Here is a 72,089-nt window from a genome sequence, read left to right as displayed (position 1 = left end):
CTACGAAATCAATGTGCGCTCAGCCCTCCGCTACTACACATTTCAAATCGAATTCCCTAAAGGATTTGTAATTCTATCGCAATTCTTTGTTTGAACATTAATATGGTTTTATATCTAGTTCAAAATTTGAGCATAATATTTCAAGAATTATCTTTGCAATAAATAAAAAAATGAAGATTACGAAATAGGGCTTGAGCTTTCTCGGAATAAAGACGGAATTTTCGGTGAGAGAAAAATGTTACAAGCTATGCTAAGTAGGTTAGCTACGCTAGCACGCACGTTGTTCAAAAGCTATGCTAATGTGTTCAACATTTTTGAGTATTTAGAGAAGATATTTGCGAGTTACTTAGTGAAATTGAAGATTAGGAAGCTTAAAATTACTGCTACCGCCAATTCCAACTCAACGATGCGTTTTGTGAGTATTTAAAATTGAAATCGATGTACGAAACTTATGACATGTACTAAAGGAAAAGAGCACCTTCAGAAGCGCAGTATATTTTTCGTCTCATTTCCGCTTTATTCAAAGATTACCATAAGATACACCGCATTTAAGCTGAGAAACGAAACAAGTGGAAAACACGTAGAATACATAAATAGGGAATTAGGTGAAGAGCTGTATTGTATAATATATGATTATCTTTGAATATGGACAAAAGTTTAGAAATTACCGAGAAATACTGTGTTGAAACTTCATCTCGCAGAGGCCCCCACTAGAATTATCTGAAGGATTTTCGTCCGGAGTGAAATCTGTGACCGCCATAAATATATAGGTACCTACTTTAATTTTATTCGCGCCACGATATTATTGTTTTCAAACACAATTTTCAGTCAAGGGTGCGGGCAAAGAAGAAAATGTATCAATGCAATTGTCTAGGAACTAAAGCAATTTTTTCCCAGGTTGCCGTTGATTGCGATAGTGAGTATTTCATGTAGTTTGAAAAAAATAATGATCATGAATAGAAACAAGATTTGTTACAAATCTTGATTTGTACAATCTTAAAAAAAATTAAAAATCCCTTTTCATATTCAAAATCTTATAAAAGAAAAAAGCTGGATTGTGAGATTCGAACTGATGCTGAAGCTCCGTACGAGTTTCCATTATCGTTTGTATTGTATGCAATAAAATATATACGGATGTATTCCGGTGAGAAGAACGGTGACGCTACTAGACGAGTTAGCTGGCTTTAAATGTGAATGATTGACATTTTAAATATGAAATTTCGCAGAAATTTATAAATTTTTAAGCCTAACTGATCAATGAATCCTTCCCAAAATTCTTATTTAGCTATGATCTTATATTAGTAAGTTGAATTCCGTACAATATTTTATAAATTGAGATCGTGCACTTACTCAGTAACAAACTACACATTCCTTAGGTTAATCAATACTCTAGAGGCAGATTATGCATGACTCCAAATAAATAAGGCTACCGTGTAGAGGAAGAGTAAAGGTAGAGGAAGCTTGAAATTAGAGATATGAGGGGCTCCCTTATCAAGCATGCATTTGATTGGGGTATGGATTTTTCGACGTTTTTTTTTGTAGTGCATATTCTGGTTAATACACGCTGCAAGCTAATGAAAAATACCCTCTGCTTATCCGCAAAATTCCTACACTCACCTCAAGGAGATTTATGAACGTGAATTTGGCTCTCTTCGAGTTGTCATAACTCCATTGAACCTCGAACGACGAGGTGCTGCTCCGTTTGCAAGTATGCCACTTGGACATTATATAAGGGAAGGAACTCCGCCCCCAGAAGGACTTGAGACGTATTTTCTCCAGCGCTTTTTAGGGGCTTTATCTTTTTTTAATAATATGAGAAATTGTTAAGAATTTAAATTGGTTTATGAGCACTGATCATAAATCTTATCGGTGTTATTGAAGCGATAGTTGATGTATTAAGACGTGCTGTGCAAAGATAATTCTTCAGGATTAAGATGTCCCGTCGCGTCGTCGAGGTCATTTCATTACATGACAAAGCTGATTTTGTATTTTATTTTGGATCTTAGTAGTATTATGCAACTTTGGCAATTGAAAAAATTCAATAGTTTTATTTGAAGAAGATTTTCTCAGGTAATCTATATTGTTACCAATTTGCTTAATATATGGAGTGAATTTTGATTTTTGGGAGGATTGACTTATATGTGGATTGAAATAAATAGCTCGTAAGCGCTAGGACTATAAAACTACCTCAAATATCGATATAGGAATTGATTTATCTTAGCGTAATAATAATCTACGTGACTGTGTCTCACTTCGAGTTGTCATAACTCCATTGAACCTTAACCGAGGAAGTGCTGTCCCCTTGGCAAAATATTCCTCTCGGACAATATAGAAGGGAAGGAACTCCACGTTCGCCCTCGGAAGGACTTGAAAGGTATTTTCTCCTGCACTTTTTAGGGGCTTCCTCAAGTTCGTTCGTTCGTCCACTGCAATTTCTCACGCTAAACTTGTTTTCGCACCCTTAATAGAATAACAGGCGCGTCTCCATAATGGAAGCGTTCAATTTGTACGTCTTCCCCCCACAGCGTTGAGTGTCGGGGAATTCCTTTTCTTTCCGCGAAGTGCTCCATGGCGTTCAAAGGCATGTGCCTTGAATACAAGCTACGCACTCCAGAGTCTTAATTGAGTTATGTCCCGTAATGAAATACACCTGCGGATAGTGATGAAAAGATACAATTCAAAACAGCAAGTCTCGTAGCGTTGTGAAAAGGGAGGAAAACACAAAGACGAATCCATTCATTGAAATGTGTAAAAACGTTATGCATTACTTACTAACTCTGGACATAGAGTTTGCGTTAAAATAATTAGGATAGAATAAAATTACTCCATGCGTATTATAATTTCATGTAAACAATGGACTCGAAAACATTTAATCATGAAAGCTACGATGAGTTCAGGAGGTATAAATTGATATAATGGAAAATTATGTTATTGGGATAAAATATGTATCACTAATAAGAGAAAAATTAACGTAATTATAATAGTTTTTCGAAATCAAATTCCATCATTATTGATTATTCACGATGAATTAATCGATTGATATTTCTAAATGAAATACGAATAAATATGAGAATATATAAGATCTGAAATCGGTTAACGAACACTGGCCATAAATACATATTTCTTATTATTAAAGTGATATTTGGCTTATTAAGAAGTGCTGCAAAACGATGATTCTACAGGATTGAGTTATCCCGTCATCCGGGTCAATTCTTCAGCTGGAAAAGATAGTCATTTCCAGATTTATTATCATAATAGTATTTTGGATCTTTAGAGTGTGGGGCAACGTTTGAACCACAATTGAAAAAAAATACAACGGTTTTATTTGAAGAAGATGATTTTCCCTGCTAAACTACGAATATATTGCCAACAATATGCTCAGTTTATGAAATGAATTTAGATTTCTTGGAGATTTGATGAAGTCATTCATGTTAACAGGCATAAATACCTTGTGAGCGCTAGGACTATAAAACTACTTCATTTATTGAACTATGCAATGATTGATCTGATTGGAAAACTAGTGGAGGGATAGATATATCTATGCTCGGAAAACTTCGAAAAAGCAATTCTTTGGCACCAAATTTCAGTCGAACTACAAATAATGAGGAGCGTGATAGGCTAATGGGTACTATTTTTTTCTTATGATAGACACAATTGGGAAAGTTGGCACATTAAAAGAAGGCTCTATCAAATAGTTTCGTCGCCTCTGTAGTACAAGACTTTAGTAAGTCATCCTATGTTTTCTGAAATACCGTTTTACTCTAAAGAATTTAATTTTCCATATTGTTTTCATCATGTAGCTTGAGATGAGTTGAAGTACTCTGGTTTACGTAATTACTAAAATAGACGCTTTTTTCCAAAACGGCACATGCCTCAACAGAAACTTCAGTGTTATCTTCTTACGCGAAAATATGGTCAAAATAGTCGGCGATGGCATAAAAGAGCATAAATTAATCCTAATGACTACCGTTGACAACTTCAGGCATGGTTTACACGCTTTTGACTGAAAAACATCTCTATTTCGTGTCATTTATCGCATGCATAGCGTAAAAATGAGACAGTGTGTTGCGCGTTGCCTACCCACAAAACTGCTTTCGGGGACACGATAAAAGGTCATTTTCTCGATAATTAGAAGGAATAGAGCTGTCGCGTTTGGTCTAAAACATCAAGGAAAGACGAATGTTATACACCATTGGAAAAAATGAGTGCTCGATAAAGCCAAATTAAAATTATTTACATTTTTAACGTTTTAGGTTAAAAATTTCGAAATTTCTAGACAAAATGGCGAACAGAAGATATTAACCGATTTTGAAAAAAAATCATATTTGTAATACCCACCCGGGTAAGGAACTTTTGCCGGGTATTACGATTCGCTCCTTAAAAAAGTGGATAAACGAGGCACCCTAGTGGGTAGTGTGCTTGTCTGATGATCGAGGGGTTCGAATTTTTAAATCCCAGGTTAAGCCTTCGGATACCCCCAAACAAAACTCTCGAGGAGCAAGGTGGGCTAGGGAAAAGAATTAGCCCCCTATCCTAAATCTATGATCTTCACAAGCCTGTGGCCCAGCCTTTGGTGAGCTCTATCCTTACCTAACCAACCAAAATGTATTTGGAGGACGCGACCGACAGCTGAGGTAATTTACGCCATAACCGAATGGTATGGAAGGAAAGGGTGGTGAGAAATCTGGCGTCGGCATTAGCCTGCTTTTAATGGAGGGCGCCAAAGAGGCCACGGCTTAACGTCCCATCCGACGGACGGAGTGTTGCGCTTGTCCTCCACACAAAATTTGAGCAGAGATTGGGAAGTCTTTGAAAATTCTCTGCCAACGCCGCGAATTGAACCCGAGCCCACGGGGTGGGAAGCCAACCTTCTAGCCACCACACCAACCTTTGGGTTGATATAATAAATGAGTGAGTGAGATCTAAGAGCCAGTAAGATGAAAAAATTGTAATATACTCTGATCAACAAGGGGACATTTTTTTCATAAATCAGGTCAATAATAGGAAACAATGTATATGGAGATATTTTGTATGATTTGCTTAGTATGGACCAGGCATTTCGAGATATGACATAAAGAATTACATACAGGGAAAACAATCTTATGCATTTCCATTTCTCCATTTCATCGAGTCGAAAAAAAAACAAAAAAGTAATTCCAGAAACTTGAGGCTAAATATTTTAGACGTTCAGGCCTTGAGTGGAATTTCCCATTTTTCGCAGATTGGGCTCAGAATACTCCTGCGTGTCTCTCTTCAGAGTAAGCCATGCAAAATGAATTCGACCTAGATTTTTCTGTATCGGTACCCCTCGTCGAAAAACCTCTCAAGCTGTAAGTGCGATGAGTCAATTTGGAAAGAATAATCTTGGGAAAACATTTTATTCCGTAAACTATCACTCCACACAAAAGTACCGCAACTAATGGTACCATAGCTTTTAAAATTCCCTTAATATACGAGCAAATATATATCCCTCGTACATAACAATGCCAGAGCAACTGATCGGTTGGTCTGAGCTATTCTATCATAAAAAAGTCAAGAATTTTCCTGTTCGTTGCATAAATAATTTCATGCATCCAATATTTAACCACTGACTATTATTGGTTCCAACTTATAAAGTTAAATTGAAAACTGATGATATAATCGGAATTACTAACTGCTTCATATAAAAAAAACCTTAAGTAAAGATGTCAAACTGACCAATACAAAAATAAGAAAGAAACGAAACTAACCCATTCCAATTTATGAGTGAATTTTCCACTCATTTAAAATATTTATTATAAAAGGGAAATTGGTTAAGATGAAAGAAGCGTTATTTCTCGGAACTTAATATTACTGAAAATTTAAAAAGTGACAGCTAAAAGCTCAAAATTGTATTCAAAGCTATTAGTATTGTTCCTATAATCTTCTCACAGCTTTCTTTCAGTGGACATGAGAGAGCTATGTTCAACTTCGTTCGGCACCGATGATTTCATAGTTAAAATTGTCTTACAACGTTGATGCATGGCAAACACAGCAAGTGTGATGGGTGATATACTTGATGTGAGTTTGCAAGAATTACCTTTCGTCATCATTAGGAAAAGTTGAATTGCATTGTACTTTAGCTAAAGATGCATTTAAAGAAAACATGTACCCGATCATACAACTCTCAAGGATAGTGGCTTCTCATAACTATAATAACCGAATTTTGAAAACCCATATCTTTCGTCTCCATTGCGGAATCTCTCTTCCCAACCGCCCGTGACATGCAATGGAAACATGAACCACTGCCATCTGTTGATTCCTTCAATCAAATTAAAGGCGTCAATATGGATAACAATTCGTCACATGCATCGTACGAACTATACGATTTCCGAGATCAGAATCAATTATTCACCAAAATCCTCTACGGTCTGTTTACACCAGTTTCATGCACGCTAATGACTAGCCCTTATTAGAGCCCAACTGTGGCTATTAGCTTGGATTACGGTTTGCTTTCTGAGAAATGTGTACCCGACCATGAAGCCGCCTTCAAGCATTCGTTTGCATGCTTGGGAACATCACTTATTGATAAAAATCTCCATCATACAACTACTCAGAGTGGTTAGCTTACAATGGTAGTCTTTTTATTGGGAGTTAATTTTTTTTTTAAATAGGAAACCTTGGCTTAAGTGAATATGTTAGTATTCGACGAATGTAGCTGAAAGTTAAACACATAACTCGACGTTTCACACCACTGCTAATAATGTCAGGATATGCTTTATCTCTTAAAATTCTTTTCATGGTAAAATTTCAATTAAATTTAAAACAATCACTTTTCATTTATTGTCTGAATATTAATAAGACAAAATGGTGATTTTTTTAATTTGAATTTTCATGAGATTCTGTATTTCTCCTTAAAATTGCTTTTCTTATATCTTGCGTTAAATTTGTGTTATTGAGGTTAAATTAATCAGAGAAAACGCCAATACTCAACTTGAAAAGGTAAATTACGATAAAATAAATCAATTTGACTGAAATATTGAAGAACAAAGAATATATTTCTAGGAATCATAGTCTCAAGGAAAAGTAATAGTGGGGGGTTGCATTTATTAAGAAAATATCCTAACATTAAATAATAAAATAGTCTAAAGTAGTTCAACTCTTACAATACGTATAAGCGAAGCTTATACTGGAACCAATTATCAGTCTGCTTCCAAAAATTTGAAAAAAATTCTGTTCGAGTATTTAAATTCGTAGATTTTCTAATAGAAAATAGAGTAATTCATTAAGAAAAGTGCTAGAATCAATGAATACTTATTTCCCTCCACGTTTCTTTTATAATAAGGAAACTTTTGGCTATGTCTTGGGAATAATGCCTCGAATTTCTTAAACGACTCTTTTAATTGATGAAAAATAATCGATTACGGCTAACCTCAAGTACCATTCATACGGTAACCAGTTACTTGTGGAGAAAAAAGTCGTAAACTGACGTTCAGAGTGCAGTATTTGCATACGTATCATTGACCGATCACTGAAAATAAAATTCAGGGGGAAGAAAGAGAGTCCATATCATTTTCCGCATTCGAAAACAATTGAGGGAACTATACGCGGCTATTCTTTCAGCGAGACTGTCACCGTATCCATTATGCATTAGGCATAATCAAAAGTGGATTCCCTGCCCCAATATTTACTCGCAAAATGCCGGCGTGTGATTTGACGGTCCGGTGTTCAGAATTGCAAATTGACGATAGGTTGTCCAGGGGGCTGATGAGCATTCTGTGGAATCGAAAGCAAAAAAATCGATGAAGGGAGAGAACATGATTTTTCAGGAAACAATTTGTCCCTTTGAGGCTCAAAACTTTTTCCATATTACGCTCAGTAGTAATTATTGAGCTTAAATATAGAAAATTATTTTTTTTTTTTAACTTCTCTTGGCCATACCTTTTTGCGTTGATTATTGCCATGGAATTTAGGTCATTTTAGGATTAGAAGGAAAATATTTTTGTCAACGTTACCGCATATTTTTATACCTTTTTCAGGGGCATTTATGTAATGAATACGATTTGTTTATTGATTTTAATGAAATCATATTCATTGCAACAAAGCCCTGAAGAAATATAGCGAAACGTTGGCCAAAAAAATTCCATTTAATTCCTAATATCTCCCACACTAATTCATGACTTTTAACATGACGCTAATCAACAGTAGAAATTATCATATACAGAAAAATCGATGTTTTTCTTGGTGATTTAGCAGGATTATACGTTTTCGGGAAGGACACCACGCGCTACAGTGCGGGAATATAAAGCCAACGCAATCACAGTGGCGCCGCTACATTGGAAACTACAAAACAAACACGGCGAATTTCGAAAATGGCAGCTACCCGACGCGAGTGGTACAAGGAGAGAGAATCTGCGTATTTTGTCCACGACGAATTACCCCGGCTAATTTGAATGCCGGGCTGGAAGAGACTGACTGCTAACGCGTGAGTGGTGCCTTTGAGTTGTTTCATTGCTCTTTATTACGTGGAAATCTCAGTCAAGAGATGGCTGTTCACTGCTCGTAATCAAAATTTTCATTTACCAGCCATTGGTTGACATTAAGAATTAACTGTGGTGGCCAACGGTGGATGATGATGTTGTCAATTAATCTACTAGTTAGCCTATTATAATGGCTAATTTCTCGTCATCGTCCACCAAGTATTACCGATCCCATCGTTATTAGTCATCAATACTGATATTGGTTTGATACTGCTTTCCATTTATTTCTCCAATCAGCTTATCTCTTAACACTCAAATACTTCTTGTTTTACTTCCTTCATTACCAGCTCTACGTATTTCACCCGGTGCCTTCTCCTGCGGTTTTCAAATTTCGAAACAAAAAATTTGATGAGATTCATCATATTTCTTTATAACATATATTTTATTTTTTCTTCCCTTGAAGTTGATGCGTAGTTTTCCGCGGCGTTGTCTAGATGATGTCTCCATGTTCCTGGGCTTCACCGCGTGGATTTTTCTTTATGACGACAGTTTTTCCGGTATTCCAACCGGCGTCTTCAGGTCGAAGACGCCGGTTGGAATACCGGAGAAACTGTCGTCATAAAGAAAAATCCACGCGGTGAAGCCCAGGAACATGGAGACATCATTTTTCTTCCCTTGTTGGTTAGCTTTCCTCACCATTTTTATACCGTGTTTAGGATCGCGCTTTCCTCATAAATATCCGTGGTGGTGGTTCGCTCTCTCATTTTCACCCATGGCAACGTAACGAAAACCTACGGAAATCAACAGCTATAGCAAATCGACTACCTTCAAAGGCTATCGATTTAGTTTTGGAAGTCGATTGAGGCAATCGACTTTCAAAAAATCTTTGCCAAATATCACACAGTCCCTTATCCATCCAGCAAACATGAAGGAATGAGGAAAGAAAGGTGGAGGAATCGCGTCAATAAACGGCTATTTGGTAATCGAAATCTCGTAAATGGACAATTCGTAATCACGAAATTTCGTAACCGCGACTATATTGGTCACCAGACAATTCGCAACTGATAATTTCGTAAACGCAACTGTTCGTGTTAAGACGCTCCGTAACCAAAAGTGATGTCCCCAACTCCAGGAAAATGTGATAAATATTTATACTTTAGCTACGAAGTGTGCTACAGTACCTTGAACTTGCGGATTTAAAAATGTTTTCCATTCTCTGAATTTGTCTGAAACGTTTGTTTATGAAGTTTTCAATCCGCTATTCCAGACCAAATTTAAAGTTATACTTGCTTAATTTTGGCATTTACCATTATTCTATCAAATCATGAAGCGATCAAATGCTTAAAATTTTGAAAAATATTTATAAAGCATGAATGACTTCGAGCCGCTAAAGCCATATTTGATATGGTTTTTACTATACTTTTCACTGCCGCTGTATATAGTGACGTGGAACCAAGGTGAAGAGGGAACTTCCAAGAACTTCTAAGGCTAAGCTACTCATTTGATAGGAAGAAAAAAAGAGCATAATGTAGAAAATAAATAACAAGAAAAACCCATTCACTTATGAAGCCATTATAGGCGAAGTTGCTCATGTGGTATAAAGAAAAATAGAGAATAACGAAGGGAATAGATAACAATAAAAACCCAGCCACTCATCAGGCGGGTGAAATGGCTTTTCTTTCCACTTCACTCCATGGACACAGCGCTGAGGATATGCGAACCGCCAGCTCGTCGGGAAAAGAGAAAATTGCGTTATATATTCTTCGGGCTGGGACAATCGCTTTTTTCGACCAAACACTGGACTGTGGGGGTTGGAATACAAAAAAAAGAAGAAAGAAAACAAAATCACCGGCTCCGTAAACTGTTAGTTTATTCCGCCGCGGCTGTCGAGATGAAAAGAACAGGAGGAGGCGATGGCAGGGGGTGGAAGTGAGGAGGAAAACTGACGGAAGGCCATTCCCTCTTTTATATTCGCCAGGGCGACAGCGAGGAGTGGAAAACCCGCGTGGGGGCTTGTGTAGTATATGGACGGCTCTGCCAACGATGGGAGAGGGAGGAGGAGAAAAAAAATAAATGAGGTCGTGGTAGGGGTGTTTGGACGGAGGAAAGGGTATGAGGGTATGGGGAAGGAGAAAGGGTTTGGCGTGAAAGGGCATCCCCCCCAATTAGCTCGATCGCTTCCAATGCGGGCCTTGCTTTTTCCTCTCTCACCCTGTTCCCTCTTCCTTTAGGGTCCCTCGCATAGAGAGGGAGGAAGGAAAGAAGGATGGATGAGGAGGTTAGGACTGCGCGGAGAGGAAGATACAACCCCGAAAAGCCGACGCTGAAGCGACAAGGAAAATAGAGAGTGGGAGATAAATAATTACGGGAATAAAATAATTAATCAACGGTTTCATTCCTCTATTTTTGTTTTGCAAACAAGAATAGGAAAGGAGAAGTGGGTGCTTCATTTTTTTTAGACAGAGACCGTGGATGAAAGGGTGAGAACGAACCACCAACGATATAAATAACGCTAGAAGAAAAGGCAAAAGGTTAGCAATCATAAAAAAAACAAAACAACATAACTTATCTTTTTTATACTTGTTTCAGCGTCACAAAAAATAATGAGCACGTCTTTTTATGAGGAAAGCGAGATCCTAAACAAGGTACGAAAATGATGAGCAGAGTTAATCAAAAAGGGAAGAACAAAGAAAATATATGATGTAAGCATATGAGATCAATTTCAATAATTTCCTGGTTTAGAATTTTTTAACTTTCACACAATCTTATAGTATTGAAGATAATTATAGTAATGTAATTAGGGGGTACGAAAGTAGAACGAAAGGAGAGGAAAGGGTTTGCGAGAAAAATCATAATTGACGCACGAATACAAGATCAAAACAAATGTCTCAGCATGGAATTGTGAACATCTATGTCATCATGGACAGCTATGAAATTATTTCGATATTAATATGTTGGATATAGTTTAACGATCAGTGTAAGAAATTTTTTGATTTAGATTTTGCTCTAAAGGCAATCATCGCGAGCAAGGAACGTGAGACTTAAGATAAAGGTGGGTGGTGAAAAACTTGAGCAGGTTGAGCAGTTCAACTATTTAGGCAGTACGTTAGAGGAAAACAGATACAGTAGCAAGGACATTAGGAAGAGAATTGCATTAACAATGGAGGCGTTCATGAACAGGAAAGAGCTTCTGATAGGATCGCTATGTAAGAGTTTAAAGAAAAGGTTAGTGAAGAGTTTGATCTGGAGTGTAGCTCTCTACGGTGCGGAAACGTGGACACTGAGGAAAGAAGACGGGAGAAGATAGGAGGCATTCGAGATGTGGGTGGTGTGGGTATGGAGAAGAATAGAGAAGGTGAAACGGACAGAGAGGAGGAGGGACGACGAAGTACTGGACATGGTGGGTGAGGAGAGGCAACTTTTAGATGAGATACGGAAGAGACAAAAGGTATGGATGGTGCGAGTACTTAGCGGGGAGGGGATGTTGAAAACGGTGTTAGAGGGTAGAATGTTAGTAAACGAGGGAGGGGAAGGAAGAGAATAGGATTTTTAGATAGTTTGAAAGGGAGTAGACTTACAGTGAATTGAAGAAGGCAGTGCTGGAAGGAAAGAATGACTCCCAGACTACTTCCTTAGTACTCTATGGAAACCTACGTCAATCGGTAGAATAATATGATAATAATACTATGGTTCAGAACCGTTTTCCAACATTTTTTTATTTACACCTTTCATTCAGCCTCCGATTCCTCAACAGCCTTCATCGACTAGTGATTCTATCGATTTATTTTATTTGAGCCCTCCCATCTTGCAACCCTAGAGGCAGATTCCCCTTCGTCCCAGTTATCCTCACCGCACAGTTCGAGATGTGGGTATGGAGAAGAATGGAGAAGGTGAAATAGACGTAGAGGAAAAAGAACGACGAAGTGCTGGATATGGTTGGCGAGGAGAGGCAGCTTTTCGATGAGGTACGGAGGAGACAGAATGTATGGATGGAGCGAATACTTAGGGGGAGGGGATGTTGAAAATGGTGTTAGATGGTAGAATGTTAGGGAAACGAGGGAGGGGAAGGAAAAGAATAGGATTTTTAGATAGATTGAAAGAGAGTAGGCCTTACAGTGAATTGAAGATGGCTGCGCAGGAAGGAAAGGGAGGCTCCCAAGTCACTTCTTTAGTACTCCATGGAAACCTACCTTAATCGGTAGAATAATATAATAAAAATACAGGCAATCGTTCATTAGAATCTGAAAAAAATTATAATATGAAAGGTACTATAATAATGTCATGTCTTCGTTGTATTGAATGCGTGCAATAAAATATATGCGTGTAAAAATACGCTCGTATGTTCAAATACCTTACAATATGTCATTTGTCGTCGTTGCTAAAAGCCTACAAAGGTTTGCATACAAGCTATTGCTTAAGACTGAAGAGGACATTCAATTGTAAATAAATCATAAGTCTAAGCAAAAATAACATTGTACAATCAACCTCTTAACGATTGAAATGTTAATTTTTTGACATATTTTAAATAGCGATAAACATTTTCGGAGCGAATAAACATTTTTTCGCCAGATAAATTAACTATAAAGTCTGTTATTCATCATTGTTGCTAAAAGCCTACAAAGGAATGAATAGGCAAAAATTAGCATTGAATTCATTCTTTCAATTGGAGAGCGAGGCAGGCAGCGAGATAAAGTCCTCGCCTGCCACACTAGAGGTCGCGGGTTCGAGTACCGTTGCGTACTTGCTAGTACCGAGTTCCGATAGCTTAGCGGTTTACGCTTTCCAGGATATGGATATTCGTGTGCATGAAATTGTTAATTTGTCGAAAAACCCCCTATTTAAAAGGCCAATATAGTGCTGTTTTCAATGGTATCAGAAAAAAAAGAAAATTAAGCAATCGAATGAATAAAATTTAGTGGAAATAATTACGCAAGGCATAAAAAAAGTAAAATGTAATGACAGTGGAAGCATGAGTGAGGCAAGTATTTACCACGAAGGTCAAACTTGAGACGCAAGAGGATTCGCGGTGAGAATTAAAGCAGGGGGTAAAAGCTATAAATAAGACGAGAGGAGCATTTGAAGGAGGAATGGAGGAATATGAAAAATCATAACTTTAAGCGAGGTCTCCCTCCACTCCCTGCTCGGCTGTCACGGGAGTCCTCGCTTACAGGGTGAAATAGGGGATGAAAGAGGAGAGAAGAATAAAAAAAAGAAAGGAGTGAATAAATAGGATGGGTGGTATGGACAGTCGGAAAGGGGGAATGGGGACGGGGATAGGTCGCTAAGAATGGTGGGGCAAGCGTTTGCCAGGGATTTTTTTCGGAAGGGAATTTCACATCGCCCCAACCGAGAGATATTTTGAAGGGGAAAGGGATGATAGGGGGGACAATGAAGGGACGAGGTATGCTTAGGATAGGTTGGAGGGTTTAGGGTGAGGAAAATACGAGAGTGGTATTAGGGGATAGAGGCGGGTGGTGGCGACAGGCTGAAGTGAAGATTTTTTGGCGTGAAGTACGTGTGAGGGAGGAGATGATATTCTGGAAGAATTCTGAGTAGCTGCCTGAGATAGACACTTTAGTCTTCCCACCGAGTATTTACTTGTGGTCAGATGCACACAGTACACTAACGAAAGCTTAATTAATGAGTCATCTAAAATTCACCCATTTATCGTGCAAGCTCCGTCTTCAAAGTGAAAGGAACACTCATGTTTTTGATCAATAGTATGTCTAATCAAAACTGAACTTTCTTAGATCAAACATCAAAACTTGACTAGTTATAAGCGCATAATCGTATCAATTTTGAACATATCTATCATTAAGTAGTGACAGGCTACAATGAACATAGTACCTACATACATTGGTGCATATCCATCGTTGAAACTTTTCTGTTCATTCGGAAAATTGCTGCCAAGGGGCGTTTGTCATTGCTGAATCTGTAAAGATTAATTTTGTAGCAACTGATATAAAGATAAAATGACTCACAGGACATAGACAGTATTATGTCCTCTTTATACATATTCTTACCACAAGTCAAACCAACTTTAATAAATTTTCTCTGTTGAAGACTTGTGGGTAAACTAGTCAGTAGTCTAAAAGCAATGAATATAATAATGAAAATTTCACATAATGAAACTACTTGTATCGTATGTTAATCTTGAAAAGGCTAGTTTATCAATGTATAGTATATTTAGCTTGGAAATGGCATTAGGTGCCAAATCGTGGGTCGTTTGAAATAGATAAGGTCTTTCATTGCGTTAAATATCAAAGATTTCCTCCGAATTACGCCGGAAACTGCTTCTTTTGTTATTTAGATTCACTTTTAATTCAATCGCAGTATACGGACAAGTCCCTTTTTCACTCTCCACGCTCCCCTTCAAACACTCGGACCGATTTGTTGCCTAGACTCACTAAATGTATTCCATCTCTCCCCTACACCGTGACCTCTTTGTCACCTAGGGGACCCTACCGCTTGAGAAGGCTCGAAAACGTAATTACCTCTGTCGTTTATTGTAATCGCGCGCGTTCCGTGAATCGAAACGCTTTCGTACCGAACTAAAAAAAGACGAGAGAAGAGTAGGTTTAAAAAAAAGACAAGCGAGCGACGGAAGAAGACAAACGCGTGACATTTTTGTTTATTGTTCCTGACGTAATTGCCGCGATGTATTGTTGGTTTTGGGGCGGGTAAAGGGCAGTTCCACACGGGTGTTGGGTTGAGATGCGAAATGAGGTGAGTTTTATGAAAACCTACAGCGAGAGAGCTCTGGTGTTGGGAACGCAAGAGACGTATTGTTCGTATGACGGGGCGACGGAAAACTCTCCTGGCCCTAACAGCTAAATGAACGCGGCCTGTGAGTGAGTGTGCATCGTTGAATATTTTCTGTTCCATTTGGGCATTGTAACGAGTACAGTTCACCGCGTTCACCGAAGCCGACTTGCCATCCGTTATTACGTCGCCAATCCCTTGCAAGCGAGGCGCGTGCAAAGTTGAAAAGCATTGCAGGGGCCTATGACCTGATTTCCACCCACTTAAATTTCTCTCGGTTTTCGCTCCGACACAAGCGATATTACAACCGATACCTCTCTCTCTCTCTTTGCCGGCCTTTGCCACTATTGTGTGACCGAGTGGTTTGAGGATCCAAAGTGAGTATTATGAATTCCGTGCGACCCAGAACTGAAAAGTCATTCGACAATTCAATTCGCCGTGACGACTTGAAGAATAATTCCCAATGAAAGCCTCCCCAAGAGTTTCAATTAAAGCCTTTCTCTGATAAGTAATGATTTATTCTTCCGCGAGATTCACTGAATTGAAATTGCTGGGAAAATATCGAAAAGTGTACTTCTATAAATGAAAATTGATCGATACTTTATAAAAAAATGTTTTTAAAAGATTTTTCCAAAAGAATGCTTGTTGAAAAAAATGAAAATGGAATTCATGAAACCAAAGACTGAGGTATAACAGTTGATAATTTAATGCCCTAAGCTGACGTCAGGAAAATTTAAACAATTGGGCCTCATAGTGTAAATTAATACCGCTAATTTAATTGTAGCTCAAATTTTGATCAGAGCTAGAGTAATGATTAACAAGGTACTGCTATAAATTACATATATCATTACAGGAATAGAATTCAATCCAATATTTTGAGTTTTTCCGACAGGTTCATTTGTAGGTTAAGGGACGTGCAAAAACAATCACTTGCGTTTTACCGATTTCTATGATTTTGACGATAAATGACTTTCTTTGATTTATACGACAAATAAATCTTTCACATGCCCTTTAGAACAAAAATATTTTTAATTGATACTTTCCTTTGTGCCCATCAAATACCGAAAAAATGAAAATTGTTTTAATGACGATGTAGAAGACTGTGCTGAAAATCGAAGAGTGCTTGCAAATGACACTTATTGCCCTCAAATTGTGGCCATTAATATGTCTTTGCTCTATGCGATTTACAATTTATTTTTAGTGTAGTTACGCTGAAAAGTATTTTTTTCAGTGGAGCATTGTTTGCTTATTTAAATGATGGACTTCGTAAAACTAGAATGAATGGAAGGGGGAAAATTTTGAAACTACGGCTGATCGGGAAAGTGTTTGAGATACGGAAATGAGTACCTACTCGTATACAACCTCAACAGGGACTGTGACCTAAAAATAAGCTGATACTGTAGTGAAGTGTATTCATATGAAAACCTTTACACCTCACTTTCCATGCACCGTTATAGTTACATACCGTAAAAAAGGGTTTCTTACCATACCCAAATTAAGGGTAGCTTCGACATTTTTCTCAAAGATTACCAAAGTACGGCTTCAGCAAACAATCCGTGAGCCCGTGTGATCATCATTGGTAGACGAGGACTGGTTAGTGGTAGAGCAAAAAACTACTTTACGTACTTGTAGAGGAAGAGCATCTCCATAAAATATTACACTTGCGCTAAAGATCACTGGCATAAGTTGCATTACAATGCCTTGCAATAGACGCCCCTCAGTTTGACTGTTTTTCTAATAAAATATTTATATTTGTGGGATGAAGTTGTGGTTCTTTATTTATTTATCAAGTTGTCCACATACAGCATATTTGCCAGTTTATAGTAGTACAGTATTACAAACATTAAAAGTACAAATACAATTAAACATAATAAATTTGAATGAATAACAATGCATAGAAAGGAATCTTATTGACCTTAAGAGTTTCTTTTAAGGTAGGAAAGAGTAGAGAAAAAATAGTAGTCGTAGCTTGACCTGCCTATAAATTTGATCATCTCATATTGAATGTTTGATGAATGTTCTAATGAAATAAAATTAGTTGGATTATAGGCCGAAATAAATATATGCAACCAACATCTAAAGCATGTTAAAAGTAGCGCTCGTTTTTAACATTATCCTCGAATGTGGAGACAACTTATTTCCGCAGAAAAAGTGACGAGCAACGGCCGCGAAATGTTGGGAAAAATGCGAATCAGTAGGCGAAGTACACCCAGGAAAAAAACCTATCATCCACGATTTGCTTTTTTCACTAAAACACAGGAAATAGAAAAGAAGGTAATGTTATCGGAATAATTGCGATCCATCCATGGGAGGCAGTATCGGCAATATAGGATCCTCGTATTTTCCGGTCATTTCATCCAAAAGACCGTTTCCAGTCTCGAGCTCTGCTCATGCATGATGAGATATTAAATTGGCGAAATCGTAGCAGCATTAAAAATGGAATAAAGGCTCAACCGTTCATTAAAATTCCTATGGAGCTCGCCCTAGTTAAAAAGAGATGTCTGATCGAACATCCAGAAGCGAAGATATAAAAAAAAAACCTGAGCGTCATCGGGAAATGAAAATAGGATTGTAACGTCAAGGCCATCGAGTTTTCTCCGAAACAATTCGTTATTTTGAAAGCCAGCGAGGGTCAGGAATTAAAGCCAATTAACCCCAGCATCATATTTCTGACGTACCCATATTACCTTCACGAGAAACAGTCATATATGAATTTCATTTCTGGCATTAAATCTCTAGGCATGGCCACGTCCCACCTTTACTTTCAAAAACAGAATTCGCAGGATGTCGTAATCAAGAGGTTTTAGTGTCCTTGCGCTCCTGTTTACTATGGCATTAAATCTGTCCTGCATCGGACATGTGTAACCGATCGTATGGAAATGACAGCGGTCTTGCATTAGCACGCCAGACGGCATTCACCGGATGGAATAACGTTAATTACTGCTAATGAAACCTGATAACTCATTTTGTAGTGGTGGAGAAAATATGATGAATCAAAATAGCATATTATGCAGATATGACATAAAAATATATGAAATACGTTTCATATTTAAAGCAAGTTAGATGAATACTATTTATGGCAAAATATCAAATGGGGCCTCAGTATTTCTCTGCGTGCGAATAATAAATGTTTTCAGGGCATTTTTTACTACTTTCACTACCTGCGACGAAGTTCGGAATGCTAGAAAGAATCATTTTTGACTATCGATAAATTGATACGAGATTAAGTTTTCCTCTGTGTATGTTTTTGAGGAAGAATCGATGCAAAAAATATTTAAAATTGCTGTTTATCCGTTAAAATATTTCACTCTAACTCCAACAGCAAACAGCTAGTAAAGGCAGGTCCAAAAATTCGTAAATTAGATAGATTTCTTCATTAACTGCTAACCTCCTTATTATCATGCAGTTATATTAATCTAATAGCATGAAAACGCTACTAGAAACCTGATGTAGAAATGGATTCACCATAAAAGACGCAATTGAGTCCAGCAAATTTCCTTGAGCCATTACAATATATGCAGCATCGATACCCCTACGGTCTTTAGGTAATTGGAAGCCTAGACAAAATAGAAATGTAAGATGGTATTTGCATAGCACACGTCTATTGCTCTTATTAGATCCGTATGACTTGTTCTGTTATGACATGCAATATCTGCGAGAAAATTCTTGGAAAAGGTAATTTAGTTTCAAAGAACATTTGATTTAAATAGTTTACCCTCATGTATTTATATTTCTGCAGTTAATTTGTTCATCACAGATTTTAAATCACTTTGAAGAAGGTGCAACCATACTTAGTGGTGAGATAATTCATTAAATTTTTATCCGAACCTTTTCACTACAAGGCTGTTAACTACAATATTAATGGATAAGCTATGAATGCTATTGCAGAACTTTGTTTGCTTAAGGCACTAAAATAAATTCTGATTGGCTATATTGCAGAAAAATTCTTTTGATATAAGCAGATCGTAGATGTTTTCGTAATATGCTTAGTTGTGAAAAGACAGAAGGAATTATTTCTTAGATAAGCAAATGCTCGATAAGTATATGCGAATAGAATTTTTAAAAATTAGAGATATCTCTATATCGAACTTGAAATCAGCTGAAATAGATGATGTCAGTGAAGTTAGTGGCTACTATCTAGAAAATATGTAAAACATTGATTCTAGTTTGAAGGCAATGCAAGGAAAGATACGTAGCAAATATTTCCTTAAGATAATTAACATAAAATAATTTTTAAATTACCTATTTTATCCCGGTAACGAATAGAAAAAATGTATCACAAAACAATATGTCTTCCCTTATTCTATGCATGGAAAACTTACATTCCTTTAGTTTAGTTTAGGGTTAGCTCTACTCTAATCGATCAAAACTTACACTCACTGAGTGATATGAAACCAAAATACATTAGGTCAAACTAAAATCGATTCATCAAATTATGTTTTTTCTGTGACCCACATAATAGGAGCTAAAGATGATATGCATCCCAGTTTCGTAGCGTGACGGAAAGAAGAACGACAAAAACGTCACTTGCAGAAATTAAGTAATCATCTTTGCATCGAACGTAAATGGAAGATTTTATCCAACTCGAAGCTCTCCGACTGATTGAGATTCCATTTCCTAAATCAATACAACCTTTCTGTCCCATCTCGCTGGGAGTGGAGTAACGTCGACTTCAATGACAACGCAATAAATATAATTACGCTGGATTGAAATCCCGTCTCTTTGATTCCATTTTCTTAATCTATGCAAGTCCAAACGCATTTGCAGGAATTTATATAAAGTTTCGCCATGGAAATATACTAAAAGGTGTCGCGTTGGCGTGGATGGCTAAGGTGTTAGTTTCCCTCCAAAAGGTATTGCCTTCAAATCTCGCCGGTAGAAGAAATTTTTCATAGAATGCCTGATCCTTGCTTGAGACCTTTGTGGAGGGCATTTATCGTGCAGAACTCCGTTCGTCGGATGGGACATGAAGCCGTCTTTCCGTTGGTGTTGTTAATTAAGAGCAGAGTAACACCGATGACGGGTTTCCCTCCATTCCTTTCCTTACCCATTCTTCATGGTGTAAATGAACTCAGTGGTCGGTTGCCTTCCCCAAATACCTCTACCTATATGTATAAAAATGATTAAAAATCTGATTTCTTTATAATTGCAGTTATTTATCATGTCAAAAAGGCCAAGCGTATTCAAGAAAAATTGAATAAACATACATTTACTATGCAAGAATCTATAATTTTATGAACATCCCCAAAATAAATTGCAGCAACGAATTTACGCAAGGGACGTTTTCAAAAACGTCAGTAATTAACTTAACTTGCTTTCAAGTTCTCTCGACGACGAAGAAAAATTTATGAAATTAAATTTTTCTCTTTGTCAAATCAAATTTTACAAACTTCTTCCAACGGAGAAGAAATTTATCTGTCATCGCATCGTTAATGGATTCATTATTACGGGCACTATCAGAAATTCGAGGCTTATTTTTTTTTAACTCGGAGACGACCTCTAGATATTTCTTCCTTTGTAGGTGATTCGTTACTTTTAATATATGAGATCATCGTCCATCTTCATCAAGCGAACTCGAAACTAAGTTAACATGGCAGCTGGCAGTTTTAAGGGTTATAAGGGTAAGATTAGGAGCTGAGACTGTGCATTGCTTAAATATACGAACTATAATTTTATTAATGTATCTAGGGAAAATGCTCATGATCGAGGCCAACCTTTCCAATAAAAATTTGGCACGCATGCAAATATCATTTTGAAGAGAGAGGACAAAAGTCGATGACCTTCGCCCTCCATCTTTACTGACGATGACTGCGAAGATACAAAGGTTAATGACCTCCGAATTGCGCTGTTATTTAACACAGGCCAACACAAAAAAAATTTGTTTGAAAACTTTTTTTCATATTAATAGCTGATCTTAATAGATTTTTATGTGCCGAATCCAAACCTGGCCTTAGTTTTTTTTGTATCACCCATAGTTTCCAAACAATATGTATTTAATATTTAGTCTAATACCCCTATACGGTATATAAGGAAATCAATGAAGCACTGTGTTACATCATAAATTGTTTGTATTTACTACAGCGTGATAATACAGGGTTCACTTGTCAACTGGAATTGGTCTACATTTTCTTTCCCTTTTTTCCTTGAAGTTTCTTGTGTAGCTTTTTCTGCGATGAATCGCTTGCTGAACTTCTCGGTGAAGTACCAACAGTAATCCCCCATTATCTTCGTTCATTAGACCTACTTTTTCATATTTATTATAACTATAAAAAAGCTTTTAATTTATAAAAACATTGCTTGATTTCATAAATTTAACTGTAAAATGTGAATTAATGGTTGGTGATACAACTTTAAAACCATCATATTTGGATTCAGCAACTTTAAAAACATAAGAATAAGATATTTTCAGTAAAAAAGTTTTTTCTTTGTTGGCCGGTGTAATTTTTTTCTCTATCATCAATGTTCAAAAGTGATGTAAATACATTGAAAATCATTTACACAGTATACTTATTCTTTAAATTTTTCGAGTGGAAATGAAATTTTTCCCCTTTTTACTAGTAAAGGCACGGAGGTAAGAGTACAATGCCCCTTGGAGGACATGTGCGGTTAAGGTACCGAATATATGGGCTGGTTGCAACCAAACCCCGCGCAACTTTCGGAGATCATTGACCAAAATAGAACCAAAGGAAACCCTTTTGCAGAACCACGCTGGGATCCTGTGAATAAAAAAAAATAAGTGTAAAGGGCATCTTGACCGAAATTCATGGTTTGCGTTGAAAAAAACCTCGTCTCGTCTCCCCATAGATGGTGTGCATCTGGTCCACGAGGCCCGCACAGAGCGGAGACTCTCTGTCTCTCCAGAAGAAGGAAAGGATAAGATGAAAAAAAAACAGGCGGCGGTGGTGCGCCACACCATTATCCCTTGGGGAAGGCTTTGCTGGGATAGACACACACTCTCAGACCTCCCTTCGGTTTCGAACGAAACGGTAAGCAAGTGGGCACAGACACAGACTGGGCTGTCGGCCGGGACTGCTCTTTTGGGAGACAAGGCCTTCTGTGAGTTGGGATAGAGTGAAGGACAAGCTAGGGTTAAAACCCGAGATAGAGAGAAGGAGACCTCTGTTGTGTACTGATTGTGAGAGGAGGAGTGTTTTAGAGCTGTGCAGGGCCAAAGAGAGCTGAGAAATCGGGGAACACTGGTGCGGTGAGGAAGCTGGAGATGCATGCTGGTCCATAAGGGAATATAAAGGCACGATAAATAACTACAATTATAAAGAAATCAGATTTTTAATAATTTTTATACATATAGGTAGAAGTATTTGGGGAAGGCAACCGACCACTGAGTTCATTTACACCATTAGGAATGGGTAAGGAAAGTAGTGGAGGGAAACCCGTCATCGGCGTTACCCTGCTCTTAACTAACAACACCAAGGGGAAGACGGCTTCACGTCCCATCCGACGGACGGAGTTCTGCACGATAAATGCCCTCCACAAAGGTCTCAAGCAGGGATCGGGCATTCTATGAAAAATCTCTACGACCGCCGAGATTTGAAGCAAGTACCTCTTGGTGGGAAACTAATACCTTAGCCGTCCACACCTACGCGATCTATTTACTACCCCACAAGCCGTATCAAAAGGTATGCGGTTGGTGGTGTTAGGACACCAGTCGTTAGACCTTAAAACTTCAGGTGTGCCCTTTGAAATTTTCATGCTGAAATAAACGCTTGCGATTTTCCACGATTACCCTATAATCGCTGAAAAGTGCAAGTATTTATTTAAAAATGTAAAAATTCAACTCCATCACGCTTTGAAGTTTGGATTTATCTTTGAAATATTCAAATGCCTGAAATCGAAAATTAATTCATTAAATTCACTCATCGCTCAAGAGTGAAATGAATTCCCACGCTTATTAATTTGGCAATATACCTCAAAAAATTTTTCTTTCGGCCTCGGAAATAGAGTACCGTACGAGGAAGAAGTGAAGATGAATTTCAATAAATAAAACTTCTAATGATCTGCATACAGACATCTTCTTAGTGTCCTGTTAGCCACAATAAGGGTATTTGGGAGGGAGTGACTACATGGGAACATGCAATAGGCTACATGCTCTCTTTATGGTTGTCGAAAAAATGAAAATAATATAATTATCTCTTATGTACATGTTTGGAGGTAATTTGAGCTCATAACCGACGTCATCCAACCTAAAAATATAGCAAAAATCGATACCTTCACTGCACAAACGCTTAACAATCGCCCAACGACTCAAATCTACTCATCTAGTACTACTAGGGCTACTGGATGAGCGGATTTGATTTGGTGGGCGACTGTTGAGCGTTTGTGCAATGGAGGTATCGAAATACTTCATTGTGTTTAACAAAAGGTTAGCTAAGGCTAGTGATCAAAATAAATGTACCGATCTATTGTTGGTAGGTATCATACAAAGAAGGACACAAAAAACTGAAAAATGGATGCCCCTTGGTGGAATGTAAATTTTAATCTTTGTGGTTACACGATAAATGTTTGGCGGATAAATTTGCCTCCTATTATAAAAAGGAGTGAGGTAAAGTGTGTTCAGGTGTTGATTTCTCGAAAGTAATGTTACTAATCGACTGACGGAAAAGTATGCGTGCATTTAGTATAACAGAAAGCCGGGGTCTTTCATGAGCTATAATAGATCAATATTATACATCTCAATATTGGTTATTTTGCCTACATAGCATAGCAAAACTACCTGCACTTGAATACGTAAACAAGTCCAATGTAAAAATTTGAAACCGCATTAGTTCTACCCTGGAGAGGAATGGCAAATCAATCCTCCTAATTACATAGTTCTCGGACGTACCCATAGAAAATCTTAAGGCATAGGTTTCCTATGAGATGACTTCGGCGACAGCCCTGGGCAAAATTGGATGCGTCGGGAAGTGATGAGAGGGGATGGAATGGGTTTGTTGTGGGGATGGTATCGCCTTGTCAACGAGCCTGATGAGTGGCTGACTGGAGGGTGCTGGGTAAGTCGCTTTTGACCCCACGAGGGTTGTCTGGCGGAACGGTTTCGGGAAACGGTATTGAGTGTAGTTTCGAAGGGATGAGTTCTCCTTCCGCCTCCTTAGTCCCTCTGGTGAGATGAGGCTCCACTCAGCGGATGAGGGAGGCTTTCGGAAAGTATTGAGGCTAGGGGGTGATACAGGAGTCGGGAAAACCCCCGGAGACAAGGGTGTGCGACACGAGGTAGTGGTTCTGGATTGAAACAGTTTCCTTTGGACACAAGGCTATCATGGAAATCGATAGGACACCAAACCTTTTCACTGACCTCATTGCCTGGCTAACATAAAAAAATAAAATGAAATGTAAAAAACTTTATAATTTTAAATAAACTTATCTGGAATTATAAAGTTTTTCCATTTCATAATGCCAAGTCGATTAAATGAAGTCGCGCCCAAAACAACTAAAAAAATATAAGAAAATATTGATCATCAAACCTTATTCAGAACCATTTAACTAGATTTCTCTGGACATTTATAAATTAATAAATAGTCACTTTTTTCTCCCGAGTTTTTCAAAGAAGTTTCAATCTCTGAGAATGACATTTGGTATATTTGTCGAAGTGTTTGCTAAGGATTAAATATTTAATTTACCAAACCTCAAAATATTTCTATTCTTTCGGGTTTCCCAGTCAGTTACGTTACGCTTAGCTAGTTGTTGTGAATTATTAATAATGCCTAATTAGCATTTTTTTCGGAGCAAACTGTAATATTCGGATAAGCTTGCCAGCATGCATCGATATTATTGATGGAATTACTTTTTCAAAACAATGAATAGCTTCTGTCCGAATTTTAGCCACTTTTTCTCACCCCTCACTAATATTTTATGCTACCAGCGACTGCCGGTATTTGACGTAGTAATTACATAGCAAGCTGCAAAGGCACTATGCATACTAAGGTGAAGGTGGTAGTTATCGATAAAGTCTGCTGTCTTCATCATTTAAAAAAAAATGCCAAAAGATTCATTATTCATTTGATGAAGGTCTAAGTGCATGAAACCACTAGCTAAAAATCTTTTTGTAACTATAATTCTCCTTTCTAAAGCGTGAAAATATCAAGTTATTCCCTTTTAAAAACACTACCTATTCATAAGATGTCCGCCCATTCCTATTTTTTAAGGACGAACAGCTAGAGAAACTTAAGAGGCATTTGAAAGTAGAATAAAACTATAGTAGTAAAATGCTGTAACACTACACTGCAATGCTACGCAATATCATTATATGTCTTCCTATTAACTATTTCATCCAATTAAGAATGCTCTAAAGCAAGGCCGTAGCCAGAGGGGGGGAATCAAGGGGGATTGATCCCCATCCCCCCCAAAATGAAAAAAATTATATAGATACTTTATGATCGCTTGGTGCTCACACGAAGATATTGTATGGCGGCGCCGGGGCATCTAGTATTCCAATGTGACTTAAGTCAATAATTATCTAAGCGAATTTGTAGGTGCAGTGTGTGTAGTTGTAGTGCAGTGTGTGAAATAATAGTGCTGTGAATTAGTAGAGAGGTGAATGACTTATGAGCCTCCTGGGGGACCGCAGAATTGACATCGACACCGAGGAGTTAATTCATTTGGTCGCTGCATTCAAGGCTAAATTCAATTTTATAATAATATTTTTATATTTTCCTTTAAGGGTTTATAACAAAACCATGTATATTTAACCGTATACGCTATTTTATTTATCTTATAGTAATAATTTTATGTTCGTCTACTATTCCATAAACCCCCCCCGAAAATATTTTCTGGCTACGGCCTTGCTCTAAAGCGATAGCATGACCCCTCTTGAGTGTATGTGCCTAAATGGGAGACAACCATCGACGCGGGTCAGTTAAACCAACGCCAAAAAGTAATTCAAACGCACAAACGAGGCCTCGCCCCAGTTAAAGACTCCAATAGGGGGCTCGGGGACGTGGGGAAAGGACTATTTGGTTCCTCTTCTTCCTTTTTTCCGACCCATCTTCGTGGAAGCCATTCGGAATTGCTGAGGACTTGAGGCAGGAGAGTGAGAGAGAGGCTTGAGGCGTGGATGGAGGGCTTTGCCGAGGGAGGATTGGAGGGGAAGAGGGAGGGGGGTGTGGTCCGATGGGAGGGGGTATAGAGGGGAACAGTTCAGGAGTGGATGGGGTTAGAGGAGAACTGGAAAGCGGAAAGCAAATACCCATCGCCATGGCAAACACTTGCAAGACCCTAAATTTACTCCTCCGCCTGGGGATTGTTGTCCTTCACCCCCCCCCACCCAATCACTGTTCAAAAAACTTACTCCCACCCTGTTAGGCCCCAGGGTCTTTGTACCCCTCGCCACGAATCTAGAAAATCCTAGTATCTCTTTAACCTCATTTCCCACATCAACTTACTCGCATATTTTTTCCCTATCTTCTCAGCGTCCTAAAATAATATGGGAAATTATATTTTTCGAGAAAAATTATTATCTAAGTATTCTACCGATTGAGGTAGGTTTCCATGGAGTACTTAAGGAGCATTCTATGAACCTCCCCCTCCTTCTAGTAATTCCCTCTTCAATTCACAATAAGGCCTTTCTTTCTATCTAAAAACCCTATTCTTTTCCTTCCTCTCCCTCGTTTACCAAACATGCTACCCTTTCACAATGTTTTCAACATCTTCTCCCCGCTAAATGCTCACTCCATCCATACCTTCTGTCTCCTCCGTATCACATTTAAAAGTTGCAACTCCTCACCCACCATGTCCAGAACTTCGTCGTTCCTCCTCCTCTCCGTCCACTTCACCTCTTCATTCTTCACCCACACCCACATCTCGAAAGCCTCCAGTCTTCTCTCGTCGTCCTTCCTAAGTGTCCACGTTAACGCGCCGTAACGAGCTACACTTCAGATCAGTCTTCAGATCTTCTTTTACCTTTTCTTTAAACTCTTACTTAAAATATCCACGCATAATTTTGGCACATATTACTATTGCTTCTATAGAGACTTGGTGGCTTCTTACTCAATTGATAAATGAGTTATTTCGATGGATGACTTTGTCATCATTGGCCCCGATGGCGATAAAAAGTCATTCATCGCAACGTTGGCTAGGATGGAGAAAGGGAATCAAACTCGGCTGGAAACTCAGGAACTGTTTACGTCAGCCATTCACGGGGAGAAATTAAATCTTTCCCTACTCAATATCTACGTGAAATAAAGGTGGTAGCTAGCAACAAACTGGTGTTGGAATGAGGCATCAAAAAATCTCTAAGTTATAAGATCTCTCCGATAAAAGATGCTAATCTATTCGTGAAAATATCACCAGCTCATCAAAATTCACTCAAGAATACGTCGTCAAAATAATATGGGGCAGTATTTCAAGGTTCAAACATAACTATTCATGATTAGCTTGTTAAATATATACTCCTCCTCAACTTAAATTGGCAAATAAATAAATTGGAAATTACAATTTTTATTAATTTCGCATATTTCTCATTTATTTCCTTCCTCTTGCACTGCAGCAAACAATTATTTTGTAACGTAGATACGCATTTTTTTTCAAATACGTACTACATAAAAGGCAAGGAAAGAATTATAAGAATCTTAAATAAATATCATCTCCTATAATTAATATCCTGTATCATTCTTTGTCAATTTTTTTTGTATGCAAATGCTTTACTTATGTTTACTTATGGAAAAGAAAAATCAAAATATTGAAGTGTAATTATTGAAGCAAATACATGTTTAAAATAAATTTTTGCTTTTGAAATAACAGCTTTTGTTTAAAAATAAAGGCTACGTCTTGTGACAAGGTCAAACAATTACTAAGGTTCACAGTCTACAGCCTTAGACTCGGTAAATCGCGATTACAGATATCAGAGGAAGTGCTTTCATAAAGGTTATTTTCCTAAGAATATGTAAGCACTGCATGGCAATCTGTTTGCTAAAATAATGAAGATCCTACATTGAAGCGATCAGGGTGATTATACACTTTTTTAAGATAATGGAGATGAAAACTCAACGAATATCATCAGGGGATGAGGGAAATAAGTAAAATCAGTACGTACCACTAAATCATAAATAATGGAACAGTACTCAGTTACTTTTAAAATGTTTTTGCCTCTCATACCAGGATTGTTAAAAATCATATTTAAAATCAATTTTAACAAATAAAAAACGTGGGTCCTTTCCATAGCGTAACATATTTTGAACATCAGTTTTGACTTAATTGAAATTGCTCAGTAGATTCATATGTCTGTATTATTTTCAAATAAAAGTGCTGAAACACTCATAGTATAAGTAATCTAATCAAGTTAACACAAGAATCACCTTCAAAAAATATTTTAGATGGTATTCCGAACATTAATATTTCGTGATACAATTTTACTTTCCCGTTCATCAATTCTGGAGACTTTAGAATAAGAAAAACGGAGACATTGCTCAGACGGCATAAATTTTCGTAAGGAAAGTCTACTAAAAATCCTCGTTTATAAATGTCCTGTGCCTGCGCACTAGGTGATAATCTACCAAGAGTTTCCGGAACTGATCGTGATTGATGTCACTTATGTCTCAGTTGAATTGTTAACTTTAAATGCGTCCAAAGAAGAAGATTATGGAGTGAAAATCCCATACTTTGTTGGAATCTGAGGAAAAAAGAAAGGAATACTTCTACTTCCTCATTTGGGGCCAAAATTTTTGGGGACACAAGTTTTCCGACGATTTAAGTAAAACATTCTGCTATCCGCTAAATTGATATGATATGTGTACACAACCATAATTTATGTGGGTCCTGAGACTTCCGGAAGTGAACCTTATCATTTATGTGAACTGGTTTGCAAGTTTTTTTCATATAGCAAAGATAAAGGATGCTTACCGGCAAAATTTTATTTGAACTCTGTGTTCGCTTTGACTATCATTAACTCATTGAGTATTATTTAAGAAGTATCTAAGAACTTTGATAATCAATCTATATGAAAATGCAATTATTGAATTTTAACAGTACTTCCTTTGTCTTACAAGGGGAACACATAGAAAATATTTCGGCGCAAATGATTTAAAATGTGCTCAATTTCGTGATACAATTTTCTTTTCTTGTTCATCATTTCTGGAGACTTTGGAATAAGAAAAATGTCTACATTGTACAGACAGCATAAAGTTTCGTAAAGAAATTCTACTAAAAATCCTCGTTTACAAATGTCACGTGCCTGCGTACTCAGTTATAATCTACCAGGATTAGTGAGTTATTTATCTCTTTTTTTCGTGGTGAGTTATTTTTTTAATTTTCCAATCAAAGTCACTAAATTGGCGATAGTTATAGAAGAAGGAAAAGTAGTTGAAAGGCACTATCAGTCTAATAATTATATTTTTGAAAGAAATGAATTGGTACTGTAGCAATCTTTTCGTAAACGACAGGTGATTATTTGGAAATGCAGTTTACTTAGAGCAATATATTTAGTCCTGAATAGCTCAAAATTGGACCTTAATGCCATTCCACCTCTGAGAGATAAGACCCGTGTCGCTATAAAAAAGATTCGAAGTATATACTGAGTACGATTAGGAAAATTTTAATGAACATGAATACACTACTTAGTACGGATTTAGATCAATCACATATACAATACAAACATTTCTGTTTATCTAATTAAAGACTTTTACGTTTAAAAGGCGCTGAGCGATGAAAAGAAATATACTGAGAAATAAAATTAATTTTCTCCTTTATTCATGAAATTCAAAGTTCCTATCCTACCCATAATACAGTTACTAATTTATTTATCTATCTAGAATTTATTTACCAAAAATGAGATAATAATGATTTCATTCCTCTCAAATGAAGAATTTTTGGAATAAATATTTAATGGTGTCATTAGCAAGGAAAGATGTTTTTCAAATAAATTATTTTTTCAGAAAAGTGCGAAAAGAGGGAAAAAAAAGAAAATTATATTCGCCTTTGTTCTCCGACGGAAATATTCTTTTCCATCCTCAAAATTTAAATCCAGCCCTTGTCTCTTTGGGTAATGATTAATGATCGTGGTAAGCTAAATCGTCTCAAGTTCTTAAAAACCGTTATTCATGTTTTTCGGTTTAATGTTTACTGCGAAATGCTTCGAAATGACACACAAGATAAATGGCCCGAGGGTTTACCAAATGAGGAAATAGACGCTTTTTTGGCAGTTGGCTTAATCTTTATCCTTAATGAATTAGGCATTGTCTGACTCGAAAAAAAACATATTTTGCAATTCATGGCTTTAAATTTATCGCTATATTCGTGAGAGACAGGATTAGTCTCATTTCTCATCGAGTCATTAAGATCCTTGCTGGAAAAACTGGATCGGAAATCTTATAATATTGGGTATATTTTTCATTTGCTCCTTTCTTGCGAAGATATTTTTAGCCACCATATGGAATTACTTAGCTTGCAATTTCCCGTATAATATTAATTACTTACTGTGAATCTTAATGAAAAAAATCTTATATTTATAGAATAAAACCGTCTATGACGTTCATTTAATATATCCACGATTACAGAAAAGAAGAAAAAATTTTATTCTTAGGTTGAATCTTTCTCTAATATGTCGAAACCTTTGTACCAAAATTGAGAATAACTTTTATTTACGGAATCTCTTAAGCAATGAATACTATCTCAATGTGTTAGCTCGAAAGTTGGTATAAATGAATTGTGTAGAACTCACTCCAGCGTAAGTAACAGGTAAATTTAATATATTCTCGTAATATAATGGGGCTAGATCAGTTTACTGTGGTATATCGATTTCCAACTAATTTATGTAATGCTCATTTCCTGTATTGCTCCCATCTCGTATTCGAGAAGTATCAATTTATCTACATTATTTGCTACTTTATGGCATGAGAACTCATTTGCGAGCCATGAGTGACAAAATGAAATGCTTAGCCAAACCATTATTGATGAATGGACGTCGGATTATAAAATAGAGATTGGATTAATTTTAGTATTTTAAATCCAAAAAGTGAAAGAATCATCAAGTCACAAATAATGTTTAAATCTCTCTAATGATATTAGCAAGATGAAGACGAGCTATGTTCCAATCCTTATTAATCCTTTCTCGAACGATCTATAAATCGATAAATAATTCATTAGAAATGCTTCCAATGCAAAGGAGTCAAAGCCACTATTACTTTAAGTTACAGGTTTCAATTTATCTTTTATCATTCATGATTTAAGTAGACTCTTCTCTCTCGTTGACGAAAGGGAATTTTCACCACTGTAACATCTGTTTAAGTTGTGAGTGGCTCTTTTTTTTATGTTACTGAATTTTAAATAGATTTTTATTCATTTGTGATCATTTATGAGGGCCTTCTTCAAGATATTACAGTCATTGTTAATTTATATCATTAAACTTATTTATACCTAAAAATTTATAATCCATACTCTTTGGGGGCAACCTTACGGACAAAATTTAACAATTATAGAATAAACCACTGGCAAATGGAGATGTGGTTACTCTAGCAAATACTTTACTTCCCGCCCAACCGCGGTGAGCCAAACTCGCGTGCCCCCCCGGTTGTTTTTCGTCTCGGTCGCATAATTTTATGGTCCGGAGAGCGCTGCTTGTTCAGACCATACGGGAGCTCTGGGCTGCCCTCCGAAGCCTTATTTTTTTTTTTAATTCCGCGCGCTTACTCTGCAACTCGCGACTAAAAAACTCTCATCCTCGTTTGGCGTATGACCGGATCCAGGTCGGGGCAATAAAAGGAAAGTCAATTAAAGAAATTGCCCCGGACGCGCGCGTACTGCTCTGGGCTTTTAACTTCCACGCCATCCGACCTATCCGGGTTTTCGGAGAGAGCTGAGATTACTTGTTACGCTTATTCGAGCCATTAAAGAGTCTCTCCCAGGGGGAGGGGGACGACCCTAATTGTCTCTTCCTTCCACCACGTCCTTGCCTCGCTTTTTGAAAGTTCTCCATCCCCTCCATTTCCTCGCGAAAAGAACCTTTCCATTCGCATTATCCTGCTGGCTGCGTGGGAGGAAGAGATCCGGATGGAAAACGGGTCCCTTTCCTTTTCAAAATCGTCGTTTTTAGACTTCCCCTGAGCGTAACCACCCTCCGTGCGACCCCGGCTGATTTCTACCCTTTCCCCTCTCTCCCAACCCTTGTGTTCCATGCGAAACCCTTACTTTTTTTCTGCTGACCCTTATGCCGTTGACCTGACCTCCTAATGCTATCTCTCCCCCTCATTTTATCCCACCATCTACAGATAGGACAAACACTGCTCAATATCCATTTCGGTGCTTTTGTAAGTTTGCTAATTATGGAAGGAATCAGCTAAATTAACAACACCAAATAGGAAAAAATTTAAGATATTATTTCCTCAGGTTACCATGGATTATTTGGGGTAAGACTTTGATCCCTTGTCCTCTGTTCCCACAATTTACAGCTAGGAAACACAATGATCTGGGTCCATTTTAATGTTTCTGTAAAATTTATCACGGAATTAATAAGGTAAATTAAAAATTCCGAGTGGGAAAATATCTTAAGATTTTATTTCCTCTAGCTACCATGAATAATTTGGGCAAAGAGTACCGAGCTGCCATATTTCGAAAGGGAAATTTCGGATACGTTAGCTATTTAATTTCTTATTTTATAAGTAGGATAATGGATGTGTAGGTAAGTAATGGAATTACGTACACGTTCATGGTAAAATTCTATGATTATAAAAATTATTTTTGAAACTGATTTGACTTTATATGAGTTTTTAGACTTCTCCTAAGCGTAACCACCCTCCGTTCGGCCGTAGTTGATTTCTACCCTTTCCTTTCTCTCATAACCCTTGTGTTCCATGCGAAACCCTTACTTTTTCTGCCAACCCTTATGCCGTTGACCTCCTGACGCTCACCACACAGATAGGATCCAGTGATATCTGGTGATTTTTCCGGGTATTCTTCCGCGTTTATCCATTTTGTAGGACAATATTTCGCTAACGTTCCAGTTGGCTTCCTCAGGTCCACTGAAGTGTCGATGCAGAAAGTTGTTCATCTTATATACACCCCGTTTGCCGCCTTTTTTGTGGAGGTGTGCCCTGATTGGTCAGGATCTTTGAAGACCCTTTTCCACGCGCTGGCGAGATTGTAGCCGTCTTCACGGTTGAAGTTCTTAGTTGTTATGGCAATTTGAATTGCTTCCCTGATTATTCTCGCGTAGTAGCGGCCTTCTTTGTTCACTTGACCGTTGGCAAAATATTGTCCTGCAAAATGGATAAACGCGGAAGAATACCCGGAAAAATCACCAAATATCATCATAATCTCCGCGGAAGCCTACTTAGAAACGATAGGACACAGTGTTCTGGATCCATTTCGATGCTTTTATAAAAATACGTTACACCGGAAGAATCAGGTAAAATAAAAATGCAGGTGAAGAAAACATTTAATCCGAAGATAAAAGCGTAATAGATTGGAATTTTTCCTTGAAGGCGATGCAGCGACATTAATACCTAAATCTTAACAGGTAGAATTTCCTTCAGCTGTCTTAGATAATCATGGATAAAGAGTATACCTACTGAGCAACCATTTCTTGAAAGTGCAATTTCGGGTACGTTAGCTATTTAATTTACGTACGTTAGCTAATCCATTAAGTAGTATAAGCAATATACAAGTTAGTGTTGGAACTATGTGCACGTTCATGGTAAAATTTAACCCAAATACGATTCACAGAAATAGGAAAACAGTATGAACCTTACCATCTTTCCACTAAGGATCACCGAAGGGTTTAGCACAGAAGGAAGTTTTCAGAGTTACAATAAAAAATCTCTCGAAAAGTAGTTATGAATTATTTGATGAAATATGGATAAGGAATAGGTTGAGTATATCTGATTTATACCCTTTCTCTTCTCTCTCCCCTACCCACCCCTTGTATTCCATGCGAAACCATGATCTTTTTTTCTGTCAACCCTCATGCCATTAACCTGCTGACGCTAACCTCTTATCTATTCCCACCATCTACAGATAGGGCACACTGTGTTCAGGATACATTTCGATGCTTTTGAAAAAATAAATATGATAACGGAAAGAATAAGGCAAAATAAAAATGATGAGTAAGAAAACATTGTAATATAAGGTATTATTTCCTCGAGCAACCTTGGATAATTTTGGGGAAAGAGTACTGAGGTACCATTTTTTGATATGGTAATTTCGGGTACGTTAGTTATTCAATTTGATTCTCTTCTGATGAGAACAATGGTAAGCAAAATCTGGAATTTCGTACACGTTCATGTAAATTTTGATGAAAATCAGTTCCATAAAAAAGGGAAGAATTATGAACCTTCCCCTCCATCTTCTCTTAAGTTTGTGAATCCACTAATTGAACTCATCAGCTACCGGACATTGAAAAAAAAACAAAATGAAGCATACACTAATAGGCCTGGTTATTTATCGTACAGTTATCCGAGCTTTCAATGCACCGACTTACAATACTATTTTCATCACTAGAAATCTTTTCTTACGTTTCACTATCTACTAACTATCTATCAGGCATGATTATCACCCCTTTTCTGCTTCGCCTTCCATGACAATACTATTAAGGTGACAGGAGCTACGTTTCAAATTAAAAGTAGAACAAATAATTTTCATGCAAAGGAAGCATGTTCTGCCTCTAATTTGTTTTCGAATAAGTTCCGTAAAGCAGTGGAAGGATGTTCGTAATTAGATGATAACTTGTAAAAAGAATTTTTCCGAATAATTTAATGCGAGAATAAGAGTTTGGTGCTTTGCAAGACATTTTAGTGAAGGCATTCCTATAATGCATCATAGGAGGGAGTTTTCAGACTTATAATCAAAAACCTCTCGGAACGTAGCGATGAATTATTTCATGAGATAAGGAGTAGATAGAGTATATCTTAGTGCAACCGTACATCTTTGACTTGACTTCATGGCCAATATCTTCGCTATTTTTTAAATAAACTATGTAGATACATTAAAGTTGTTTTTTCAGACTCTTCCTTAGGCTTATTGCTCCGTAGGTAAACTGCGCAACAGCGTAATTACATGCTGGCACTCAAAAACGTTATTGCTGCGAGTGAGCTTTGCAGGAAACGGTATTTTCCTCTCGAGGGCAGTAAAGATTAGAAACTTTTTTCCGCTTACCCTTAGGGAATCCCTTTTCCTTCCGTGCGAACCATCTTCCGTTAAATACGGGAATAAAGCCCTGGCCAGAGTCGGGGATCAAGGACGCAGGGTAGGATGACACGCCTGGGTATGAGGGGACCAGGGTTTGAGGAGCAAATGGCCGGGAAGAGCAGGGGCCAGGGGCGGCAGATAGCGAGAATGGCGGTTTTTAGGGGGGCTGATTCTCAGGGGCTCTCGCGCCAAGGGCCGTGGAACGGAATAGAACCCTTGGTCGAATGAGGAAGTCTGGAAAAGGGAAGATATAAGGGTCGGAAAAGGGTTTATGATGGGAAGAATGTGGGAGTGGGATAAGGACAACGGAAGAGCGGTTTGAAGACTTGGGGAGACGTCGCGTGGAAAACTAAAAGTCGGCTTCAAGGATAGCAGTAACTTGCTGATACCAGACAATTTTATGGGTGCACGAACTGAAGTTCAAACTGATAGGAAGACTTTGAAAATGTTAGGAAAAAATTATCTTTGAAATCCTTACATACAGCCTTTTGTCAGTGATGAATTAAGGAGATAGTTATGAATCAGAAATTTTTATGGGTGCACGAACTGAGTGTTCAGACTAATAGGTAGGCTCTAAAAATGTTAGAAAAAATAATCATTGAAACCCTTACGAAGAACCTTTTGTCAGCGATGACTTATGGAGATAGTTATGAACCAGACATTTTATGGGTGCATGAACACTGTTCGGACTGATAGGAAGACTTGAAAATGTTAGAAAAATTGCTGAGTGAGCTCTTTATATACGACCTTTAGTCAGTGATGACCTATATGCGTAGTAAGGAACAAGATATGAAACGTACAACGGAAAATATCTCAGCAAAAATGGCTCGATAATTAAAGGCAAGAAAATTTTTCATTCTATAAAATAAATTATGCATGGAAAAAAAGTGTAGTTGGAACTATCGAATTCTGATGAAGTTTATCAAAATTTTCGGTTCATATGGCACATTTACAGATTCAGTGACAATTACCAAACCAGTTTGATAAATGGTATCAAACTGGCTTGGTAATTGTTACCGATCTGGCCACAGCAGTTCGATAAAAACTACCAAAATCAAAAGGTTAATAAAACCGAAGTAGCGTGCACATATGTAAGATTTTCCACCCAGACAAATATCGTTCTGATTTAAATTAAAAAATAAAGAGTATAACGTAAGTTTCTGCAAAAGTAATACAAAAAAGTGGATTAAAAATACGCCTGATCGAAGCGTTGAACGTGGGCCCCCGCGTGGTAGCAACGGACTCTAACAACTTGGCTAATTCGGTTTCCATAATAAAAATCTCACGCAAACGTCGCAATAAACTACTATTGTAAATAATCAACCTTTGTTTTGAAATATGAATAAGGTGGGACAACAGTTTCATTTTGTAAGCTTGGGAAGAATACTTGATGCACACAATTGCATTACGTACACGGAAAAAAAAGATTCGATTAAAACTATCAAACTGGTGTGATAGAGAGTATTTTTGTTAAGTATACTTCAACTTTGATGTAAATTATTAAGCACTTGATTTATTTTACCAAACAATCTTGATATATTTTATCGATATTTCATAATTTGATCAATTGTACGAAAGAGTTTGGTAAAAATAACTGAACTAATTTAATACGATTCTGAGTTTGGTAACTTTCATCGAAGTTATGATTAATTTTACAAAGATGATTGCTTGATTGGTAAGAATTATCAAACTCTACATTGTAATGCAAATTTGGTTTGATAGAATTTACTGAGCGTTTCGTAATCTATCGAGCGGTCTGTCGTTCCTCCTTTGTTTATACAAATACACATTGCTTGAAAGATTCTTAAACAGGCCTAACATAAAAGATAGGTTGGTAGAAATGATTTTGTTTTCATTATATGTGATGGCGAGTTAGACTAGTTGTTAGAGTCCGTCGCTACCCACGTGCAGGCTTTTATTTTTCCACTTTTTGCTTGTATTTCTTTTGCAGAATCTTACGTTAAACTTCTAATTTTATGATTTTCAATCAAAATAGTGTGTTCTGGGTCGAAAATCTTTCACATGTGCACGCTAAATCGGTTTTATTATCCTTTCGATTTTGATAGTTTTTATCGAACTGCGGTGGCCATTTCGGTAACAATTACCAAATCAGTTTGATAGAATTTATCAAACTGGTTTGGTAATTATTACTGAATTTTTCAATGTGCCATATGAACCCAAAAGTTTGATAAATTTCTTCAGAAATCGATAGTTCTAAATAAAATTTTTTTTTCCGTGTAGGTACAGCCTATCAATATCTAGTGCAGATGCGCAAGAAAACTTTATTTGCAGGCAATTAACATCGATGTAGAGATGACTTTAAAGTGCTGGGTGATATCCTAAGCATGGATTCGGTCTAGCATGACGACTTTTTTCACATGTTATTAAACATGTTAGCGAACGATTTTACCTCAGGAATACCTCGAATTAAAGTTTTTAATGTGTCGAAATACATAAATATCTCCTTGCAGCTTTAATATCCAAGATAATACGCTATTCAATCACTGCTTTAATTCACCAGCTTACGGATAATATTGCAATTTAAAGCAGAAATAAATAGAAATATGAACGTAAATAAAATTAAAACGTTATCGTCACCATAAATAATGAAAAAAATTATTTCTACCAACCTATCTTTTATGTAAGGCTTGTTTAAGAATCTTTCAACTGCATATGTGTATTGGTATAAACAAAAGAGGAACGACAGACCGTTCGATAGATTACGAAACACTTAGTAAATTCTATCAAACCAAATTTACATGACAATGTAGAGTTTACCAAACAAGCAAGCACCTTCGTAAAATTAATCATAACTTCGATGCAAGTTACCAAAGTCTGAATCGTATTGAATTAATTCATTTATTTCTACCAAACTCTTTCGTACAATTGTCAAAAAATATGAAATATCAACATTTTCGATGAAATATATTAAGAGCGTTTGGTAAAAAAATTGAGTGCTTAATAATTTACATCAAAGTTTAAGTAAATGTAACAAAAATACTCCCTATCACACCAGTTTGATAGTTTTAATCAAATCTTTTTTTTACTGTGAAGGATAAAGAGTGAGGGTATATTCGACTCTGGGCAGTAAAGGTCATGCCTGTTTTAAAGTCAAGGAGATAAAAAGTGGAATGATGATCCCTATACGTTGCGCAAGGGATAGGTTTAAGGCAAGCCTTAAAGCTAAGCTGCGCCTACTGTACTCTCCGCGGAAGCCTCCATCAAAATATGATGCATTATTTGGTGACATTAATCAATCTGCGTTTAATCACTGACGAAACTGTGTCACCAGAATATAATAAAAATGTTCGAATTCTTGGTGACCTTGAAAATCGAAAATTTGCTAATTAGCTTTCTCCGCTATAATTTACCAACATATTCCACGATAAGATTTGAAAGAAATGTTCGTAGGCACGATTATGGCCTTCGGTAGGTTTTGACGCCTGAATCAAATATATATTTGGTTGAAATTTAAGCTAAAATAAATATGTGTGACACAGTGCCAATTTGCCTGAAAACAGATGACGCTTTAATCTAAAAGGCCTGGGAGACCTAATCGGAAGGTGAGATGTTAATAAAAAAATTGTTTCTCAAAGTACCAGTGGTAGTAGTATTTTTGTGTCACCATATAATTGTATCCAACTTTTAATTCATTGCCAATGGCTACTTTTCTCTTATTTTAAGCTGTAAAATATTTTATTACCCGAAAATTAGAATCATCGCTGACCAAACAGTTGATAGTAATTATTAATTATAATTTATGATTATTAATCCGGTAGTATAAACCGAAGGGAGAAAATAAAAAAAATATAATTTCTTCCGTATTTTGTGGATATGAGCTTTAAAATTGCGTAAAAAATCATGAAATCAGTTTTTAAAATATAAATTTACTGATAATATATCATTCTTTTCCAGGGTCAAATTTAACTCCACCTTTCCGCAATAACACTAATAAAAATCCGTAATGGTGACCTACCGACTTGTTGATGCTTAAGAACTATTAATCCGAACCTAGCATAGCTCGTGCTTACTATATCATATGCATCTAGCCATTTGACGGATAAAGATGTCGTATTGCATCATCACAAGTCGTCAACTTTTGAACTGAGCTGCATAAATGATATTCCTCTGCGACACTCGTTATCGTGGTGGATTGAAAAGAGCCATTTCCGATTATTCATGCTATCGATCTAATGCTCCGATGATTGCGATATGAAAATCGTTTGCACTGAAACGGAAACACTATTGAGCGAATGTATGGTGGACGCAGAGGTCTGAAAATAGAGATAAATTGAAAGGAATAAATTTATACCGTCGGCTAAGAAAGCATCGTAACACGAAGCGGAAACAAGGCGAACCGGAATAGCGAGGCAGCCATCTCCGGCCGAAGAAGCATTTTCGAAGGCCATTGGCCTGTCAAAGTCGAGGAGTGGTGAATAAATCTATTTCTAAGGCCTTAAAATATTCTATATTTGTTCTGATCATGGCTAGAGAGAAGAGGATATGCTCTATAAATCAAATTATTCGAATTAATCTATCGGCGTCAGAATTATAATTATGGTTGTTGTTGGGATTGTAAAGTTAATGAAATATTGGTTTTTGGAAGTAGTTAGTAGCCATTTCCTGTTTTCTAAGTTGTAGAAGGCAAATTTGTACAAAATACTTCTAAAAATGAATTATTTAAGGTTCACTTTACTTCCCTCACATTTTCATCAAGCAAAACTAAGATAGACAATTTTTTTTATTAATCATGGACATCAATACCCAAATGAAAATTATGCACCGATAGGGTAATTTCATCAAGAAAACGAAAGGCATTCATTGCCATTCGTTACCCATCATTGGTGTATTCATAATATATATATTATTTGGTTTTAAAAATCCCAGTCTAGACGAATGGCAATGGTCAATTTTATCCTCGTTTGAAAAAGGTCAGATTGGCGCCCATGCGATGCCACTCCACGTGACGTCACATGGACCTAGATGCGATACGAGTAGTTGTAAATCGTCTGCGAAGAGGCACAGAGCTCAGGGAAATATCTCTAAATAATCACCTATTAAAATTGCCTAAGGTCGGAAAGTTTCCTTCGTTCGATAGGGTATCAATAATCCTTATTCAAGCAAAGCGCTACCTGCTAGCGGCCTGAATCGTAGCGGCGCTCATAGCCTCGCACCAACGTGGCCTCACACGGCGGCGGCGGCCGGAGCCAGAATAACGTCAGACGGGCTTTTCCCAGCAATCATACTTAGCCGTCGCGTTTTCGCGCGCAAGAAAATTTTCACTTTCCATTTAACCGCGAAAAATAGATATCGTCATTTAAAAAACTAAAAAGTGTGAAATACGTACACCGGGAGTAATAATCTTTCGATTTAGGCAATAAAAAATAATGGGAAACCACCCTATTGTGCGAAAATTCTACAGGGAAAAATCATTCGCTTTGACCAGGATTCAGATTCCCGATCGATTACTTTGACAAGTTAAATTACAGAGAAAATTTGTGGAAATATTTTCCGGTATAGCCCACAAGTATCTACCGAGGAAATGACATCTCGTTAGCCTAACTGGATAAAGCACTCGACCGGGAATGGGGATATCAGAGTGCGAATTCCTGTCGAGGCGAATAATTTTTTCTCTTTTCGTACAATTTGTGCATTGCGGGTGACTCCGTTAAGCTTTCACCGCCACTAGTCCCGGTATACTCGATTTGGGAAATATGCAGTTAAATGGTGTATAATAACCTGTACATTTCAATAAAATATTAGAGCCTTTGAAGAAAAGTACTTTTTATTTAAAAAATTCACCTCCTTTTGATCACCTACTGGACTGGCGCTGACGATATAATTAACCTTGAATGGTTCTTCCTGACAGAGACATGCAACCCTTGCAAACAAAAGGCCTCGTTGCTAAGTTGAAAACTTCTTCCTTTAATAATGGAACTTTACGTCTTTGCATTGAAATTATTGCGCATTAAACGTTAGACCATCGTCAGCTTGTTTATAGTGAGAAGATTAGCTTCCCAAAGTGTCAACAAGACGCTCACCTAACAGAGAAAATTTCACTCGTAAAGCTGAATAAACCATTAAACATTCTTGGGGGAGCGTTTTATGACGTGAAATTTTAAAGGGAAGGGTTTAGGCACTTCGTTAGCGTCCCCTGCATTTGCAAGGAAGGAATTCACGCGCTACTACCTTATCAAGAGAAGGCAATTTAACTCAAGAGGCCACACGTCATTTTTAAGTAGCTGAGCTTGAAATCAAAAGTGGTGAGTCAATAAAAGCATGTGATTAATCCCTCACTGAACTTTGTATCACATATATTATACTCTACATTCATTGCCGTTTATTTCTGAAGGACAAAATTATACCTCTCTAACGCATGGTGTATCAGATATGATACCCCCTGTCGTTATGCTATGTGGTTCTCGAAGCAGTCAGTAGGTACCGAAGGTGATCAGCTTCTAATTGTGTTGAAGGAAGCCAGCTAAATATTAATTGTTTATTTCACGCCATCTCACTATCGCAGCGTTGTTTACAGAGTTGCCTTGTGGAGCATAAATAATGAAGTTACTCTCTTTGGTTCTCCATGACCTGTGCATTTAATAACGGGATTTAAGCATTTCTCACTGATTTGTACGTGAAATTCATCGATACAAGCTCTTATTGCTTATTAACGAAATCGTATACATCGGGATTCAACTGCAAGAGAAGACACGGATATCATAAGCATACCTAAACCATACTTTGAGGAAATATATAAATGTATGTATTTGGATGAACTTGGCGGAAACACTATGTTATAAGTATGAAACACAGTACCAAATTGTTATGTTGGCCCACCCCGTTTCGGTACAAAATGTGTTTCACTTTCATCGCTTCTAGGAAATAACTTAAGTTTACTCATTACCCCTGGTCAACAGTCCAAAGATTGGTCAGACGCTGCTCTCTACTCAATTCTCCTATCACAAGGTATAAGAATTCAGTCGGAGAGAAGTCAGAATAACATTAAAATAAGGAAACAAAAACTTGTATAGGTGGATGAATTTTGTTATTTGGGAAGCAGGACAACTAGCGATGGGAGAAGCATGAAAGAAAGTATCAGCAGAATAGTCAAGGCGAAGATGGCATTCCGCCAAAGAAATATATTTACATACTGCGGGAAAGTGAAACATATCAGTGAGGAAACAGTTTATTAGAACTTACATTTGGAGCATGCTTCTCTTCTTAACTGGAGGACAGTAATTGTCCAATTGCATTGCAACGACGTCGTTTCCTTGGCGTTCAAATGATCCATTTTTATATTTTTTTATCCTTGGAGGGCTGTTTTTTCACTGCTATGGATCGCAGGAAGGTAGTGGCTACTTTACAATGCATGCTTTTAAAGGAAATGCCTTTAAAAATGAAATACTTTAATAAATTACATTCATTTTAATAATTAATTGCATGCGTTTCCATAATTATGCAATTCTTATGAGCCTGCATATAAATTAACGCATAGAGTAGTGTTATACATTTAAAATGGTGTAATTTGTAAAATTATTTCTCCCATTCGTGACGAAAACTATAATTTTTCAAAAGATAGAAGGCGTAATATTACGCCCGTAGCAAAAATCGAAGGATTTCACGCGGTGTAATATTACGCCCAGAGCATCCAAAGTGTTAACGGAAATATATTTTAAATCAGAAAAAAAAATTTCTTGAAGTTGTAAAATATATTTATGTATTCACAGTGAATTTGGGTGAAAACTGGTAGCCCATGTCGTGCAAAGGCCACGTATTTTTTTAAACAAAAACTTAATCTTAAGAGGCGAGTCCAGTGGTTACACCTTTTCATTCAAGTGACAACCAGATCCCGTCCAAACTCTTGTCTACAAGTAGGCACTCTCGTATCATGAATCTGGAAATTGAAGAGGGTTGAAGCAGAGTGATTGAACTCGTGGGTAGGGCTTAAAGAAATTGAACCCTTATCCCCAATTCAAGTCTATTTGAATGGGGCACCGGATCCCTCTTTCGCGGAAAACCTTAAGCGAGGTTGAAATTAAACCGATTTTATGCCGGGTCCCTTTTCAATTCACGTCAATTCATCCCATGGGCGCCCAGGCGAACCGAGCTAGCTTTTTACCCTTACGTCCATCTTCTTAGGGCGAAAATAAAATATACATCCGACCAGGCACAGACCGTCTACTATCCCTTCCCACGCATTTTGTAACCCTATCCTTTTTCCCCATTCAAAACTTGAATTAAGGGATAGAAGGAATGAATGTACAGACGGCTCTGTTAACATTATGACCTTCTCATTTCTGCGAAACCCATACGATTCCAAGGTGTTACCTCAACTCTGCATCGCATGATACCATAGTGTACAAGAAGTTGCTTATTATTTCATTAGTGATCCTTTCCATGAATAATGACATTTCTGTCACAAAACAAAAATATGGTGCACATTATTAGTAACACCGACCGAAATTGTTGACCTAAATGCATACAGTTGATGTTGCTCGGTGCATGCTTATTTATGAGCCAGTCTTTCAAAAAATGATGGTATTTCTGTCACAGCACAGAAATATGGTGAAAAATATTGATACTACTGACCCGAAATGTTGATATGCAGGCATGCAGTTGCTTCTGCTCTTTGATGATGTAAGCAAAATTTGCGTCGCCAGGAAAAACTTAGATGAAGCCTTGAGATGAAAAAGAAAAGCCCCAAACGTACCAGATAAACCTTGATGAGAAAAACCTAAAAAGGCCATATATTGAGATATGATGGCCTGATGAAGGCAATTGTCAAGGGACACGTTGATAGCAAGGGCCGAAAAGGAAGACCTCGAATGATATGCATGGAACAGGCATAGAAGGCTGTGGAAGATGAGAAATACATGGGTATGAAAAGATTAGCTGATTGAAGAATTGAGTGGAGAACTGCGTCAAAACAAACTTAATATAGTTAGGCAATGATGATGATGGGGAAGAAATATTAGTCTCTACATAAAAAAGTTTCATGAGGAGCTTGCCTGCTATGTGCTGCACGAAATAAATGAATGAAAGAGGTGTTATGAATAGGGTGGTTTCCTATTATTTTTTTATTGCCTAAATCGAAAGATTATTACTCCTGGAGTACGTATTTCACGCTTTTAGATTTTTAAATGGCGATATCTATTTTTCGCGATTGAATTTAAAGTGAACATTTTCAAGGGCGCGAAAACGCGACGGCTAAGTATGAATGCTGGGAAAACTCCGTGTGACGTCGTTATTGTTCCCGCCTTCGCCGTATGAGGTGACCTTGAGGCGAGGCTTGAGCGCTGATACGACGCAGGCTGCTAGCAGGTAGCAGAGTACCCTGCTAGCAGGTAGCGCTTAGTTTAAATAAGTATTATTAATACCTCATCAAACGAAGGAAACTTTCCGACCATAGGCAGTTTTAATAGGTGATGACCAAGAGATGTTTCCCTGAAGTCTGTGCCTCATGCATGCATTAGTAATCTCAGACGATTTAAAACTCCTACCTACTCCTATAGAAACTGGGTCCCTGTGACGTCACGTGGAGTGGAATCGCATGGGCAACAATCTGGCCTTTTTCAAACGAGGTTAAAATTGACCATTGCCATTCGTCTAACCTGGGATTTCTAAAACCAAATAATTTATATATTATGAATACAGTAATGATGGGTAACGAATAGGAATCAATGCATTTCATTTTCTTTGATGAAGGAAACTACCCTATTGTGTCCTCAGGAGTAAAAACGAATCATCTGTGATGAGATCTACAGATTCAATGGTTAAGAGTGCAAAAAGTGGATATGTTTACGAAAATGAGCAAACCTTACCCTGAAAGAAGCCATTTTTGTATCGATTTTTAAATAAACAGGCCGAGAAAGACCGTAATTAAAATGTCAGTGGTTGCAATTTTGGTTTTCATGTATGCTGTTTTCGTGAAAATATGTATTCTAATCTACATTAGGGAATCTTATTGTTTTCTTTGTCATCACCGTACACTTTTTTACTAACGCTTTGTATTAATATTTTTTACGTGTCTAATAATTTTCTTCCTTTGAATGCTTTTAAAATAATCTCACTACAATGCTCGATTGAAAAATTATCATTACGTCATATAGGACACTGCATATGGATTTTTAAGAGCATCGTAATGCTACTAGTGCTCCGCAATTATTTTTTCCTTTGTTTGGCTACTGAATATTTTGATGCATCATAAACATTTTGAACACACAAAAACTTACTTTTTCGGAATATGATGAGGATAGATAAACGTGATGAGGACGGAAAATTTTTTAGGATAGAATATAAATAAATCTATTCCCTCAAAATATCGTCAGCTTTTATCGATAGGTATTCAGGAACATTATCTGATATAGAATAAACTCTCTCACAGTCGATTTTAGGAGAAATTACAACCCTACCCCCAGGGAAGCTGGGATGTTAACATGCACGTAGATGTAACTTTCCTTAATCCTTGACTTAAAAATGAGATAATTCCAACAGGCTGCGAGCCTTTCAACGATCTTTGAGGAGGGCTTGAGAATGCCTTCTGGACCCCCAAGAGGAAGGCATACTATTCGAAGAAGCTGAATGAAAGGGTGGAGATTTTTATTTTTCACTTCAGCAAATGGTGTGGGTAAGTATTGGGAGCACGGGTTTAGGGTTTCTGTGCGAGGTCTGCGAGGCGGAAAAAAGCACAAGCAAGTCTCAATGCCCATCTCGTTACACCCCCTCTCGACACAAGCCATATACTTGTCCGTTTACGAGTGCGGAATAGGTTGGTCCCCCTTTTGCGTCCCCTACAACGTGCAAGTGACCGAGCGGTGACCGGGGAAGGGTCGGTTGAGTTGGCCTATCGTCTGACGAAGGACACCTGAGTGGACAGAGAGTTGGGGGGGGTGATGATGGTTGCCTGAGGTCGCCACTGCTGAAGGACCTTCGAGGGTCCTGCAGGGAAACAAAAGAACTCTCCAATACGCAATTATTCACTCCACTTGACGCCGTTTTTTACGCCAAGAATGGGATTAAGAGGGGTTTTGAGCGTGCAGTCGACTGTATTTGGTCTTCCGTCCTCTGAAAAAAGAGTTTGAATTGCGGAAATACCATCAGACTAGGTTCATTAAAAAGTCTACACCCATTTTAAGTCAGTTTTAAGAAAAAATTTGTAGGGAATACTCTATGATTGTAGGTGTATACTCATTGTAACGCTTCTGTTTTCCAACAATTATGCGTGTTCTGTCTAGATAGTTTCTATTTCCATCCACCAGAGCGTGAACTGGTAAATAGAATGGTCGGTTATGCAAATAAATGCTCATTTGGTAATCAACTTGCTGAGGGGAAATTTGAAAAATTACGCTTACGATGTACAAATTTATGCTCTTAAGATTGTAAAAGTCAACATTTTCTGTCATATAAGAGGTTAATGATTTTTTAAAGAGAGCTTTATCGTTCAAAAAGAGCGGTACAATTGTTAGTTACTTACAAGTATTTCATTTTCTTCGAGTTTTATATAGTGATAAGTTGTTATCATCCGTCATTTCGCCAGCAAGTCTTCCTAAGGGCGTGATGGATTCAGGATGTCCTATGGAAGATAGCGGAGCTATCCAAACAAAATCACGTATCAATTATTCTTATATTCATTTAAATGGAGCTGGACATGAGCTCTGGCCATTTTTATCGAATAGAAATCACTTCGGAAAACAAAATATGGTTTAATTGAATCGTATTCATAATTAATTCAACCTGAAACTTGTTCTAAGTTGTTTTTGTACACACGATATTCTGTTGCTGATTTAGCTGTTAGATTTTGATATGAAGCATCATATATCTTCAGAACCAATGCGTAGAAAATTGGCACATAATCTGAAAGAGTTATGTTGAAATTGAAAATCATTTTGGGAATGAATTAAATAACTTTCTATAGAGCCAGTTTTCACTGTGATAATTAACTGCGCGTCTTAATGCATTGTATAATCATCAACATGTCGATTGAAAAAGATTCGACTGTTAAGCTATGTTGAATTTTATCGGACATCACCCTCCTCACTATTCTACCTCCCACGCCCCTTTTATTCCAGTACGACAAAATTACGTCTTAGGCCCAGCGCACACGGTGTGACTGTTTTACAACTACCGTTGCAAACCAGTTGCGCGCGCAACTGTTTTGTGATCTCGACAATGTATTTGAGTGGGGAGGCGCACACGACGCGACTGGTTTTTGACTATCTCAAAACAGTCCGAAACCAGTCACATGCAACCGTGGGCCCGCGGTTGCAGTTGCGTTGCAGACTTCAGTTGCACGAGACCACGTGGTGTTTTGGTGATATTTTGACGGCCGTATAGTTCCGATCTCAAAATGAATGATCAAGAACTCAACATGAAGCTTGTTGGGGCAGTAGAGAAGCATGAAGTCCTGATCAAGTACAAACTATTTAACGTCTTTGGTATTGATAATAGTTCACAGCGTCTTCTTCTCCTGACTCAGTGTTAGTAAGCGCTGACGGCCAAGGCAAGGGCTAAAAAACAACACGTACCGCACTACGTAAACACTTCACTGATTGCACAATGGACGAAACTGATTCACAACCAGCCCTTTGTCATTACACCCGTGTGCGGACAGAAGTTTTGTTTCAGTTGCAAACTGGTTGCAGAAGCAACTGATTCCCAACTGTGGTCTCAAAATAGTCGCTCCGTGTGCGCTGGGCCTTAGGCCCAGCGCACACGGTGTGACTGTTTTACAACTACCGTTGCAAACCAGTTGCGCGCGCTACTGTTTTGTGAACTCGACAATAGATTTGAGTGGGGAGGCGCACAGGACGCGACTGGTTTTTGACGATCTCAAACCAGTCTGAAACCAATCACATGCAACCGTGGGCCCGCGGTTGCAGTTGCGTTGCAGACTTCAGTTGCACGGGACCACGTGGTGTTTTGGTGGTATTCTGACGGCCGTATAGTGTCGATCTCAAAATGAATGATCAAAAAGTCAACATGAAGCTCGTTGGAGCAATAGAGAAGCATGACGTCATGAACAAATACAAAGTATCTAACGTCTTTGGTATTGATAATAGTTCACAACGTCTTCTTCGCCTGACTCTGTGATAGTAAGCGCTTACGGCCAAGGCAAGGGCTAAAAAACAACACGTACCGCACTAAATAAACACTTCACTGATTGCACAGTGGACGAAACTGATTTACAACCAGCCCTTTGTCATTACACCCGTGTGCGGACAGAAGTTTTGTTTCCGTTGCAAACTGGTTGCAGACGCAACTGATTCCCAACTGAGGTTACAGAATAGTCGCTCCGTGTGCGCTGGGCCTTATAGTCTGTATATATACCGTAGGGAGGCGCACGTACCCGCCAGCTACCTTAGTCGGTCCCATAGTTTTTATAGTCAGTCCTTTCCTCCCCCTCGGCGCTCGTGGCTCGCGCACCTACTCTGGTAGCTCGTGGGCCCGTGCGCCACTCTACGGTATACAGACTGTATATCTCTTGACTTCTACTATTTCCCACCGTTACTGCCCCTTCTCCCAATCCCTGTCTTTTCAATGCTCCCATCTTATCTGGTATTACAGATCTGCTTTTGCACCTTATGGACCTGATGATGATATATCGATACGCGAAGTAATTTTTCGCAATAAAAAGGGGACAAAAAGGAAAAGGTTTAATTGAATTCATTCACTATGTTATTTTGCCACATTTCACATTGAAAAATCAAAAATAAATTCAAATGCATGCAAATTCTACTTCCTGAGATGTTTATTCCCCGAACCAGTGTTGAGGATGATTTATCAGGATTTGATTAATTCCAAGTTGCAATATTGAATCGATTACTGGGGTGCAGCCTGTCTTACTATCATTAAATCACTGTCTGTGGTTGAAAAAATGGTTACCAGGGACATTAAGAGGTCGATAAAAGAGAAACTCCTTCCTTTTATTTAGTTATCTCAACATCCCTCCAATAATACATCCATTTGTTTGTAAAACACTTAGAACCACTTATTCGAAGGTGTGTAAAGGCCCAATTTGAAACTTATTCCACCCGATTTAAAAGAGATTTTCATATGCTTATGCGCCGAGAGTACCATGAGCTGAGCTTTTATTTAAAATTTCATAAAATAAAATAAGTATGCATCTAATATAATATATTATCATGCATTTTTGACAGTTTACACCGTGTGTGTGTGAATGCACGATTAGATTTCAAAATTGACAAGAAAGATCTGAGGTTTTCCCGGCGTATGATTGTGTTGAAGTTATTTCGGGTTTCACCGGATGAGGTTCTCCATCTCTGCCGACGTTTCGATGGACGACAAATTGTCATCTTCAAAATTGTCAAAAATGTCAATCTTCAAAATTGTCATCACTAAATATATTCTTTACGCAAATACATAAGACTCACCAGCTCTGCCATGTATAAAGGATATTGGGAACCCAAACAGGTTATCCTCTGGGGAACATTTATTCCTATGTTTACCCTGTGTTATAATTCAAAATATTGTAGAAAAAATTATCAATACCACTATTTTTATTACATTTCGCGTTAGTTGAAATCGTTTTGAGGTAATGTACACTGCATATTATTTGCCATGCATAAAGGATATTGGTAACCCCAAACAGATTATTCATTGGAATACCTATAATCCTATTTACACACAGCAAAATTTAATATTGTGGAGAATAAGGTAGGAAAATATTATTTGCATTAATATTATAATTATTATATCCCTGCGAATTCAATTGAACTCGGGAGAATAATAGATGGTTCACATAGCACGTCGTGGTATCTGCGTTGCATTTGAAATTTGCGAGGAAAATGTCGAGGGAAAAGAAACGTAGGCAGGTAGGCCGCTATGTGGCACACGGCGAAATGGAGCGCAGTTTGAAGCCGTGGAGGGTGGGTGGCGGAAGGTGTCAACATTCAATGGGGAATGGCGTAAGGATACGGACAAAAGGTTTTGTGACCCGAAGCACCGGGGAACAAAAGAGTTTGCGACTGTAGGTGGCGGGCACTCGGGATACCCTCCCCATTCCCTCACCCTCTCATTGAATTCGCGATCCATAATTATCCCTCCGGCACTGAAACAAGCGGCCACGTCTCGACGCGAGCGTCACACGAAACCTTAATCACACTTGGGGAGGATTTTAACTACGCCCTACTTCCACCCAAATCAATGCTGATTTTTATTTTGAGGGAGAGCGATTGGATAGCTTCGTTTTTACTGTCGTCGAAATTTTCGGGCTGCGTCCGCCTATGTCGTTGAATAATCCACGAGTTTTGCCAGGTATTCTGCAGGCGCTCTCAGGTGAAATATGGCAAAAAGCTCGCGGAAGAAGGTACTGACGTGCCAACATTTTTTAAATGAAATTCTGCACGAAAGATACAAAAATAGATATTAACCATATCGTCACTATGAAAATTAGAATAGAATAAATATTTATTCATGCTCTTGGTAAACCCTTGGAGCAAAAACACAATTTACAATAATTGGCTCATCAAAACACAAAGTTCATAAAAATATCAAGTAATAACAATAAAGTTGTTTGATACACATATAACAAAGAAATGACACGTAAACAAGGAAGGAAATGTAGGCTGTATTTTTCGTAGGAGTTCATTTTCGCTCTCCATTGAGTAAATCCATGCATAATTTATAGTTAAATGTACGGATGGAGCCCTTCTGTTTTAGATCCTCAGGCAGAGAATTCCAAAATTTAGATGCCATTACTAGAAGTGATTACTGGTAGGTAGTTGTACGTGGAGTACTATTGTATTGAGTGCGATGTCACGGGGACCTAGTTTCTATACGAGAAGATAGGAGTTATACGTCGTCTGAGGCTACCAATGTATGCATGAGACGCAGAGCTCAGGGAAACATGTCTTAATAATCTCCTATTAAAACTGCCTAAGGTCGGAAAGTTTTCTACTTTTGATAAGGTACTAATAATCCTTATTTAAGTCAAGCGCTACCTGCTAGCAAGGTACTCTGCTACCTGCTAGCAGCCTGCATCGTATCAGCGCACAAAGCCTCGCCCCAAGGTCACCTCACACGAAGATATCGGAACCAGAATGACGCCACAGGGAGTTTTCCCAGCATTTCCTAGCAATAATAATACATGCTATTGACTTCTACTATTTTCCACCGATGCGCCCCCTTCTCCCCATCCCCGTCTTTACTATTCTGCCATCTTCTCGGGTATAGATCTGCTTCTCCGGACCTCTAAAAAATCAATTGCTAATCTGTGATTGGTGATTTACTGCATTGGTGATCATTTAATTTTATATTACGATATAATATTTCCTGGAGTTTACGTCAATTTTAAAACAAGTTTCAGCCAACGCTTCGATTTATTTTTAAATCATCATCAGGGCTATGTAAGAAAAAAGTATGAACAATATAAAATACAAAGATTAAAACGATATACTATATTTATGCATAAAAAAAGGTACAATCGGTTTTTTTTACAATAATATAATAATAAAAAAATAAATCGAAACGTTGGCTGAAAATTGTTTTAAAATTGACCTAAACTCCAGGAAATATTATATCGTATATTAAACAAGGTCAAGAAAAGGAAAAAAAAATTATGTTCACACCTTAAAAATATAATTTTCATTTTTTCCTACCACTATGCATTTTCCAAATTTTGACCCTCCGTCCGTCGCGTCACATTTTGGAGCGTAATTTATCGCGCGGCGTCTCACAGAAACCATTTTGGAATGGTCAAACAAAGTGCATGAGAGTAGAAATAACTGTTTTAACTTCAAAAAATATTAATTTAATACTTAATTTCATGAATGGTCGACAAATTCATGCAGAATAATGATGGAGATATTTTTTATGAATGAAAATGAACTTTGTTTTTCCACATAAATATTTATTTAATCACGACCGCGGTTTCGACGCACCGCGTCATCCTCAGGCGAGGAGTACAATTGAGATCGTCTTAAATACCTGACCATATAAACCAGAAGTAGTGGGGGGGGGGAATCAAGAGGTAGGGGGTAGTTAGTTTGGAGTAGGGGGAGGGGTTAGGTCTTTCCCTGGGTGTAAAAGCCAAGGGGATTTGAGAGGATGGGGAGGTAGGTAGTGTCGATGCACCCAAGCTGACTAACTGCAGTGAAAGGTGGGCAAAGAGTGAGAGGTAGGGGAGAGAGGGAAGAATACAATAGGAAATTAACCGAATACATTTTTCCATATTTGTGAGCATAGGCGGGGTTGGGGGAGGGTGACGGTTGAGGGAAAAGGAGAAGGGGAAAGGGAAACCACTAATGTGTGAGAGTTTTCATTCATCATGAGTAAAGTGACGCCTCAAACCACCAACGAGATATTTGTATTTATTTAAGACTGAATACTATATTTTGATCTTTCTTACAGTTTTTCTTTCATCGAAATTATATCAACATGCATAATTTGAACACTAATCAAGTCCGGCCCGAATGACCAAAAAATGTTTAATATTCAAAAGGTGAAAAGTGGACTGTATAGGAGTGTAGTACCGCCGAATGGTATTTACAAAAATTCGGAGGCGTCAATGCCATGGCGAGCTGGCGCGTGGTCTCTGGCGCCGGTGCTCCTGGATGTTCGAAGCACGCACGTTCCTTTTTACTACTTGCCAACTACTGTCCCTCGTCTCGAGGATCAAAAAAAGAAGAGAACCTCTTGCCCTCTTACGGCGAACACACACCAAAAAACAAAAGTAAAACAAAAAGCACCACTCGGCGGCAAATACGAAAAAGAAGTTTACCGAACAAAATGCAAACATATTTTTCACAGCTTCACAGTACGAATTTTTCTGATAACCTAACAAATAATTTTGACTACAGGGGGTATAATTGATTTTGGAGACAATTTATATTGATATAGCGTTCAGTGGATATTGAACCATATATCTCCTATCAGATTGAAAAGTTATTTCTCGATGCAACCACATGTGTGTGTTTATGGTTAATGTCATGCATCTACATCAGTGTAATAAGCCATCATAAAATTTTGTATCAGAGAGGAAAACGGTGTATTATACGTCAAGTTCACTCAAATAATGTAAAATAATAGTACATTATTCGCAATAATGGTTTTAGTCAGGTGTTGAATTGGTTACAGTAAAAAATCGTTGCAATAAGACGCAATTCCAAAAGGTAATGCTTTAAATAGTTGTTTGTTTAAACTATAAACGTATTTAAAAACTTTGAGCTGAATATCATGATCCTATTAGTACTATTATGTCACGTATGGTAACTCCAGTTGTCGCGTTGCGTCTACCAGCCTCCAAAAATAAAAAAAAATAATTCCATGAATGTGACAATAAAGATGATCATATAGGTTACTTATTGAGAATAATAAAATAATAAGATACAAGGAGTATGAGTTTCCTAACTATGAAAACACGATTTGGGCAAAAAAAAAGAAAATGGTCTAGCGTCTGGTAGACGCCGCGCTACAAACGAAGATGAAAAAAGGGGATAAAAGTTTTTATATTATCATTATAATTAATTCCTGTCTTTTTCAGAGACTGAATTTTAGTGTTTTTTGATTTGCTGAAATATACATAACAGTTTACGTATGCATTCAAAATGTATGAGCTAATTATAGTTTCTTTTTTTTACAGGTAAGCACTTCAGTACCTTAATTCGTTCTACATTTCCTAGAGATACCTTCCAGTTGGTAAGTCTGCAACTGAAAACTTGCAGTAATTTAGCCACGATTTTTGATGACTCATTCCGGAATTTTCACGACTGAATTCCGAGGCAGATAAGAGCGAATTGAAATTAGTGGAAAAAACAAAAAGAGCAAATCGATGTTGAAATGGCCCGTTTTAATGACTGAGCAGTCGCCCACGTTTAGCCCGAAATATTGAACGAACCTCCCACTCCTGTTTACGGCGGGCTGAATCACTTTATTTTTATTTTCTGCCAGGGTTTAGGTAAAAATAATTCTTCGATTCCCGATTATGTAGGCCTCGGGCAGGCGTTTCCCAAAAAGCATGGGCGGCGAAGTGTGGTAGGTACTGGCCTTTGGTCGCCGGACGCACCTCACGGAGAACTCCGTAGCCAGTCCGTAGTCCCCCTGATTACTCAAATCCGTGAATTGGCGCACCCACAGAATTCGCTCATTGGAAAGCCTGACGTTCTCCAAATGTTCAGCATGTATAATGTGGTAATCCATTCGTAATATCTTCGACATAAAGAGTTGAAACCTGCTATCTATCCCAAATTTATCTCATTATCGATGGTTTCATCCGTTTTATACTATGAAAATCAAAGGTTTGATAATATTTTAAAATTAATTATCCCTACTATCCCCATAAATTTGATGCGTTGTTTTCCGCGGCGTTGTCTAGATGATGTCTCCATGCTTCTGGGTTTCACCGCGTGGATTTTCTTTGCGACAACAGTTTCTCCGGTATTCCAACCGGTGTCTTCAGGTCGATGTCGGAATTCGTTAGATATTATCCCAGGCTAATAAAGGAGACTATCGAAATATTCAACACACCTGAAAACATGAGTAGAGAAGACGGCTACCCTCTCCACAACTCATGGAAGAGGGTCATACGAGAAAAAAGGTGTTGGAACAATCAGCATCCAGCATGAAAAATTGGCGCCAAGAATGTACTATATAAGTCACCAAAAATTGAATCCCGACATCCCATCATGAAGACGCCGCGCCAGTTGGAATACCGGAGAAACTGTCGTCGTAAAGAAAATCCGCGCGGTGAAACCCAGAAGCATGGAGACATTATCCCTTCTAAAGTTCAAATTATTTTGTTCGTTAAGTATGAAACATGAATTTGGAGCGTATGGAATTATTGGGATAGGCGTTTGGATACTAATGAAGCGTTCCAGGTAAAGCCTCCAAATAGCCCCAGCAAAAATTCTCGCTGAGACAGGTTACAATGAATGGAAATGGTGTTCCCGCCATTAGTGTGTGACGTGAACAAGTGCCCAGCTAAAACTGGTTGGGTGCCACTCCCACCTATTCAAAGCAGCCTTTGAATCCTCTAGTAAAATTTATATTTATTTTGTGCGAAATAAAATTGTGTTGTTATTATTCTTCATCATTCTCCGGTTGGAATTGAAATATATACCTACCTTAATTCGATCACGTGAAATTGAAAAAAATTGAACATTTCTTTCGTTTCGTTTCAAACGTGGATTTAAAGTGGCAAAGACAGAGAGAAAATGAAATATGGTTACAAGGCAAAATATGCCTAAACAAGGGCGTACCCAGGATCATAACTAGGGGGCGGGGCAAGCTATGGTCTAGGGGGGGGGGGGGGGTAGCAAAGTTGTGGCATTAGTTTATGAGGTTATTTCCTTGAAAATTTTTATTTTAATTACAAATGTTATACTAATGCATATCATTTTTCGTGGGTTTAAAGAAAATTTGTTGAATACTTTTGTCTCAATTCAGTATTGATTTTTCTAAAAGACTTTTGCAATTTTTGCCCCTGCCCCTCGCTGGGTATGCCTATGTGCACGCCCTACACTAGGATGAAAAAATTTTCACTGAGGAGCGGTGAGAAATATCGAGTGAATCGTAGTGCCAAAATTTGCGTAATACAGATGCATGCGAATTGTAGCGTGTGTGGTGTTCGTAATTTTGAGCACCTTGAGAGAAGTGGAAAGAAATAATCAAGAATATCAAGTTGTACTGGTGTCCGTCTCCGTAAGCTTTCACAGCATTAAAATATGTATCGAATAAACTGATTTCTGCGTCATTTGGTGGAACGAAGTAATAATCAGGGTAGGCAATAAGCTAACAAAAAGTATTATTCCTCAAACTTTTCAGTGCTGTTACTAGTTTCTACGGGAATAGCGTCATTATCGAGGTAAACAAAAAGATCACATTCAATGACGACCAATGTATCCAGTAATGGAAGGAGGGGGAGATGGATGACTCAACGGATTAATACGCGGCTCTATTTGTGCGTGGTATTTCTCTTTGTCTCGATAATGACGCTGTAGCTGTTGAAACTAGTTGATAGCATTAAAAAGTTTGTGGAACAGACCTTTGAGTTTGCTTTTGCTCTACCATAAGCTGTATTATACTTGTCATTTCGACATTACATATTATTATTATTAAATGTTGCTGCAAGTAGGTATTTGCCTGGTGGCACCATTAGATTTACATGCATGAACAACAAATGTACCAATTTAATAACTAAGTAAGAATCAGAAAAGACACCTATATTTAAAAAAATACATTAATTCTAATGTAATACAACTAACAATTGACTCCAACAACCGAATTCCAAAAACTCCATAAAATACATTAATTCTAAAATCATACAACAAACAAATTAACATTGAACACCCAATTAACCTATTTTCACACACTCTATACACTCTTACACTAATAAGTCACTATGTAATTAACCAATAAATGATGAACACTTATTCCTAAATATTTCCGCAAATATGATAGATTTATGATATTGGGCTTTCTTCCATACTGCGTCTATCATTCAGCCAGTTATAATCACCAACAACATAACGAAAGAAAGCGCTATAGATATTTTCGGAGAGGCTAATTAAGATATCCAATAAACTGCGAATAATCCATTGCTCCTTTCTTGCTCTGCATAAAATGTAATCGCCTAATCTGTGTCCACTAACCCCTTCACAATATTCTACGTAGTTAATTTTTTTCTTCAGATTTACAAAACTGATGATGAATATCAATAAATTTGTACAAAGCCAATCCCTGATGATAGTTTAAAATAAACAGAAACGTTGACTGAAACTTTTTTGCATCACATACATTGACCTATACTCCGAGAACTATTTTTACCATATACGATGTAGATTGTAAAGGGATACTTAGGCTTCCACATCAATATAGGGCAATTATTATTTGGAGTAAATAATTAAGAAAAGCATTTAATTTACCACAGTTGATTACACCTATCACTGTATGGAGATTTTTAGAAGCAAGCGGGGTAAATGTTCAGAACAGAGTTAGCATTATACTCTTATTTAGGAGAGGTGATCTTTGTCAATTTCAAGTATCATAAAAATTTCAAATTGCATACGAAATATGAAAAATCTATCCCTTGAGGTGTCCAAGTCCGATAGAAATTATATATGTGCTTAAATACCATCGGAAAAACGCATTGTAAAAAAATATGATACTTCTGAATGCAATGAAAAAGGGTAGAATATAGGGTTGTACTTATTTTCACTGTACGAGTTTATGAAAACTTGTTCGGGTTCTCTTATACAGGCATTCCCCTTTTCACAGCAGCAAAACTGATGCATGCCCGAGGAACGCAAAATTCACTCTTAATTTACTCCCGTGAAAAAAAAAATTGTCATGGATACTGTACCGATAACATCTGGTTTTTTGCCGTCGGCATTCGCATCAATGGTATTTGATCATAGGCGTATAAAATGACGACTGCGCATTTTTTAGTCTTGGTTACATGATGAAGGCAATTACAGTAGAGGTGGATACTAGAGTCCAACTCCACGACTTTTTTCACATCGGCAGCATACCGAAGGTTCAACTCACTCTATTGGAAAGTATTTATGCAAATTTCCACCGTCATGTTCATGGGGCGGAACCAAATTGTAAATTGCGTTCCGATACACATCCCTTCAAAAAAAAAACGTCATTTAAACGTTGTGAAGTCTTTTTTGGAATATGCCATTTGCGTTGGGCACACGAAAAATTTCAAGCCATCGCACCGTATAGCCGGGAATGGAAGCGCTCAAGTAAACCCTATATGGCTCGCAATAAAGATCAACATTTTTACCCCATCTGAAAAAATAATGTCTATCCCTTTTGGCGGGCAGCCATTACGATCGATATTGCATGGATATAGGAGATAGGTTTGCTGCTGAGGCTTCCTGGAATGAGATTTTTGTCTTGTCATAGTTACACAAAGTTAAAAAAATAACGACCCAAAATACCCGCATCCACGTAGTCTAGAGTATTAATAGGATAAAAAAATGAGCTTATCTTCCATATTCGGGTTTTATTGGTTTAGAGACCGTCGTATAATGACTTTAAAAGCCTTATGACTGATGCTTCCTCCGGAATTCGCTCGAGAATTCATAATCAATTAAGCCTTGAGGAAAACCTATTGGATTCGCAAGAGAAATGGAGAGGGTAGGGTTTGGGTTCGGAGGATAAAACCAAGAGTAAATTTCCAGCGAGCCATTCCTCATCTGTCCTTTCTGGGAGGGGTGGCAATAGATATTGCATCACGGATCATCAGGCCCATAAGGAATGTAAGTGAAGCGTAGAAATCCAGCGAGGCGAGACGTCATAAGTAATGGAATAGGGCGAAAGGGAAGGATTTTGAGTGATTTTGAGTGAGGTGGGGTGAGGAAGAAGTTGGAAGCGAGTGGGGAATTAAGGGAAATGGCTCAGGAAGAGGATTGATTGGGAAGTGTGCCGTCGACCGCATTTACTAATGTCATATGAGTGGCTCGGAAGCCGAGGGGTACAAGTGATATTTTTATCAACAAAGTTAGGTAAAGTTAATTCTTAAAAGAAATACACAAAAATTGGTTGCCAAGGGATGCGTCTCAGTTCCGTGCTGACATCGAGTAGAAAATCAAATGCAATATATCAAATACCTAATTCATCTCGTTTGTTTTCTATACCTAATTTCTGTACATAACTGTGTGTAGAAAAATAAATCACTTCTACCCGTTGGCTTCCTAACAACTTATACATATGTATAAACACTTCTCGGGATATCGCGCGGGTATGATTCTGTAAAATTACCAAATAAAAATTATTCACTCGCATCCCTTGGCGACCAGTTTTTGTGTATTTCTTATAACAATTAACTTAACCTAACTCTGTTGAGAAAAAAATCACTTGTACCCCTTCGCTTCCAAAAAATCTTACCCGCGAGGTATCCCGAGAAGAGTTTATACATATTTATCCCCGGGAAAGTTTAAAATCTCACACTCATATATAGGATTACCCAAGGGATGGTCCGATTAGATAAAACATTCAGTTATGATATATACCGTCATGTTGCGATATTAAAGCCAGGGGTCAGAACAACTTAACTTTCGGTAACTAAAATTATTTTGATCAAATCTAATTTATCACTTATCGTATTTACTCGTGTAAGCCGCGCCCTCGAGTACCCCGTCCCCCTCCCCATTTTAGGGCCGGCTCGTGAGGAAAACAACTTCTTAGCGCTGTTAGAACGTAGGTTTCCGCGGCGATGGCCTGATCACTGTATTTCTTCAGGGTTTTCTTCCGCGTCAGCTTGTTTATTGACAACATGACGTGGTCACTAGATATAATTGTGATAGAAGTGGTGAACAGATTAAAATAATCGAAAAACCTTTCTAAGTCGTGAAAAAATCGTTATAGAAAACAAAAGCCCTAAAAATTGTGTAAAAACCGAAATTATCTTCAAAATCGCGAAAGTCAAGGAGCCCTAATTATCAGTAATCGCCATAACAACATGAAATACATGTATTAATGAAATAATTTATGTGTTCCTAATTTACCATTCAAAACTTTTACCTATTTTTGATATTGAAAATTAATACTGACAATATAATATTTACCATGAATGGAGACAATAAATTATCATAAAAAACGACATGTGGCTTGTGAAACTGCCATTTTTACGATGTGAGAATAATTGTTACAAATTTAGAAATTTTTTAGGGCATTTAGCAATATTCTTACAGTCACAATCGTGTCCTGAGGAATAACGGATCTTACTTTGCTTACATCGAAAACATACGAAAAAATTTCAGCAAGTGAAGCATAAAATCGATGCCCAGATTTGACCTCATAAGCTAGCATCGCATCACCGATTAATACTGGCTTTAGTTAATGATACCATTTAAGAAACTTTGCCACAACTACTCGGATGGAAGTTTCTATACTCCCTTCTACCCCACTCCCTTCCTCATCTTTACACTCCCTCCACTTCTTTCACATTCCCGAGGTATAGAATTTCTCGACCTGAAGCGAATGGAATTCCGGAAAACTCACCGTGAGCACAACTCGAATTCTTCTAGCCGCGAGTGAGGGCCCACTGCAAAGTTTCCTCACACTTGTTAAGCGGAAGAGATGAACAATTCTCAATAATTTTGGGTAAATTCCTTATCACGCCTTTCAACATTTCTTGAATCATTACTTCTATAAGAGAGGTGCTCTTATCATAAACACCGTGTTTTGCCTCGTAGCTCCTCATCATTTGATGAATCTTCCGGGAATACTCGTATAACATTGATTTTATTTATTTTTCCTTCCGCATCGTAGAAGCCAAATGAACCTAGGTACATATCTTCCCGAAAACCTTCTCAATGAAACTATTATTTGAATATTAGGTAAATACGCGACCCTATCTTTTGCATAACGTGGTTCATGCAATTATTTTAAGTAGGCTGAGGTACTCTATGGATTCTAAGTTATTAGGTAAAGTTTTAATATTTCATAGTGAAATATTAAAACTTTACCTAATAACTTAGGTTGAATGAGCACTAAAGTAACCGTGAACGGAAGCAATATTTAACCTATGGCAAAAAAAGGTTTTGTACTAAAGTATCATTTAAAATCGCGTGATATCTCTAGCTAGTTATTTACAAACCATTTGTGAAAATGATTCCAGCATGGTAAATCATCCATCAAAAGTTCTTATCGTCAAACGTTTAGTTAGCTATCTGAGACGGGTAATTCGTCAAAGAGAGGCCTATTGAATAAACATTGAATGCCAATGCATGCGTAGAGTCAATTACGATAAGAGTTAAACGTTTAAAATCCCAGCAGAGTGAAAAGAGAAATTTGCTACCTATCAACCCCATTCAAATCATGTCAATGGAGCGCGTGAACTGAATAATTAGATCAAGCCTTTGAGTAATTTTCTGATATCCCAGCTATTTTCCGTAACACGTGCTTGGCAAAGCGTATTTTCAGGCTCCTATGAGCTTTTGTTTCTTATTTACTCAACCGATTTTCAACGTGATACAACTCTATCTACAATTTATCACTACTATCTAACATACATCAGTATATTCTGTTGGAATGAAAGGAGATATTACCCAAATAAATTGCTCGAAATACTAGGATGCAATTAGATTATACGATTAACTCCACCATAAAACTTGATCATGCGAAATCAATACATACAACATTTATCATATGTTATTCGTTGTCCTAGTGCTTTCGCACACCCCCAGGATTTCGTCCAGGATTGTTTTGAATGTCGGATAAGTGCAAAAAATCCGAAGGTAGGTCACAAGATTGATCAAGGTGAATGATTTTTTCTCTGTGGATTTTTCGCACAATTTGTGCAATGCGGGTAACTCCGTAAAATTTTCACCTACTCCCGGTATACTTAAATTGGTAGGTAAGTTATTTAAAAAAATTTATTTCCTTCACAAACCACCGTTTACAGCATATATTGGCCATTTTAGAGCGGGGTGTTCTACGATTTTAGCATACGTAGACGGATAACCATGCCCTGGATAGGGGATAACTACCACGGCGGGACTCGAACCCGCAACGTCATGTTTGGCAGGCGAGGACTTTACCCCGCCGCCACCGAGGCCGACTTCATTTCAATCCAAAATTTGGATAAGATCCGAAAAAAATATCGTCTTCTTCTTCCTTCCAGAGGCTACTAAGCATGTTCAGGCTCCACATAGCCATCTTTTTATTGGCCTTCCTATGCTTCTTTTGCAAAATGGCTGATATTCCATTGCTTGTTTTGGAATTTTTTCATTTAACATTTTATGTATATGTTCCTCACATCTGTATTTGTAGTCTTGTACTTTATCAATGACTGCCTGGACCCAGTTCATCTCTTATTTGAGTGTTTCTTAATTTACCCAATCTTGTACAGCATTTCACGAATGTTAAAAATTTCATTTCCGATGATTCTATCAGCCTTCATTCATTCTTTTTTGGTACCCAACATTCTGATCCGTAGAATACAGCAGGAACTGCTATCACTTAATAAAGTTTTATTTATGTTTCATTTCTCGTTTTGTTTTGTAGAGTTCTTCTAATTGTGCTACATAATCTCTGGAAAGTATAAACTTTATTTATAATATCTTTGTCATCGTCATATGTTATGTCGCATCCGAAGTACTGGAAGTGCGACACTTGCTCCAGGATTTGATTAAATAGGGTAGTTTCCTTCAATAAAGAAAACGAAAGGCATTGATCGCGATTCGTTACAAAACATTACTGCACTCATAATATACAAATTATTAGGTTTTAGTAATCCCAGTTTAGACGAATGGCAATGGTCAATTTCATCCTCATTTGAAAAAGGCCAGATTGGCGCCCATGCGATGCCACTCCACATGACGTCACAGGTACCTAGTTTCTATACGAATAGATAGGAATTTTACATATTCTGAGATTACCAATGCATGCATGAGGTACATAGCTCAGGGAAATATGTCTTAATAATCACCTAATAATCATTAAAACTGCCTAAGGTCGGAAAGTTTTCTTCGTTTGATAAGGTATTAATAATCCTAATTTAAGCCAAGCACTACCAGATAGCAGGGAACTCTGCTACCTGCTAGCATCCAGCGTCGTATCAGCGCTCAAAGCCTCGCCCCAAGGTCACCTCACTTGCGGCAGCGGGAACCAGAACGACGTCACACGGGGTTTTCCCAGCATTCATACTTAGCCGTCGCGTTTTCGCGCGCTTGAAAATTTTCACTTTTTACTTAATCGCGAAAAATAGATATCGTCACTTAAAAATCTAAAAGCGTGAAATGCGTACTCCAGGAGTAATATTCTTTCGATTTAGGCAATAAAAAAATAATAGGAAACCACCCTATTGAATTTATTTTTGAAAGATTGACTTGATTAAAGAAAAAAATTCGTCATTCCATAAAAGTATACTGTTACCTAGATTTAAACCAGAAACCAGAAGTGCTCTAACCTCTAGGCCACCACGTTCCTATCTGCTCCCTCTATGGAGAGTGAAAAGGTATACAGCCGGCACAAGCGAGGGGGAGGGAAGTTTCGGAATCCCGGTGAGGTATGTTTCCCAAGCAGGGGATAGAGTTGAGAGATGCGACAGCGTGGATGACTGAGATGAGGAAGTAGAGGGAGGGATTTTCCCAGCAGCCCGAGTCTTTTTCACCCCCCTCGAGCAGTTGCGTTCCATCTCCCACCCCGTGGACCTCGCCGCCAGAGTTTACAAACGCCGTCTCTCCGTCTAAGCTTGTCTTGGCGGGTGTGGCTCGCGGTTGCCGGTGGCTTGACAGTCAACATGTGGGCGGCGACGCCCGTCGCTTAAATAATTTGAACCACAAAATCGTGAAGTGGGAGAGTATATAAATAGGTCCAGTGGCGCAGCGAGGGGGGGGTTTTGGGGGATAAAGCTCCCCCAGAGCTCACAGAAATTTTTGAGTTAAATCTATTTTACTCAATTTGATTAATATTGCTTATAGCATAGTATGAGTATGAATAAAATTTCCCTCAGAAGTCCGTAAAAATCACCATTTTGAACCATTTGTCTTAATTGTTTCCCGCGGAAGGCCTCCGCGACTCCCGCTAACCCTGGCGGGTATGCGATACCCCAAGCACCCCAGTATTAATTGCGCCTGAAACCCCCCCTAGCCTTAATTCCTAGCTGCGCCCCTGAATAGGTCAGAACCATTTAGGGAGTCTGTGCAGACAAGTTGAGACATGTCGAGAAGGAGTCAATCCCTGAATATATGGAAAAAGCATATCCGTGTAAAAGAATTTCATATCGATGGCTAAGTCCCTCTAACAACATTTAGTATCTCAAATTTTGACCGGTCTCAGTTAATACTGCTAATACTGTCAATAAAAATAAAATTCAACCAAAAAACAACTCTTTGTTCGCAAATGTATGCTTCTTTTTCCGTTTTATTTATTTTTGGTGTTTAATTTCCATTAAAATTTTATTCAATTAAAAAATAAATCTTTTTTTTTGCTCTCCTGAAAAGTTGCTATTTTTGATACACGTGTTGTTAGAATTTAGCCATCTACATACTTAAATCTTTCCTATGCCTTTGATGGGGTGCTACTTATTTAATGTTTTTTCTATTCCTCATGTTCGATTCCGCTTGTTCTCATGGTTTACCTCAGGTATTTTTTTGCTTTCGATGTATTGTTTTCACTACTTTTTGAAAATGGTAAAGTGGCAGGTGTATTTACATTTATGGTGTCAATAGTATGTATATGTGGTAATTTATTTTTTATTTCCATCGTTTGAGCAAAAATAGTTGTATTTTGTATTTGCCCTTATGGGGAAACCCAAAGCATAAATAAGTGTTTTTTCATTCAGTCATACATCCACGAGGGATCTGAGTCAGGCCCAGATCAGCTCATCCTCAGCTACGCTCAGCCTGATTCTCAGCAAAGCTCCTGTGATTTAACAAAAGCGTGCGTTAAAATATCAACAAGCGATGCTTTGATTTTGATTTAGAAGGATATTTGTTGCAATGATAATGCAGCGAATGTACCCGCATTGGATTACTGAGAAAAATCCTATTTTAGCACTGGAAAGATTAGAAAATAGATTGATGAAATTCACTTTTACTTGAAACGCTGAAAATTGAAAATTACTGAAATAATAAGGAATTAACCCCCATGGAACGGAATGGATTTATTTTTACCATTTTATTGATTCACTTCCACGGTTGGTTGAATGTATCACAATAATACACTAATCTCATTCTAATTTAACGTCGTCTATTCTCTTTTTATTTTTAATCTATTTGACCATATATTAGACCTTAATTGCAGTTTATCCATTTGTTTTCAAATTCATTATTCCAGTAAAATTATAAATTCCGATTTCGTCTTCCCAAGAGCGCACCAACTGTTTATAAACGCTTCTGTTGGTATTATAACAGCTCCAATGTTTATTGTTCTCCAGCTGTATAGGATAAATCCTTTTGCGCTCTACTTAACTATCGCTAATTATACGTTCTTTCTTTGACAAGGGATTAGATTTTCATTGCCAGTTCTTGTGTTGTACGACTGTTTTAGCGGTTTTTTGTAAAAAGATGCCACGTTTAAAATACGCGAAGCGTCATTAAGAATATACACACTGGCACATAATTTCTATTGATTATACCTTGAGGGTGAAGGTTTGCCATCAAAGGAAGAGGGAGGATTTAAATAAATCCCTTTTACTTGATTATGCTTTTGTATTCATTCAGGTAACGGGATTTATAAATTGGAGGAAAAAGGAGGAGTCGATTTATTCATGAATAAACCAGCTTAGAATGAAATTCCTGTGCTTGAAGTTGGAAAAATTGTACTCAGTAAGCTTAATAACAGGTTTATATCAAAATAGGAGGGATTTCGAAAGAGTCGTTATGGGAACTCGTAAGCTATTTACGTAGGATTTACTCTCTTTGATTTATCGCTGGGTAATTGATTGGCTGTAATGTTAAAGTTACTTGGATTGAACTAATTATAATTTTTTGGAACTTTGTGTATATGTTTATATTTTTTTGAACTTTGTATAATGGAACTCTTTTGCTGTTATGTCTTATTGGTTTATCGCTCATAACAAGTGAGTGAGTTGATTTCTATGTTTCTATTCATTCTATGTTTGTACTGTATCTATATTTTTGCACAGTAAATCGTTTTTGTTCACAGGGGACATAAGTATGACAGCAATTAATGTATTTCTAAATCTTAATCTGGGATTTGAAGTACTTACTTGATTCATCGTAACTCTCACACTTTACTTTTATATTGCTTTTGTATTATTTTTGCATATACATAGAAGTGACTAATATCATAATATAACTGCGAATGGTAACGGAAACACATTGACCAGGGGTAGATAATAGTTTCTACCCTACAACGCTCACGAGAATAGATAGAAGGTCTTATTGTACCGAAGCAATAAAAGAAGGACTTGGAGTATCTAAAAATAAAAGGAAAGAAAACGACGACGGAAACTTAAATGAGCGAAAAAATGCGGTGAATCAATTTGCCCTCTGCGCTAGGCATCCTGGGAAGAGGGGCAATTTGAGGTCTAAATTTGGAGGACGAAATTGGAGCGACCGAGGAATGAAGCGAGTCGGGAACATTCGATACATGAAGGAAAGACCAGTAATCACTTTTGTCAATCAAAATCTCTTGAGAATCAATTGCACGCACTCACTGAATTGCAATGAAGTCAGCAGAATCCTTTTGGTCGATTTAAAAGCATTCTCGTTAAAAAAATATATAATTTATTGTCCGTCAAAGTCGTTTCGAGGAACGAAAAATCCTGTTTTATTTGCTGATGTAGTTTCGGTCTATTGGCTCATTTGAAGAGCACGTTGCTTTGGTTTTACTGCTAATGTTCGAGGCTTTCTCGTGAGTTGTAGTTCCTAAGGAAATTGCGTGTCTTTCGAATGCTAATGGGTTGCGAGACCATTAGTAAGCAATGGGATTAATGGAATAGGAACCCAGAAAAAGTATTAAAGGTTCGGTAATGTTTTTTTTTCTCAATCAACGATTAAAACCAGAAATTTTTTACTCATAATATATTAATTTATTAATTAGGAATGACATTTCAATGGGTAAAACTAAAAATTTGGAAGTTACAGTGCAAATTGAAGCGTTAGGAGATCCAAGAAAGAAAACAAACGGATAGAATTGAGTGTAAGGCACAGTGAGAGAGGGTAAGAGGAGATATATTTAACCTGAATATGCTTCATAAGCCTTTTGAAAAACGTTAAATGAAGACGTAGCATTTTGATGGGGATGGATGCATGTAGACTGTAGTCGGAATATTTGATCTAAGGACCGAGCACAGGCCAACGTCTAACCATTGGTATGGTGTTTTGAGGTGGCTTGAGACAGCTAAGATAATTTGCGACATTATAGAAGTGCAGGAAGTGTTTAGATAAACCCAAAGACGGCATTAGTCTGCTCTTAATGTAAGGAGACAAGAGGACCACGGCTTAACATCCCGTCCGATGGACGAAGTGTTGTATTTCTATTACCATCCGCAAAGCACTCAAGCAAGGATCCTAAGTAAAATCCGTCACTAATCCGATCCGAAAAGACATCCGATAATATTTGCGGGTATTGTTAGGGAAACGTCTCAAGGTAAATAAACAATCGGTGTCGTCCACCAGGTCGTGCAGGTACGTTAATTATCGCTACAAATACTCTCATATCTAGCCAAAAGTAGAACATATTGTTTTAAATTTACTTCATAAGCGGTCTGTTCAAGATAGTAATAAGCACGGAACCAATAGGATCACTCAGGCGGGAACTCACGTAGCATCACCAAGGTTCGTCCGTCGCTTTTACCTTCCGAAGGTAAATTTATTATTTGGCAAATAGCGGCATGAAAATACGTTTTCTATGGTTATGCGTAAACGAAGTATTGGTTTCTCAAAAGCGTACCAAGTGCCAAACGTGAAAAATATTAATATATATTCGCAGAAACAAGGTGATACATACCACTATAATATTGTACTTAATATTCTTCAGCCAAATTTATTATTTATTTCACTTGATGGGTATAATGTGGTAGTGCTATTACCTTTCTTCTGTGTTTCTGTAGAGTATTTTAAAATGGTTCGTGTTAGCTCGTCTCCCTTAAAATGCATTATAACGTCGATTCTTTAATCGAAGTGATCAGCGGACGAAATTTGGCCGCCATGTTTTTGTAGTGTGTAGGGCTGGTTCGGGTACCCGTCATCAAGTAGGGCCCGTGTAGTTACGAAAACGGCCATATTTAGCGTTTGTAGGGCTAGATCGGTTTATGTAGGGGCTGTTGACGTATCCAGGGTCGGTTGGCCCTACAGGGTCGACTATGAATACGGGTCTGAGATTCTACAAAAATATAATTAAAAAAATATTTACAATTGGAGAGGGAGGAGAGATACTTGTTAGCCAAGGGTTGGTGCGTATGAGTTAGGATATCCGTGAAAGAGCAAAACGGATTGAAGTTGAGCGTGCGAGGGGCGGAGTGAAAGTGTGAGGAGGCGGAAAAGAAAGGATTGGGTTGTGGAGGGTGGTCGCGGCTGAGTGTGGGCGGTTGAGGTCGTAAGGGGTGGCCGCTGGCGTGGGAGAGGGAGAGACAGGGGCGGTCGCGGGAGAAAAAAATCGGATGGACCGGTGAGGTCGTGAGGGAAGGAAAAGAGATGGGAAGAGAAAATGGTTTGGAGAGTGGGAGTAGTTGGAAGTTGCGGTTCGGGGAGCGAATGGAGCTGAAAATTCGCTCGGATGGACGTGGAGAGGAGAGAGAGAAAGGAAGAAAAGAGAATGGGATAGAGAGAGAGAGAAGACGGTAAGGTTTTTCTGCAGGCGAATTTTGCTGCAGACGATCGATGGCCAGTAATATGATTTTTTTGTTCTTTCCCGGAGAAAAATTACTACTGATGAAGGTCCCAAATGACTACTCCCTCCAACGCAACAGAAAATTGCAATTATTACTACTGCCTATGAGTGTCTGCTAGATGTGCCAATGAATATCTGTATCTGATTAGCTTAAGGCTGGAAGGCGATACTTGGTGGAAGTTGGTGACAGGAAGCATAATAAAGATAAAATTTATGTATTTTCCACAGAAGTTTTAATAACCGAACCAGGTTTCAACAATACACTATGTCATGTACCTTGATAATGACATAGTGTACTGTCGAAACCTGGGTCGGTTATTAAAACTTCCGTGGAATATACAAAAGTGTACGTTCCACAGAATTTAGTCTTTATTATGTTTCTGTGTCTGAGACTATCGATTATTAACTGTCATTTTAAATCGGTACGCATCTATAATCAATCGCCACAAATACCCATGTATTCAGAATACGATTCATAATCGGAAATTAATCGATTTTAGTCAAAAGTTCTCCATTTTCTTTCCCGAAATTATTCGATTGCGATAAGTGGTGGTCGTGGTCGTTGATAAAAATTGGTTGAATATTAATTGGAAATTATGTAATTTGTAGTGGAAACATTTTTCATTTTCTTGTCCAGAATTATTCGATATCGATCAATAAAAATAGATCTATGGTGAAATATTCTCGGGTTTTCCACCGAGTGAGTTACTTTTAGGCCGAATTTTCGAAGGCTGACCAAAATTATTCGATTTCGATCAATAAGTATAGATCATTAGTTGAAATCTTCTCAGGTTTTCCTGAGACTGGCCAGGCTGAGAACAATGGCAGAGGCTGCAATCGAAATATCTGCTTACAAGAAACTCACCCGGTAAAAAAACCTAGAAGAATTTCATTCAATTTCAAGAAGATCCATTGTAATTGATCGAAATCCAATAATTCTGGACAAGAAAATGAAAAAAGTTTATACTAAAAATGGAATAATTTCCCATTAATAACTGAATGCTGAAGTTATTGACAAAAGTGACCGATAATGGATTATCTAAAATTCTATCTTAAATTACCAATAGTCAACTAATTCGATCGACGACCAATAATTATTGATCGAAATCGAATAATTTTGGGCAAGAAATGGAGAAGTTTTGACTAGAAATCGAATATTTTTCCAATTATAAATCGAATTCTGAATATATGTTTATTTGTGGTGATTGATGATAAATGAGTACAAATTTAAATGACCATTCATAATCGACAGTCTAAGATGTACAGATATTCATCGGGATATGTAACAGATAATCGTAGGCAGTAGTAATAATTGCGATTTTTGCTGCCTTGGAGGGAGTGGTCATTTGGGATCTTCATCAGTAGTAATTGTTACTTTGGTCAATTATTGAATGCGCCATGACAGTTGTCTCTGATCGCATACTATTATTGGCAATTGACTAGCAATGCTCGTCGGTTTTCAGCAGTCTTACCACACTAATTTTCGTCAGGAGGTGTTGTGTTTTCCTCATCATGATAATTGGATATTGTTCAATTTTGTCAATATTTACCCCCATCTATGGAAGAAAGGGCTGGAATACCCTTTTGATACCCACGATAATACCACACGGGTAAAAGAAGGCACACTATCACTTTTTGCGTACCATAATTATTGGAAATAACTATTGGGACAGCTAAAGCAATAATAAAAAGCCTGTCATTGATGTCTAGGTTGATAATTCTAAATGAGGTAATGTCCCACTTCACCCGAGAGGAGCCGTCACTCATTCGACAAGTACTCGATGACATATAACCATTTTAGGTATTCCATGCGGTGTCGGGACCAATGATTCAAGCTGCCGCTAATGGTGTCGGAATCAAGGCGAGTTATTTCTGGCTATGTAAAAATAAACAGAAAAGAAAGGAAAAAATTGACTTCACCTGGACTTGAAACCAATGTGCCCGAGGCAAAAGATACAGGCCATGGTGCTCGACTACGCCGGTTATCAATTATTCTTACTCGTGGGATGTAATGCCACCGAAAGGTCTTTCCTTGCATTTTTTTCTTGAAACCGGGCCTATAGGTAAGAAAGACTTGAAATTTTTTTCAATATTACATTTGTAGTAAATATATATAAATTCCTTTAATAACCTTAGCTCTCAAACCCCGAACATCACTCTCGCGGTGTCTCCTTGTTAGTTTGGTACTGAAAAAGAATTAGACCAGGATCGCATCCCTGATGGACGAATGATTGTTATCGATTAATATAAATTTTTAATTTTAGTTAATTTTGACGTTGAAATATTTCCACAGGATTTATTCCAACGACGACAACATTATTATGTGCATCAAGTGCCAGGGAGTACCCCCTCTACTCAAGCAATCGGACATATTTAACGAATATAATCAGAAGAGCCAAGCGTATTGGAGAGGAATTTTTCTATATTGAAATGAAGACTTGCAATATTCCAGGATTTATAAACTTTTATTCCCACCTAGGTGGAAAGGGTTACCATTTAAATGTATAAAATGGTAACCATTCAGTATCTTGAAATGGTTACCCATTTTGTACCTCGAAGATGTGTGTAGATACCGTGTAGCATAATGATTATGATATATGATACATTAAGATGACATGATGTAGTAACATCTAAACCTAGGTTGGAATAATAATAGATAATTGTGGAAAATTGAAAGAGGTAATTTTATTTTTAAGGAAGAACTCTTAAGACAGAAGATGCACTTGATAATGTTTATGTAGCAAAGAAACGCGTCGTATTCGAATAAATCCTGAGGAAATATTTCAATTCCACATATAACCAATATTAAGAACCTCCACCATAACGTGCCGCACATTTTACAAGATATAAATATTTAAACCGAACGTGCATAGGAAGAGGTGGTCTAGAGAGAGGATGGATCAGGATGGAATCGGAGGAACTAAGGAATAGGTGGAAGGAACAAAGAACGGAGGAGGCTGGGAAGGGCGAGCCGATATAACGCACGGCTGCAGTTCAACGGGGAAAGGGCGAATTGGTGTGGGAGTCGAGGGTAGGCAGCTGCGGGAGAAAATATAGAGATTGGAGCAGAATGGCAGTATAGCGAAGGCGAAGGGTCATTGGGCCCCGTGTTGAGGCAAGAGTGCACACGTTTCCTCCCCTGCGGCACGAACAGTAGCCATATTCAGGCTTCACTGTGCCATTGCAATATCAAGTATAAGGAAGCCATGAAAAATCACGGGATGGAACTTGAGGCTTTTTCTGCCCGGACTATTATAATGATAAAAGTAAGTAAGAGAAATAAACAAGTAATAAAAAAGGCAAAAGGCTTCTTTATAAAAGATTTAATTTTATTATATATACTCAAAAATAGCATAAGATGAAGGCGAAGGAATAAAATTGACAAACTTCTGGGAATATTCTGTTCGATTTCAATACGATGAACTTTACTATTTGCATGAAAACTATAACGCTAGCAAATGTGTCCATCAAATCAAGTGCTTTAAAATACGA

The sequence above is a fragment of the Ischnura elegans genome, chromosome 10, assembly GCF_921293095.1.
Source record: "Ischnura elegans chromosome 10, ioIscEleg1.1, whole genome shotgun sequence".
Classification (NCBI taxonomy): domain Eukaryota; kingdom Metazoa; phylum Arthropoda; class Insecta; order Odonata; family Coenagrionidae; genus Ischnura; species Ischnura elegans.
The sequence above is the reverse complement of the archived record's forward strand: the minus strand, read 5'-3'. Positions refer to the sequence as shown.